General features: G+C 37.8%; 3 protein-coding genes across 3 annotated transcripts; all 3 read right to left on the reverse strand.

Annotated features, from left to right (window-relative positions):
• Positions 1-2,858: 2,858 nt before the first annotated feature.
• On the reverse strand, positions 2,859-3,895 carry LOC119189284. The gene is made up of 2 exons (XM_037438463.1): positions 3,382-3,895; positions 2,859-3,334 (listed from the first exon to the last, which is right to left on the reverse strand). The coding sequence occupies exons 1-2, from the start codon at positions 3,893-3,895 to the stop codon at positions 2,859-2,861; spliced, it is 990 nt and encodes a 329-aa protein (XP_037294360.1).
• A 17,584-nt stretch (positions 3,896-21,479) lies between these two features.
• Positions 21,480-49,054, reverse strand: LOC115442926 (putative inorganic phosphate cotransporter). Its single transcript, XM_030168133.2, has 11 exons — positions 48,722-49,054; positions 36,920-37,044; positions 30,222-30,401; positions 29,798-29,936; positions 26,079-26,296; positions 24,833-24,982; positions 23,721-23,853; positions 23,261-23,385; positions 22,736-22,855; positions 21,784-21,910; positions 21,480-21,592 (listed from the first exon to the last, which is right to left on the reverse strand). The coding sequence occupies exons 1-11, from the start codon at positions 48,756-48,758 to the stop codon at positions 21,555-21,557; spliced, it is 1,392 nt and encodes a 463-aa protein (XP_030023993.2). The 5' UTR covers positions 48,759-49,054; the 3' UTR covers positions 21,480-21,554.
• Positions 49,055-50,130: 1,076 nt separating this feature from the next.
• LOC115442938 (putative inorganic phosphate cotransporter) lies at positions 50,131-60,397 on the reverse strand. The gene is made up of 11 exons (XM_037438625.1): positions 60,260-60,397; positions 58,607-58,731; positions 57,914-58,093; positions 57,300-57,438; positions 56,528-56,745; positions 55,400-55,549; positions 55,063-55,195; positions 53,972-54,096; positions 52,775-52,894; positions 52,106-52,235; positions 50,131-50,196 (listed from the first exon to the last, which is right to left on the reverse strand). Exons 1-11 carry the CDS (start codon positions 60,294-60,296, stop codon positions 50,159-50,161), a joined length of 1,395 nt encoding a protein of 464 aa, XP_037294522.1. The 5' UTR covers positions 60,297-60,397; the 3' UTR covers positions 50,131-50,158.
• Positions 60,398-60,948: the final 551 nt, after the last annotated feature.

Raw genomic sequence — 60,948 nt, forward strand, 5'->3', positions numbered from 1 at the left:
TTCATTGGACTCTCGGATTCACTTTGATAGTTCAGTTTATAATGTTGAGCACGGGTCTCCTCTATCACTTGGATGATTAGGCCTTAATACTCCACGCTAGCATAATGAGGGTTGGCAGACATCACATTTCTTAATTATTTTTTTTTCAGAATATTTAAATAAGATTCTTTTGGATGGTATCGCGTTTTTTTACATTGTAGTATTTTTCTTCCGATATTATCAGGTGATCAGGCCGTCAAGAGCATTTTTTTATTTTGTATAATTGTAAAAATGTAGATAGATATTGTAATTTTGACTTTTGGACGATCTATACCTCACCCCATGAACATGAATGAAAAATTATAATATACAAAACCGCAATAAAGAAAATATATATTATCCTTTGTTCTATTTACGAACATTGGCCTTTTTTTTTTTTTTTTTTTTTTTTTACGTAGGTAAATCGTCAGTTGACTATCTCCCGCCTTGGGATGGGCGGGAGGGCGTGTCAGACTTTTACCGACTAAGAACCTACGGTGTTCCCATCCTTTGCCTATGTGTCTAGGTCCAAGATCCGGTGGCATTGAGACCTAGGCAGGCACCGGCCCTAAGGGGCCCCGCAAATTACTCTGACACTGCTCTTCGAGGCGCGCGTGGAACACTACGCGCCGAACACACGGGCCGTTGGGGTGTTTCGGGCGACGGGCTACCCAATGCTCGTCACCCGACGGTCCGCGCCTACGGAGGCCGACGATCCTCAGCAGACGTTCGACGCCCGCGTCTTGTGCGTCTGCCGTGGCGGATGGGACGTTGGGCGCTTTTGGCGCCGTATCCGCTCCGCCACCTCCTTTGCGAGCATCACGTCCTCGCAGAAGGAGGTGACTGCGTCCCACTCTCTCTCGCCCCGGAGCATGGCTTCTACCAGGCCCCGACGCGAGAGGTCTCCGCCACCGATGGCCGTTGTGAGAACACGGCGGGGCTCAGCCCAAGCTGGGCACACCTCCACCGTATGCTCCACCGTGTCCTCCGGCCGATCCGCACAGTAAAACACGCGGGCGTATCCTCCACCCGGATCCGATACAGGTACCTGCCGAAGCAGCCGTGACCGGTCAGTACCTGCGTCGTCCGGAATGAGAGGACGCCGTGACGTCTCGTCAGCCACACCTCGAAGAGGGGACTTACCGCCGCTATAGTGGCGTGCCCAGCCAAGGGTTGCGACAGTCGTTGTCGCCATTCCGCCATGAGGTTCTGCCGGAGCTCCGTCCGCCGCGCGACAATTTGTCTCGGTAGCGGAGCTACGCCCCGGCTATGCGCCTCCCCGCGCCACACATACAGTGACGCAAGGACCTTCGCCTCGAGACCCCATGGCGGTAGTCCGGCAAGGAGGCCCGCCGCCTCGCAGGAGATCGTGCGGTATCCCCGTATCAGCCGTATGGCCATCGCTCTTTGTGGCGCGTTCAGAAAGCGGCCTTGCCGCCGCGCCACAGCTGCGGACCACACGGGGGCACCGTACAGGGCCATGGACCGCACGACTCCTGCGTAGAGCCGCCGGCAGGGAGCATTTAGCCCCCCAGGTTTGGCAAAGACGCCGCATTATGCAGGTGAATTTTACCAACCTGGGAGCCAAAAAGGCGGATGTGCTCCTTGAAGTTCCACCGGCTGTCGAGGACGAGTCCCAGGTACTTCATCGTCGACCCGACGCCGATGTGAACCCCCCCTGCCGTGATCTGGAGACCCGGAGGTGGCGCGTTCCCCCGGCCATGAAAGCACATGGCCTCGGATTTGTGCAGCGCCACCTCGAGTCCCAGTTGCCGGATTCTCTCAACGACTGTCGCAACCCCAATTGTAGCCGCGTCGACCGCCGCCTGATGCGACCCCCCGTGAGCCAAAACTAGCGTGTCGTCAGCGTAGCATACCACGCTGACGCCGCTCGGGAGGTCGGTGCGCAGCACCAGTCGTATCCGATGTTCCACAAGAGCGGCCCCAGAACCGAACCCTGCGGAACACCGCACGACATCTCTCGCCTGATCCATTCCCCTTGGCGACCGGGGTAAATGACGGCCCTATCCGTCAAGTAGGCCCCGACAACGCGACGGAGGTAGGCCGGCACCCGGTGATACCGGAGTGCCTCCCTGATACAACTCCAGGGCAGGGTATTAAAGGCATTGGCGATGTCAAGCGACACCGCCAAGACGACCCTACCCCGGGAAACAGCATCCCCGTCGCGAGAGACCTCACGCGCATGATGGCATCCACAGTAGAGCGCCCTCTGCGGAAGCCAAATTGGCTGTCCGCAAGATCCGGCCCAACCCTCGTCAGGTGCTCGACGAGGCGGTCTGAAATAACTCTTTCGAAGAGCTTGCCCACCTCGTCGAGCAGGACGATGGGCCGGTATGCGGACGGACTGTCCGCGGGGCGCCCATGCTTCGCGATGAGGACCAGTTTCCCCGTCTTCCAACGAAGTGGAAACTGGCCCCTCTCCAACATGCCGTGAGGAACCTCTGAAGTCGAGGCCCGAGATCCCCCAAGGCCAGGACCCAGGCTTTTCCAGGCAAGCCGTCGGGCCCTGGGGCGGTGTTCTTGGCCTTCATCTTGGCCACCGCCACCCTCAAGTCTACCCCGGTCACCGCGGGAACAGTGACGTCGTCGTCGTGGTCCATGCCGGGCGCCGCCGAAGGCGGAGCCATGGGCGGAGAGAGCGTGCTCCCCTAGTGCAGGGAACAGAGCGCCAACGACGCCCTCGACCAGTTCCTGCCGGAGACTCTGCGTCAGTGGGGGCGCCCAGATGCGGAGCTTGCTCCGCACCATTTTGTAAGGACGTCCCCACGGGTCTGCGTCAAGAGACTCCAGCAACTCCTGGTGGGCGCGATTCTTAGACTCTAGAATCGCGCCCGAGAGAGCGTCTTTGCGTCTCTGTACCCCTGGTATAGCTCCGCCTCTCGAGCCACCGCATCCACAGGCCGGATGCGGATTTGGCGGTACCTGGTGTACCGGCGTCGCGCGGCATAGCACGCCGCCTGGAGCGATGCCAGCTCCCGCGACCACCAGTACACCTTGCGCCGCGCTTGGCTTCGGCGGACTCGGGGCATTGCCGAGTCGCAGACAGAGGACATAGCCTCCCGGAACCAGTCGGCCTCGTTATTCACATCGTCCGGCCTGACCGGTGCTTGCACCCAGGACTGGACGATGGAGGCTTCAGGAGGAGCTCCCTGTCCAGCTGTCTCAACGCCCAACGTGGACCACTTGGGGCCCGTCGGACTGGCGCGCTCGAGGGATCGGTGGAGACGTCGAACCGGATATACCGGTGGTCCGACAGCGTCTCCACCGCCTCCATTACTCGCCAGTCGACAACACGCTGCGACAATGCGGGGCTGGCAAACGAAATGTCCACCACGGACTCACCCCGCATCCGCACACACGTGGCGACGGAACCCCTGTTGAGGACGTCCAGGCCAACCTCCAAGGCCCAGTCCTCAACCATTCGCCCCCGTACATCCGTGTACCGGGAACCCCAAGCCTGGCTCTTGGCGTTGAAGTCCCCCAGCACGACGACGGGAAGCGAACCGTACTCGACGACGACGTCACTCAGCTCCCTGAGGGAGTTGTGGAACTCGGCGAGAGTTCGGCTCGGAGAGAAGTAGCACCCCACTACGACTATCCCTCCGAACCGAGCTGCGACACAACCCTGGCCCCTCTTCACCCGCTCGTGGGTCAGGGTACCGGCGGCGGCCGACGCGATGATGGCCACCGAGCCGCTCAGGTCCTCCATCCAGTCATTCCTGGGCGGGACAAAGTACGGCTCGGAGACCACGGCGATATTAATCGACCACCGCGCCATGCTCTGGAGCAAGAGATCCTGAGCTCTGGCGCAGCGGTTGATGTTCGCCTGGAGAAAGCGCAATGGGGGGGGGGCCATTAATGGCATTCCATTGCGCTCTCTCCAGAAGTAGCAGCGGCAGCGCTAGCGGGAAACCGCGGCGGAAGCGGCAGTGGAGGCCGTGGGCCGGCGTTTGCCCCCGGTATTGGCGGGAGCGGCGCAGGCTCTACTCCCCGCCCGGTGTTCGGCTGGCTTGCCAACCGCCGCACAGGCTAAGCAGTGCGGCTTGTCGGCGGTGCACGAGCCGATTTTATGACCGGGCTGACCGCAGCGGAAGCACAACGCGCTGCGGTCGACCTCCGAGGTGCACCTTACCCCGACGTGATGTCCGGTCTGACATCGGTAACACCTCAGAGGCTGGGGCTCGAGCAGCTTAACCTGCGCCGACACCCAGCCCACCAAAAGCCTCCGGCCCTCAGCCACCACTTTGGCCGCCGTCACGGGGCAGCTGACCGTGATGGCCAGCATACCCGCATAGTCGGGACGTAGGGCTCCCGGCTTCAGCTCTTCAGCTGAGCATCCCGTGGTCCTGACAATGGCGGCCACCACTTCCTCCACCGTGACGGAGTCATCCAGACCCGATATGCGCAAGCTTACGCTCTTTACGGGTCTGGACACTCTAGCCTCGGCCGCATCAAACGCCGCCCGTAGCTTTGCAGCTAGGGCGTCCGCGACTCGGGCCACTGCTGGCTCCCGGGAGCTCGAGTTTCCGGGCTCCGGTTGCGGTTACTCTTAACCGCAACCCCCAGCAATCCCAAAGCTCCGCGGGGTTGATTAACCCCTTTGCCTTGGAAAGGAGGTCCGCGTACGTCACGCCCTTCTTTACCGCTTCCGGCTGTAGTGTGACGACTACAGCTGCGGACTTCGGGGCGCGAAGCATATTGGCGACGCTCCTCTCCTTGGCGCGCTGCCGCTGCGCCTTCCGCCGCTCCGTGCGTCGGGTCCTCTCTTTGGCCCCCACCACTGTCCCAGCCGGCATCATCAGCAGGCAAGAGAGTAGGTGGGGGAGCCGTCTCTGCCAGCTCCGCCGGCTTCGCCGCTCTCCGCGCAGCCTTCGCCTTTTTGGGCTTATCTGCTGCGAGCGTCCTCTGGGAGGCCGGAGGCGGAGGCGGCGGAGACGACGACGACGGCTTCGTTGGCCTCGTGGATGGCCCTGAGCTTTGGCTCGTCGGGCCGGACGTCCCCGGCGTGGGTTGCGGAGCCGCGGCGGCCGCGTAGGACGCAGCCTTCTTGGAGCCCGCCAGAGGTGGCCGGAGGACAATGCCCTCCAGAACCGCGAACCGGGCAGAGAGGGCACCGATCTCCTGACGGATGCCCTCTCGTATCAGGCTCAGGAGTTGTTGCCTGTCCGCCGGCTGCACCGCACTCACCTCTGGAGGCGTCTCTACAGGACGAGAGGACTGAACGAGGGCTGAGGCCCGGCTGGACTTGAGTTCCGCGTTCTCCCTAGAGAGACGCTCAACCTCCGTCGATAGCCGGGCGATATCGGCCCTCATCCCCTCGTTACCCGACTCGGGTTCCGACTCCAAGAAGGTGGCCGCTGCTGCCGCCATAATGGAGGCCGCGGCCTCTTGCGCAGCCTTCTCTTTCGAGGACCGCAATTTCTTTTGGCGGACACTCGCAATCGCCGCCATCACGACCTCCTCAAATTTGGCCCTTTTCTTCTCGGCCTTTTGAGGGTCGTGCGGCGATCGGGTGCCGCCCTCCTCGGCGAGCTTCCCGCTGTCCCTCGCTTCTTTGAGGGCCCGACCCTTCACCTTCGCTCCGCGAGACGCGGAGTGGGATCCGCCCGTTTCCGGGGAGCGACGCACGAAGCCTTTGCCCCGCCGCCCTCGGAGGACGTATCCCCGATCCTGCACCTGATCCGCTTCCGGAATGGCTCCGCCGCTGCCGTCTTGATCTCCATAGATCTGGTGCCCGCGACTGAGCTCCATCCGCTAACCATGCTGGATGCTGAGTCAGAGTCTGACCCAGCACCCCGCGTTCGCTCTTCGGCCGCGACTTCATCACGCGGACGTTCCCCACCTTGGGAGTTCGCCCGCGCGATTCCTCGGCGGACTGTTTGTCCCCTACGGGACGTGGGCCTCCTCGGCACCTATCGCTCCCGGCTCCTTCTTTCTCCTCCCCCTGTGCGTCTTTGGTTTTTATTAGTGATTCCATTTTTGTTCCCACGAGTAAAAACTTTGTGTACTGGCTCAAAATACTGTGGTTCGCACTAGCGACTAAATCAAGCTACCCATTAGCCAAGCTTACAACCCCCCTCACGGTGCGCCGCCGCTTGGGGATTTGGGGTAATTTTTTATAGAGGATTTCTTCCTCGCGGTCCAGGCAGTTAAGCCAGTGAACCCTCGGTCCCCGTAGATCAAGTGTGTCTGACGCTTACGCCAGAGACACTTGATCATGTTTGGGGTTACGAGATTTGGCGGCGGCGAAAGAGGGACCACTCCCCTTTCGCCAGCCCGGTGACAGGGTTAGTGAACACCGAGCCCGCTACTACTCCCTCGCTTACCCCTTATTTCAGGGGCAAGCGACCTCCTACTAGTGCGGTCTCTGCGGCAGTAGTGCCGCAAGGACCGCATCGACCACGCCCACTCGACCACGTGGTCGTACTCCTCCCTGCCTCCCATCATGGACTCTGCTAGCGCAGAGCGCCATATGGGAGGCCATCAGGGGCTTATCCCCCCAGCCCCACCCGGCAGAAAGTTAGCCACAGCCAACAATCCCTCCTTTCCCGCCCCCCGCGGAGAGATTATTGACTGTGCCCAGGGTGCACCGGCCCGACGACTGACCTTCCCCCCGGACGTATCCATAAGGGACCGACAGCAATCGGACACGCGTGGAGGTTTTCTGCGTTGCACCCCACGAACATTGGCCTTAAGTCTAAAAGGTCAATACTTAATTTGCATATGTGTAAGGTTAGAGACTGAGAGAACTTAACACCACTTCCTTTGTATTTTTCTCTCGGGCTTTCAATTATGCAAGAAGTTCCAACTAAAGTACGAGGTATCGGTTCCCGGCGAGGTTATATTATTAAAAGTGCTAGAATTTTCAACTTAATACAGTATTTCTTGGGTTTGCGATTATGAATATTTCAAAGCCGGAAAGCGAAGTCTCCGAGGTTGGAGTTTGAATTTTAACTCGCGGGCGGTGCGATGAATTTGAACTTTAACGCTACAGTAGTTCAGTCTTACAGCAAGATATACATTGTCTCGTGTACGAAGATTTTCAGTTTCTCTTCCCCTAAACTTGAAATATATTTGTGGATTACACATTGTTCCGTACATCCAGCTCTCGATAGCCTAGTTAGGTGTGGAACGGACTTCTGAGATGAATGTCTGTAGTTCAAAGCCCAAGGGCACACACCTGTGACTTTTCTAAATTATGTGTGTATCCTTTGTGAATTATTGCTTGCTTTAACGGAAAAGAAAAACATCGTGAGGAAACCTGCATACCTGAGAAATTTTCTATAGGAATTTTGAGTGTGTGAAGTCTACCAATCCATACTAGGCCAGCGTGGTGGACTAAGGCCTAAGCCCATCCAATGGTAAACCAGTGGGACAGTGTATTCAGGGCTGATATTATTTTTATAAATTATACCTAGCTGTCCGTTTCTTCTTAAATAAATCAAATTTGACAGATGCCTGTTGTGGGGGAAATTCAATTTCCATCCAAAGACGTATTTAAGACTTTTAAAAATAGATATATTACTATAAATTACGGTATCAGTAACAGAAAACACACACATCATGTCTTTTATTCCAGAAGGGGTAGGCAGAAGTGCAACCAGGCTACCTACTTTTGCCAAGTATGTTTAGTTCCATAATGTGATAGAGGGCGAGCCTACCGCCAAATCGAGGACAAATTCCAAATTATGGGCTGACGGTGGATAGAAAAACTCAATAAACCAGTCCATCCTGGGATTCGAACTCTACCCTCAGAACAGTGTCGTACTGCGCACGCAATACAACCACGACACCAAGGAAGTAATGGAAAACATCAGAAAATAACAGATATTTTCGAACTCCTAAGAAATCAACTTTATTTCCATTCCATTACTACGTGAATATCATTCTCGGAAATTAAAAAAAATAAAACAACAATGTTTCCCCAACACTTGCTGTGTTACGCTAAATTGTAAACGTTTAGATTCTATATAAATTGTAAGGGAAATATCCTAATTTCCCCTGAGGCACATTAGTACATTTTCGCCAGTCTAATAAAAAACAAAGGAATGTTAATCGTTGCCTCTCGTTTAAATTACCTCTATAGGACTTGTTTTATTTAATTCGGGTAAAGTAGCCGTGTAATTTTATTTAGGCAAGGTTGGAACGTTTCTAAATCTAGTTCCATTGATTTAAAGATCCTTTTTTTTTTGTTTAGCAAGATATAATTTGTATATCTGCTAACGAATTTGTTTTTTTTTGTGTGTTGCCAGTAATGTGTGAGAGTACTTAAATTATTTTGTTTTATTTTCAATACATATACATACCTTTCAATTAAAGTCAAAGTCTCGCAGGAGTGACTTAGCGTAGTAAATCAGGTAAAGCCAAGTAGTGGCTGTCTAGACTGGAATTTACGAGATCCCCTAGGATTTCCGGGCTTAACGTCTACCAGCGAAAATGCTTAAACGCTTTAAAATTTATTAAATTAGTTTACGTATCGATGTTCGCACCATTCACTGAATGTTTTGTCATCTTTATTAATACGTCTTTGAAAGTTCTTTAGAATCGGTGTGATTTGAAACTCGAAGCGAAAATACGTCACGATAAAGAAACAAACTCATAAATGATTGAAAATTGAGAGAATGACCTAAAGTACATTAGACAGTATTTTTATTCTCCTCTCTGTGCGATTCCTCATAGCTCCCCATTCTCGTCTACTAAGCATTGTCCATATGTATGCGCCTTGTTTTGTGACAGTAAGTATATCTATATGGTACTAAACATGGTCCTGGTCCGGGCGTTCTACGTGTATATATTAGTATGTGCTTATTTAGTTTAATAACAAATCAAAAATGAACCTAATACCTATGGTAAATAAGTACAAAGTCTTTTACTGATCTTATATCAGTCCTTTGACGTGACAAAGGGCAATCGGGCATGTAGATAATCGTGGGCACTATTGAATAAAAAACAAAACAAACTAACATTATCCAAAACGACATTTTTGATTTCCTGATCTTCATATCCTCATAATTCGCAGCCAAAACTTGGTGCCATTAAACCAATGAAACAGAACAAGAACGTAACAAATATATTTCTCTGCAAACTGCCAAATAACACTCAAAGTAACTTTGACTTCCTCGTTCCAAGTTTTAATGTGCCTTCATTCTTATTGCTACCGTTTCGTTAGATTACAGACGGCTTGTCCCAACACGTTGGCCTACTTCTGCTCCCAATTAAATACCCTAAACTTTTCTGGTAATAGTTGATTGGTATTTGTCGATAAAAAAATCTAATGTTGTTCCTATTTAAGTCGTTATAACATCCCTTAGAATTTATTTACTGTATATAAAAGTTATTTATGTTAACATTATTAATTGCAAAATTCCTTCCTTGCTTCGCCGTAGTTGAGTAAAAGTTATATACAATTTGCATAGTCTTCACCTATAATTATAATATTAGCTAGACTGATCTAAAGTATTATGATTTTAATTTATTGTGCATTGTGTTGGTGATCAATAATATAACAAATAAAGTTAAATTACATTGGGTAGGCCTAGTTGATGACTAAAGATCACAGATAATTTATAAATAGCAAATAAAAATTTCTTAAATCAAAATCGCAGCTGAATTCATACTGTTATTAATGATTAGGCAACTAGCTATACGAAACTAGCATGCTACAAGCTGTTAACCTAAATCAAAACTTGTGCGCTGAAACTAGAGAGCAGTTATAATTGCTGCATAATGCGATCCCGTGAACTTCCCAGAACTAATGGGGATGTTCATTATTCCTGCTGGCATTGTTTAACTAGTTAAATATTAGGATTTCAAATGTATTGTATAGTTATTTTAATTAAGTCTTCGTATGCAAGTTCCTTGGAAGGTAATAGTGACTTATGTTGGAATAATGAGATTTAAAATTTTTCATGTTGGTAATTATAATTAATAATAAAGTAATAATAATAATAAGTTCGCAGGGATGGCTTTGTGGCAAGCCGACGGTGAGTGACGACACCGCGTTCTCTGATTCCGTGGGAGTTAAATGAGACCCTGACCCTTGGCTTGCCTTAACTGACCGGCTAGGGGTGGAAATCGTAAGAGCTAAGAACCACAGCTTCAGGGTCGAAGTACTCAATCTGCGTAATAGCGAAGAAATTCGCTCCGGGACGCGACAGCGACGAGTTTTGAAATCACGACCAAGTTCTATTAGATATTTTTTTACAGCTTTAACGACATTTTTAACTTGAGGAAAATCCATAAATTACTCATAATAATATGAGAATTTCTTCGTGAAATTTTGCAGAAAAACTAACTCAGGTCGCTGTTTCAACACGCATGTTACGTTACTCACGTGATTAATACTTGTGCTCCTACAATTTATTGTTACAAGCTAAAGTAATTATTTTTTTATGGGCTTCGTTAATTACTTCAATTCTTTATACTAAGCTGGACGGTGGTCTGATATATTTTTACCTGATTGCATATTGACTACACAGGGAGTAAAGAGTCGTTGTAATGGTTCGCGTTACGCAGTCACCTGATGGTAATTCCATAATTGCTATCATAAAACAATCATATTTTCTATCTGTTATTCTAGAAAATTATATAATGTTGTTGTACCGGCATAACATGTAGTGAAACTACTTTATACTGATTTAAAAATAGCAAAACTAAAGTTTCTTGCCTGTCTTTTTCAAGTAGAAACTACTTTCCGAAATGCTATAAAAAATTAGGAATTTTATATTTATCATATTATGGGTTCAAATAAATTATTCCAGTGCAATTGGCAGACGCAATCAAATCTATACAAAGATGTGATGAGACATCAATATTCTATTTACAACGTATCTAATTATTGAATTAGGAAGTACACGAGTGAATTGAATCACTCGACTGTGTCGTTCAGAATGCGCATAACATTACAGACGCGAACTGTGCAAACAAGCCTGCCTTACTGCAACGCTTTGTATTGTGGCACATCACTATGGTTCAGTCGTTCCTTTGGCAAATTTAAGTTCATTCCTTTGATAGAAGAGGGTTAATTATTTCATTGATATGTTTTGCAAGCTACTTTATAAAACAATAATTAAGTCATTGGAGTTACTCCATACGCCTTCAATGCGCACATGACATTTTTTAGCATAGGTAATAAACATGTTATAGTATTTCGGCCAGTCCAAGCAAAATTCAGAATAACAATATTATAGTCTGAAATTATCGTCTATTATGATTTTAAATAGTGAAGCATTAATTAGTGCCAATAAAAATTAACTACATACAAAGGCCGACGAAAAAATTTGAATTAAAAATTACTGAATTCTTTTCTTGTTAGAACGATTTCGTTTATTAGTTCATTCAGCTCAGTGATCCGATTCAGTTTGTTCATTAATTCTTCGTCCCTAATTGGTGTAATGTTGATATTTCTAGTCGACAGTTCTGTCCACATGCTGGTGCTCTGTAAATTGAACCACTGGTTTTAGGTGTGAAGTAACTATTGACTATATTAACTGGGAATTAAAATATTTTTTTGGAACTCATTTATTAATTAGCTTTTAATATTATTCATGACGCTGGATGCGAGCTACTAACAATAGGTCGGTATGGAAATATTTGGGGGAGACCCATGTTCAGCAGTGGACATCCTGCGGCTGATGATGATGATAATTATTATTTAAGACACGTCATCTAAGCCAAATTTTTTCTGTGACATGCTCAAGGTATGTTGTGTTGAACCCACATTGGGGCGACGTAAGGGCACGTGAATTTATCATAGTCGCCATTACACTGATAGCATTTTCTGAGCAATATACTGAACTGCATGACTTAATATGTAGCACAGTTCCTCCACTGCACGCAGTTGTACAATAGCACTGGATCTACGTCACGAGACTGCAGCTGTGTTCATCTTTCTTTGTAAAATTAATCTCGACTAGGGCAGACATTATGAACATTCAAAAAGCATCTGAAAGCTGTATAAAGAAACTCAGGGTATAATTTTAGTTATATCCTTACTAAATTGTGCCCTGTAGTCCTTTTAAAATATTCAAACTATTTCCAAGTATAATAAACAATATTGTAAATGAAATTGAACAGTTCTAACTAAAGATTTAATTTCTCATTAACGAACACAACATTGAAATTAACTCTAGCCCGTCTTCTCTAAACTAAATGAGCACATTCCCAGCCCTGCTGTTAAACAATAGCTATTAGTTTTGATTATATTCCAAAACACATTTAGTAGAAGCTCGTATGTGGGAGGACTTTGTAGGTACTACCGTTTCATTTACAGGTAGCTTTGTTGTTTTGGTATGAACGACGTTGTACTCAATGAATTCTGGGAATTATAAGACTGTTGAGATTAACAAGAAGTCTGTTTGTATTTTTTGTAACTCAAAGAAGCAGTATCGAGCACCCAGTACAATTTGAAGAACGTGCATTTCGCTTGCCTGAGTGATTGCTATACCTACCCATTAATAATATCTACTTGAAATACTTAATTTGTCTCTCTGAAACATTACACTTTAAACATTTAGGACAAATTGTCTACAAAACAGGATCACAAGTTTGCTCAATCATTACTTGTGATAATCCGTTAATTTCGCACAACCTGACATACTAGATTTAAGTACTACAAATTTGTATATACTCGTATATATTATTAATATGGTGGCACGAGTTACAATAGTAGTCACAAATGGACGGAAACCAAATGTAGGTATAGTTAGTATTAATAATACAATGCCGACACGCTAACAAGATAATGTTGAATGCGATCGCAATGGTTAGTAAATTGTTACTGGGCTAATTCTGTTATTTGTGCGACAATGGTAACAGATAATGTACAGGATGGATTCTGAAAAAAAGGTTTGTGATGACTTAATAATTACTATGTGGTGGTGGTATATTTGATTTGAAATGTAGAGGTCGAATAGGGAAATATGTTTAAATATTATGGACGTTAAGAGAATTGAAATACTCTGAACTAATTTTAAATACAATTTGCTTATTGGACTATCGTTTCTTGATGTAAGCACAATAAATTCTTTAGTATCTTTCTTCCTATTACAGTCAGAGAAAGAAGAGTAAAGAACTAGATCCATAATTTAAAGTCTCGTGTATTAACTTAAAATACTTGTATATTCTATAATTAAGAAAGTAAAGTAGGTTTCTTGTTCTGAAACAAGAAATATAAATTTGTTTTTTTTTGTTATTTCCTTCTCAAGTGTGATATCACTGTAAAAGAAATTTCGGGTCTGTTTTATTCATATAAAATCAATACCAGAGAGTGAGGTAGCGGAATATGTTTTCAGAACACCTCGTATAAGCTAATATTATTTCGAGCTTCCGAATCTGTTGACTGTAGCGATACTTTGGGTGTTATTGTATTTGTGCAGTATTCAATTGTAACTAGATAATACATAAAGATCTAATGGTTTAATATGGTAATAATTACTACTTACTTTTCAGTTACTAATGTACGTACATTTGTTTTAGAAAGGCGATGTTTATCCTAACCTTTGAGATTCTATCAAATAGTGGTACCTCGCCCTTCACCGACACTCTCTTTACAACACCCAAGTGACTTTATAAACGGAAAATTTCTCATATAAAGAAATATAGCACCTGTATCGATATATAATCAAAGGGGGAGGCTAATCAAATAGCGGAACCTCGCCCCCTCTTACACTCCAGCTTTAAAACACTAATATATCAGCATTAAATTTTCCTTATTTTCATAGCTCCTATGTAAATGGACCAGCGGCGATAGCCTAGTTGGGCGTGGAACCGACTGCCAAAACGAATAGCCGCAGGTTCAAATCCAACGGCACACACCTCTGACTTTTCTAAAATTATGTTTGTATTCTTTGTGAATCTATCGTTTTTCGTTTCGTTATCGTTAAATTTGCACATCTGAGACGTTCTCTATAGGAATTTCGAAGGTGTGTGAAGTCTACCAATCCGCACTAGGCCAGCGTGGTGGACTAAGGCCTAATCCTTCTCAGTTGTAGAGGAGGCCCGTGGTCAGCAGTGGGCGAGTATATAATACAGGGCTGATATTACTATTATTATTAATGAAAATGGAAATTAAAATACAACGCGACAAAGATTTTTATGGTTCTACAAATTCAATCGAAACTGTATTTATACCTAACCTAATACGAAAGGGCCAAAGCATTTAACCCTCTATTTAATTTGACCATACTTACTCAATTTGCTTACGATTTCATGAGGAACGGAAGAGTAGCTTACGATTTGTTTGAGAGTTTGTTTGTTGATACACTACTTTGTTTTTAGATTTTTATAAATGATGTATATGTTTGAGCTTCTAAATTTTATAATTATCTCTACTGAGATTATGTAAAAGAAATATAGAGCTTAAAGTATTATCTATCTATACTTATAATAAATCTGTAGAGAGGTCAATTCTGTACATGAAATATATTTCCAAAATAACTATCAGGGGGTGATTAAGGATCGATACTGATGCCAAAAAATGCAATTAGTAAAATTTTTGTCTGTCTGTCTGTATAACCGTTATAGAAACAAAAACTACTCGACGGATTTTAACGAAACTTGGTACAATTATTTGTCATACTCCTGTGCTGGTTATAGTATACTTTTCATCACGCTACAATTAATAGGAGCAGAGCAGTGAAGGGAAATGTTGGGAAAACGGGAGAAGTTACTCCATCATGCATACAAATATGTGACCTCTTTTCTCTTCCATGAAATGGCAGGTAGAGGTATAACTAATACACCAATGCATCTAGTCATCGAGCTCATTTGAGTTTTCTATAGTAATTACTTTACAGCATACTCAAAATACATTGCCACTTGATCAACAAGGCTATGAGGGACTTAAATATAATACATAATTCTTCCCTCCAAGCGGAGTCCCGGGTAACAGCTAGCGATGAATAAATTTCACTTTCATCTCAGCAACACATGTGCTGAGCACAATTTATTGCCCATTGTTTGCGAAGGTTTCTATAAATTAAACAAAATATCAAATTAAGTTCCATTTTAATTTGTTTATGTGAGTCGGTTTGATAACAAAATTAAATGTTTAGTTTATACGAAATTGGCTGAGTTTTCTTAATGTAATATTTTGTATTATGTTTTTTACGAGGATAAACATTGCTTAGGGTACAGACGATACGTTTTATAAGCACCCATAACGTAATTTTCTTGTACGCGAACTTTGGAGCGTTTTCGGATCATATTTTGTATGTGAAGATATCAATGAATATACATAACATCATAACATCACGCATTTTATCCCCGAAGGGGTATGCAGAGGCGCCACTAGAGCACCCACTTTTCGCCAAGTATGTTCCGTCCCATGATGTGATAGGGGGCGAGCCTATCGCCATATCGGGCACAAATTCCAGACTCCGGGCTGATACTGAGCGGAAAAACCCAAATATCACTTTGCCCGACCCGGGATTCGAACCCAGGACCTCAGAGCGCTATTGTACCGGACGTGCAATACAACTACGACACCGAGGCAGTCAATGAATGAATATAATATAATAAATGTAGATTTTAGTTGTGTTTGTAAAACTAGGCATAGGCTCTTAAATTTGAAGGATTCACAGACTCTTAGGTTTGAAAAAATCGTATTAAAATATTCTTACTTCAGAGAAGCCTGTGTGAAGTAGACATATAAAAGATTAGAGACCTAAGATTCGAATAAATTTAATTTGACAGTAATCGTATTAAATTGCTAATGTGAATAGTATTCATTTTATTACCATTTATGTGGAAGCATAGATTAAAGTGACTTTTATTTGGTTGGTTTATTTATGTGATAAGTAGCATTGATTCAAGTTATGAATCAGGCCTTTAAGAGTAATTCTGTTAGAAGGGAAATGGGAAAGGTTACTCCATGTTACCTGATCATCCATCAACACCCTCACTGATAAGACAGGGAGTGGGTTAGTTAAATAATGAGGGACAGAGATAGAGAAAGGTGGTGCACACGAGGGAGGTATGTTCCGAACACAACTTGCTACTTTATGTAAGTTTCTATAAGACAAGACAGTGGTACAACTATAGTCGGCTAATACCTCCTTGTAGAGGTATATTTACCGATTGTATGCGATAAGCCGCTAAAAATATAAAGTCATATTTCATTACATTAGTAATAAATATAAAGATAAGCTTTTAAACATTCTAATAATTTTAAATCAACAGCGCCTGATTAAATTTTTATAATATTTATATATATTTTATAATTATATACAATAAAACAAACACTTCATAATATATATTGAACAACTCTCTTAAAAAGGTAATTTAATTATTGAACATTTGTTTAGAACGCCTAATATTTATAATAGCACTCGTACATCTCTTATACTTATTATATACTTACTTATCAGACGTATAATATAAACTAGTTCATAGCATAGGGCTACGAGCAGTAGGGTCTCCTAATGGTAAGCCTAACCGCCTTAAGTCAAAGTCTTAGTACTGTGATTAGGTTTCATATCACTAAGAAAAAAAAGACGATGATTTATTATTTAGGCCACTTCCTATTTAATAACAACTGTACCTATAGCATAGCAAGTGATGAGCTAATAAAGAAACAAGAGTCTTCAGGTTCGGGAAAGGGGTTTCGAACCGTCACCAAAATGTTGGCCGAAAATGAAATCGTACCCACAACCTTCCAGTCCTCAGCCCACATAATTATTTATTTATTTATTTGAACAGCCAACAAAACATACACCTTACATAGTTTGTTTTTTAACAATTCCATAAGTAATTGTTGCAGTGCTGTTTTAATTACAGGCTGTCACAGCATGACCATATTAAATACATAACAATAAACTATTGGCTGCACCATAAGTGCAGTATATTCTAAATATAAGACTGAATATAAAACTAAATTTAGGTTACAACAAGCAAGTTCAATATTTTCTTTTTGAAGATAGAAAGCGAGTCATTAAATATGTCAATACAATCAGATTTTTCTACAATTCGGTTATATAATCTGGATAGGCGAGGGACAGGCGAGTGACTACCAAGGTTTGTTCTGCTGAATCTACAATTAAATAAGGGACGTGGGTATCTAGGGATTTTAGTAGGTACATTAAGAGAGAATTTATTGAGAAGAGAGAAGACACCGTTGACTATTTTATATAAAAGCATCAAACTAAGTTGATCTCGTCTGTCTTTCAAAGTTTGCATTTCAAAGTATTTAATTTTATCAGTGTAAGTTTTGACATGTTTGGGTGGCCTAAATCTATAAGCTAAATGTTTTAATAGCTTTTTTTAAGTAAGGAGGCAATAAGCTACATAAGTACTAGCTATTGGAGATATCATCTCTTCTTCTATATAATTTTCTAGCCTTGGTGGTGACGCTGACGAGCTGGGTGAGCTGTATCTTCCCAGTCAAACAAATAATACAAATAGTCTACTTCAAAATACCTTCAATAGCAAAGTAATTCCAAATGGAAGTGGTTGCGCGATCCAGGACTTTCCTTAAACAATTCAATGCAATTTTTGCAATTCTTTGTGCAATCTGTACTTGTACGAACACCTCGTTTGCTTCAAATGTTTTCGCAACTTTTCTCCTTGGAGGCGATGAGATAGCGGTGGGCTTAAAGGATTTTTATCCTTGCAAGGTGGAATAAACTTACCTTTTAATAGTAATTGGATTTGTTGTCTTTTTATAGGATATTTGGTGTGTTATTGACTATACGGTTTAGTAGAGTCAAGGAATATAAAGTGGAGAGATACAGGTTTGGTTTAGGAATATGAATTGTGCATATCTTGCTGTTTTCTGGGTGGATCTTTTAATATTAATAACGAATGGTAATAAAGATTGGAACACATAATATTTGGAAGTGACGTTGATATATTATTAATTAACGCTTGTAAAAGGAAAAACAAACATTGTTGTTGATTAATAAGAATCTTCAAAATGTCTGATGTATTTGAAATCTTCCAACTGATACATTTAAAGACCCCTTTTAATAGTAGGAGATACCTGTGCCCAATGTGCCCAATAGTGGGAAAGATAATATAATAATAGATAAAAGATATTATACAGAGCTGATTTATCTTTAATAATAATTAAGTTTTTTTAATCAGTTTGATTTTATCTTTAATCATTATTTTATATTTTTTTTATTTAGCTGTATAATATTGTTTTGGATGAAAATACGGCGATGACTTAGACATTTACTTATTCTATGTTACGTGAGTCATCACTTTTTGTTTTCATTTACTCCGCTAAGCCGGTGTGGAGCAAATCGAAAACTCATTAATTATACCTACGTATTTGACTCCAAAAAACCATTAGTAGATTTTATGTACATTTGTGTTTGTAATGCAACACTTGGGATTAAAAACAGCAATTAGTACGGATATAAAACGTGTTGTGTATTAACTTTTATGCTGTATGAAAATGTATGTAATGTTTAAAATAATTTTGAAATATGTCAATTCCAATTTATTAACGGAAGCTGTATTTACTTATGTCAACTTGTTAAAAATCGACAACCATATTTCCAAAACGACAAATAAAAGAATGCAAATGGCTCATAATTATCGAATTTAATAATGCATTTAGCAGTAATTCCATTTCCTATATATTTATATTCCATTTAAAATTACCTATATGCAGGAATATGCCGTCTTTCTCTTATAATTATAATGAACCTTTGGATTCTTTTTTCAGGTCGGTCAGTCATATCATTCATGATTTTTTCTTATAGGCATCGTATATAGCTGCTAATCTTGGCAAAATATTCTTTAGTTTTGAGTAGATATAGCTTTTCTAGAACTAAAGTTATATCGCCTTCTATCAGCCAGTATTTAGATCATTTTAACTATAATAATAATGAAATAATCAACAAAACATGGGTCTACTGTCTTAATGAACAAGGCAAGTGCAACGTCGCACGTATGAATAAGTAACAGGCACTTACTTTGTGTCCGACCGTCTATGCAAGACGTGCTTCTTGGAGTGCCGTTTGAATTTTCACCACTGATTATAATTTTAGAAGTCGGTCTAGCCAGAGTTGATGGCAATGGCAGCTGTCATAAAATCTATACTTCATTGTATCATGTAGTGCCAACTGGCCAATATGAAGAAAGGCTCGCCTCTATCATATCAAGGGACGGAATACACAGAGCGAAAATTGTGTGCATTAATTGCACCCTGCCTACCCTTACAAGGATAAACGGTGTTTGTGTTTTGCTCTGTGATAAAGAATATAGAAATTGCATTAGGTGCAGTAGGTTTATTTGTAGTGCCTTTATAAAAAACTAATTAGTAGGTTAGATTACGTAACACAGTGGAATTAATAATTAGGATTTGAAAGAGTATAGGGTCTTATTGAACTAACATAATAATTTCATATTGCTCATCCTACTTATGTTATAACAATTTAAATCTTTCACACTTGCTTTAACAGAGAAGGAAAACATCGCAAGGAAACCTGCACACCTAAGAAATTCTCTATAGGAATTATGAGGGTATGTGAAGTCTACCAATCCGCTCTAGGCTAACGTGGTGGCCTAAGTCCTAATCCCTCTTACTAGTAGAGGAGGATCGTGCCTAGCAGTGGGACAGTCATATAGGACTGATATTATATCATTAGTATTATAGGTTTTATTCAGATCCTTAAACACATACCTAGTCTTGCCATAAATATTGTAATAAAGAAAAAAGAAAATTGTTAACTGCAAATAACATTTATTACTTTTACAGTGTGTCAGTTTAATACATAAATATAAAACAATTAAAAATATAAAAAGCTTATTCGAAGTGGTCTCCATTGGCTGCAATACAGTCCTTTAAACGATGAGGCCAGTTATCAATAGAAGCACGCACTCTTTCCATGGGAAAATTCTTCACTGCCAATCGTATAGATTGTTTTAGGGACTCCAAATTATCATGGCGTTTAGAGCAAGCTGTACTCTCTAAAACTGACCACAAATCATAATCCAGCGGATTAAGATCGGGACTAGACGACGGCCAGTCTTCAGCTCTGATGAAGTCCGAAACGTTCGATTCCAACCAAGACTGCGTGGACCGAGCTTTATGACCCGGCGCCGAGTCTTGCTGGAAGGACCATACTTGGTTATTGAACATGGTGATGTTAAGGGGCTTAACTACCTTCTCAAGAATGGTATCTTGATACACTTGTGCCGATGTTTTGATACCTTTTTCACAAAAATATGGCTCAGTCACTCCTTCATAGCTAACACCCCACCAAACCATCACTGAAGTCGGATAATGTCCACGTTGCACTCTGTCGACTAATTGGGAAGCTTCCTTAGAGCTTTGAGCATAAATACGGTCATTTTGTTTGTTAAAATGTTGCTCAATTGTAAAAATTTTCTCATCCGTAAACAAAATTTTTCTGTGACCTCCCTTTGCGTACCGCTTCAGTAGTTGTTTCGATTTTACCACCCTATTCTTCTTTAAATTATCAGTTAAGAAATGGCCAGTGCGTCTCTTATAGGCTGCAAGTCCTAAGTCATCTTTTAAAATACGCGACATGGTTCTAGGTGCTATCTTCATTTCCCGAGATAAAATCTTTTGCTTTCGGACAGGATTTCTTCGAATTCTTTCCCTTACTGCTTTGACCACCTTTTTCGTACGAACACTACGTGGACGGCCAGATCTTTTCTGTCACAAACAGAGGAGGTCTCATTGTACCTATTAATAGCCCGGTACACAAACATTTTACTAATACCAAGTGTATGGAGAGTTTTAAAAATTGCATTTGGCTCCATACCTACTTTGTGTAATGCTATCACAGCGATTCGGTTCTCTTTATCACCCCACACCATTTTAATATCGCAAAATATTTTACAATGTATTGGCGCCAAAATGAGAAAACACAATGAACAATCGTATAAAAATGACAGATTCGAAATTCAAATGTAATATTTTTTTATAATTAAGTGTAACAGTATTTATGGCCAGACTAAGTATATATTCAACATCAGGATCGTTATTCGTTAAATGAATATGTTTGTCCTTTGTGACAATTTGATTCGAAAAGTGAAGTAGTATGATTCGGTGTTATGCAGTGTCGGATTTATATTTTTTATTAGTGAGGGCACTTTATTTTCGCCGCCCCATATAGGTAGGTTTACGTATGTATGTATGTATATATGTAGGTTTCCAAAATACTTAATAATTTGTTTGTATTATGGAAGTTACTAAAGTTAAATAAACGAATGATTAATTAAATCGAGTGAGCGACCTCTGAAATCTGCCGCCCCTAAGAGGCTGCCGCTTATAGGCCGCGGCCTATACGACCTATTTACAAATACAGTACAGGTGTTAGGTTGAAGTCCTGAAATTAGTATCTATGACATTAGACTTATATTTTACTGTAGGGTCAGTGTGTATTGGGTGTACCAACTTATTTACAATATTTTATTACTATATTTTAAATACTGTTATAAGGCGGTTTTAGAAATGTTATAGATATTTTTCCAAAAATGCTTTAATTAAACATAAATATATACAAAAGCTAATTATTATATACAACTTAAACTAAATCTTAAACTACTTTCTGGGTTTTCTTCTCTGAAACTGCATCTGAAAAGGAATTCCAAAAATTTGTTTAGCATTAACTTGTTGAAAAGATCACGAGGGTTAAATATAAAAATTTAAATAGTAAAGCGTGCATGATATTTAATTTTAAAAAGAAATAAAAATATTTAATACGATAATTAATTTTAATAGTTGATAACCAACGGTGAAGTAATATTGTTTAAATATATTCTCACCAATGTCATTGTCAGGTTCGTTCCATTTCTGCTTCTCACTGCTGCCGAATATGACGAAGAACGTGTTGCAAACGATGTAAATCGCTGACGACAGGTAGAACACTTTGAGCCAGTTCTTAGGATCCGTCTGAAAATATATTAACATCAGCCTTCTGATTTCTTATGTTTACGCGAATGTTAAACATTGAAATTAAATTATTTTTCGGATTTTATGGCAGTTTTAATTATTTCAGTTTTCTCCCAACGTCACGAATTCTTTGCATTCTCTTGTCAGTTTCCCCCGTGACCATGAAGGCTGCAAAGTCTTCGAAACGTCAGGAGAAAACTAAAATAATTAAAACCGCGATAAAATCCAAATTGTTTAATTTCAATCAGCCTTTTGGTCTTATCGATGTGGTTTCTTTACTTTATAATGAGACAAGCAAGGTAGACTGTTGGGAAATTTCACAACTGCCAATAAGCTATAGTAACATTATATGACTTTTGAACTACAAAACATAGCTGACATTTACCTGTGCTTGTTAATCTGAAATGATACTAAGTCATCAATAATACTGGGTCTTTTACAAGGTATGTGAAGAAGTAAACAGGCATGTCGGCATAACTGTGGCAAATAGAGGAATATGATTCTCACTGGTCGGATTTTTCTTGGACAGTACTTTGATAATATCAGCCCTGTATTATATACCATCCAACTGCTGGACACGGGCCTCCCCTACTACACACGACACGATGACGCTCTGGCCTAGTACGGATTAGTAGACTTCACATACTCTCAAATTCCTATGGAGAACTTCTCAGGTATAAATAATCTTTGCTGCGTAAAAAGCGTCGCGTTATCATCTTGATAATTCATTATCCTTAACTCTACAGTACTGCTAGTGGTCCAGTTTCGTCAGTTATTCGATTCTTAACGTTGTTAAACCAGTTTATTTCTATAGTGTAAGCTTACCTCATCTTGTAAGATGACTCCAGCAGCAAGAGGCGCTATGATGGATATAAAGTTGGCGATGCAGTTGGTGATGCCCATCATAGTGCCCGCGAAGTTTGGCGCCATGTCGATGTGCACCAACTGATTCACAACACAAATATTTGTGCAAACAAAATCGTAAAAAAGAGTTTCATTTAGATGTGTTACATTAGCGTCAAGTTATGAAATCATTATACAAAATCTTATTTTTAATATATTATTATGATGATTCGTTTTATTTCGATTAATATCTGGTGGTTTATGCGTTGAAAAATATATTATACTTTTTCAATTATGCAATCTCGTCTGTAGTCTCAAAAAGTTTGAACAATATAAACGAACCAAGGTATATCAAATTTAAAGTCTTTTTGGGTCTTGATGTTATGATAGGAGACGACAACGTCGTCATTATTATGACATAGAGACATATTCAAGTGTTTTTCACATATTAAGTTATTATAGCGTTCTGGTGAATGACAGGGTTAGTAATAAATTAATGTAACTAACCAAATATCCAGTATAATGTCCTGCATTAAGGGCGACGACGACGGTGAGTAGGATAACAGCGACCGTGACGTTACCAGCTGGCGAGTACGAGAGGCCGATCAACGCTATCGCTGGGCCGAAGTGACCTGAAATGGGTAAATCATTGATGGCGCTCGTGTTCTTTGAACAAATCTTCGAGGGCTGATATAAATGTGAACAATCTTAGGAAATTAGTTCTCTAAGATGAAACAAACACATATACCTTTATAACGGGTATGCAAAAGTGCAACCAGGGCATCCACTTTTTGCTATATATGCTCCATACCATGATATGATAGGGGATGAACCTATCCTCATGAAAATCGGTTAATATAGTCGTGAAAACGTGATGACAGACTGATACAGTAACTATCGTATATATATTATGTGTTAATATACTTCGTACAAGCATTCAATAAAAGGAAAAATACAATGAACTTACCAATAGAGTTACTGATCTTCCTGCAAGTAGTGATGCTGAGCCATTGCTTCTTCAAAGTATAGTCTGATATAAACCCAAGTGGGAAACTGAGGATATACATAGCCATGTAGGGCAGAGCTGACATCAGGCCATTCTGGGAAAATCATAAGTAGTACAAAAATATAATCATCATACTTAGGACATAGTCAAATATTGTGGAGGACCTGTGGGATAAAGAATACAAAAAAACAAACACTTCATCATAGAACAGGAAGGCAGCCTTGCAACCAGGGCTTCCATTTTCGCCATGTTTGTTCCGTCCAATGATGTGATATAAGACGAGCCTATCGCCATATGAGGAACAAATTCCAGAACAGAAAACCCAATAACACTTGGTTCCTGCGTACTGCAGCTTTAGATTTAAATTATAATATAGCATGACCTTGAAAGAGTGAAGATCTTGCATTACACGCGCTCAACTTTAAAATTATTCAGAGTATACAATATATTCTAAGAATGCTTTTAAAAGCAGAACATCTTCCGACGGAAGCGTGAAAAAACTCTAGTAGTAGGTATGTTTTATGTATTTTTTTCTATATTTTTTTACAATACCATTTTTTAATTATGTAGTCTTATATAATACGTCATGTATGTAGTACTATTGCAAAATGTTTTTCGATAAGCAACATAAAATAGGTAATTTGTTGTTTATAATCGTATCTACACTCAATACTATTTGGCATTACTACGATATTGAATTTATATGATACCGTATAGTCACATTGTCTATATCAAGGATGGTGAACCAGTGTCACGCGTGTCAGTGGTGGCACGAGATAAAATTATTTCTCACATGCGAGTAATATGCCAAACATTGTATATGCGTCTTTCTTTAGGCTTCACTTAGCTTAACATCAGATGCAGTACCTAATGGCGTTTTGCCGTGCCGCGATAAACAAAAACATAGTGGAATCATAAAAAAAATCGCGAAAAGAGGCCTTTGGATAGATAAAACCGGTCTTGGATGGCATTATACAGGCCATATATATTTTTTTATAAATAATTCCATTAAAGGTTCGCCATCCCTGCTCTACGTTAATGTATTTTTGTAATACTATTATACTGTAACTTACCGCTTTAATATCTACTCCTAAAACTAGCTTCATATACGAAGGCATCTCCGTCATTAAAGTCCAGAATCCCCAGTTCTGACCGCAGTGAGCCACGATCAGCGATATGAAAGGCAATGAGGTCCAAATTGCTTTCCATGGCGTCGGTAGTCTCTGAAAACAACATGAATTTACAAAAAAAAGTACAGATTTTAATGTATAGTGGGATACATCTATGCCTTTGAAGGGGTGGGCAGAGTTACACTAATTGTCTGTTACAGTGTGCATCAGTTATTTTAGTCCCATATTGTGATTGCGTTGTAGATATATCAGGTACCAGTTTCATCTGCGTAGAATGTTCTTATATTACTTCAATTGACTGACCAAGATTTTATTTAATCCAGACTCAAATCCAAAGAATCGAAGTAATCTACCACTAGATTAATGAAAAGTTAAAATGTAATATTTAAGTCATATTTTTCATTTCAGTGTCATATTTAAGTGCTGATTGCGTGAGAATTTTGCAATTTGTTATAACAATCGTTATAAAAAGATAATAGTTGTGTTTTGCACGAAAGTTAAGTAAACCTTGCTTTTTTATTTTTTAAATTTATTTCTTAGTAGTTGTGAAGTTTACCTTAAGACTAGCGACATTCGTTTGTATGTCAACAACTATATTACAGCATGAAAAGGAAATTAAAAATCTCGCCATGTTGCGGTGAAAATAAAATGTCTTGTACCCGCGACGCTAACTTTAATACGAAAGGGCATATTATTATGTGCGCTCCTGCTTAATGTAGCATTTTTATTGTGCTAGACAGATCATATACAATATTATTACAAATATTATATATTACAAACCGGTAGTTTGTCGAGAATCAGTAGCACAATTCATTGCACTAATTTTTAACATAGTATGTCATTCTTTATCTCAAAAACATATTATAAAAACTTCGCCAAGCTGGTTACCTTTTGTTTTAATAAAAATCGGCGCATATAGGTCGCTCCCTGATACCTACTACTATAGCCGATCATTACAAGGACACTCTTTCCCTACCCCGAGCCCCGCACACGTTCCGCTCGTTCCTTACGGATGCGCGGGGGGTGTGCTTGATCTATCAATTCCGCGTGAGTCTTCATTGTTATTATCATTTTTGTATTTTTATGTGATCTTTTACACCAAAATCTATATAGTACACAAAAATTTATCTTGTTTATAAGAGCTACTCATTTCTTCATCAAGAATGTTTCTAAACAACTTTCATCATACCTTCTGTTCACCGACTTGTCCCAGAGACGTCTGGATGTAAGAACGTTCAGCCTCGCCAATCATTCTCGACTTTTGCGGGGAATCAGATCCCAAGAAGACATAACCCACTGTCCAGATGGCTCCAAGGGTCCCGTTCATATAGAAGATGGATGGCCAGCCCCAGTAGTCTGCTATGAACCCTGATACCATCAGCTGAAGAGCTGTGCCGAGTTGGGCTCCTGTGATGAAAATTGTTAAAGGATTTGAAGTATGAGTGAAGTGTATTGTACTTTAACAGGTTTTATAAAAAAATAGGTACCTACTTAGTAAATCGCTGATTCACTATTACAATGTTTTATGTTATATATTTAGCACAAATTGAATTATTATGCATATACATCACATTATTTTACGTAATTTTTATTTTTACGAACATGAACATTTAAAATTAATTTTTTCTAACATACCTAAAATTTACATAGAACCTGTAATATTCTACAAGCACCTTAGAGAATGAAAATTGCTATAAAGTAAGTAATAGTAATAAATGTGTTTATTTATTAAAAGGAACAACAAAATATACATTGATACCTAACCAGGTAATTAATTTGATAATTAACCAATACAAAGTTTCAAACAAAAAGCTAAATATTGTTTCAATTACGACATTATTTACATTATACGCAAGTATTTTTTTATTATTGCTTTGAATGACGAGACGAGCTTGCCGTTCGTCTGGTGGTAAGCGATACGACCGCCCATAAACAGTAGATACACCATCCAACACCTTGAATTACAAAGTATTGTTTGATATAGTTCTAACAGAATACAAATTGCGTCTCCTTTCTCTTGGAGATAAGAAGCATGACTATGACCTATAAAAATGAATTTGGTAGATTATAATTTTATACAAAACCTTCAATAAGAAAAGTAGTATTGATACTTTAAAAACTATTAGTATTTATTAACAAACTTAGCAAAGTATAGATAATATTAATATTATAATTATCTAAGAACCACATCATAGGTAAGCCAGTAATATCTTCAAATACAGAGGATCGTCTTTACGTTACAATCACATAATATTTTATTGAGTATTGTGGCGGTTAAATGTTATTATCGATAGTTCACGTGCTTCTAATAAAATATACTATTATTGTGTAGTTTGGAAAACGTGAGGCCACTTCTCAATACAATAATATTCCATTGAACTTATAGGCTAAGGTTTCTATTTTAATAACTTCAACTGCATAGTTATGTTTAAGTGTACTTAACGTTTACTGTAATCTATAATTTAACCACCAATCAACGGATTATTTTTTGAATTATAACAATAAACTAGAAGGAGTTAAGTATTAATATTAAGTTCTTTTTTATTTATTTACGTACATGGCAAAGTGACCCTAATGGACATGATGGTAAATGAAGTGGAGTCTAATAAAATGTCGACTGACGAGACATAATTACCTCTTGACAGTCGACACAATTATGCTGGCCTGTTGGAACCGGATATACACAGGCTGATCCCGGAACGCGACACACTTACGTGGGCCACTATGGCGGGTTTTAACACCTTGTGTACGGTGGGTGCTATCCGGGGGAATATAAAATATATCCTACCACAATAAACAGTAGCTAACAGGAGTAGGCCAAAAATTAATATAGCGATGACCATCTACTATAAAGATATAGTATCACGCATTTTTTAAGGCAGGCAGAATTTTATTACACACTAGCTTTTGCCCGCGGCTCCGCCCGCGTTATAAAGTTTTTCGGGCTAAAGTTTTCCGTTATAAAAGTCACGCTATATATTTTCCCGGGAGCCTATGTTCTTCCCAAGGTCTCAAACTGTCTCCATACCAAATTTTATCCTAATACGTTGGGTAGTTTTTGAGTTTAACACGTTCGGGCAGACCGATGCAGCGGGGGACTTTGTTTTATGATATATTTTTGTAGTAAGAGGAACAATCCCGTCATACATTATTGTTGCATAACTTTAACCGTTTACGCAGCGCACGCAACAGAAGCTCTCAAAACTAATAAATTGTCCCCGTTTTTGCATCATGTTTCATTACTGCTCCGCTCCTATTGGTCATAGCGTGACGATATATAACCTATAGCACTCCAGGAACAAAGGGCTATCCAACACAAAAATATTTTATCAGTTCGAACCGGTAGTTCCTGAGATTAGCGATTACTGCTCCGCTCCTATTGGGCATAGCGTGATGATATATATAGCCTATAGCATTCCAGGAACAAAGGGCTATCCAACACAAAAAGAATTATTCAGTTCAAACTCCTAGTTTCTGAGATTAGGCATTACTGCTCTGCTCCTATTGGGTATAGCGTGATGATATATAGCCTATAGCACTCCACGAACAAAGGGCTATCCAATACAAAATGAATTTTTTAGTTCGAACCGGTAGTTCCTGAGATTAGCCATTACTGCTCTGCTCCTATTGGGTATAGCGTGATGATATATAGCCTATAGCACTCCACGAACAAAAGGCTATCCAACGCAAAAGAATTTTTCAGTTTGGACCGGTAGTTCCTGAGATTAGCCATTACTGCTCCGCTCCTATTGGGTATAGCGTGATGATATATAGCCTATAGCACTCCACGAACAAAGGGCTATCCAACGCAAAAAGAATTTTTCAGTTTGGACCGGTAGTTCCTGAGATTAGGTATTACTGCTCCGCTCCTATTGGGTATAGCGTGATGATATATAGCCTATAGCACTCCACGAACATAGGGCTATCCAACGCAAAAAGAATTTTTCAATTTGGACCGGTAGTTCCTGAGATTAGCGCGTTCAAACAAACAAACAAACAAACAAACAAACAAACAAACAAACTCTTCAGCTTTATATAATAGTATAGAAGTATAGAAGTATAGATTTCACCAGCTATGATGACTCTCAGATAATAGAAAGTGAACCTAATAGTTTTCTATCAATTGCACACACTGAATTAGAATTTATATAATATTTTCAAACAAGTGTTACCCGATGTGGCTTTCTGTAAAAATATAATCCATTATATTTTCGTGTTTTCAATACAATAACCTCACAATTTATTTTAGCGTCAACTATTCGTCTTCGTTTACTTTGTCGTGAAGCCTCCCGAGGCGTTATTTCTCTTGACGGTACAAAAATAACACAATATGTTGGAAGAAAACTATAAACATTAAACTTTATCTTGACAACGTATATAGGATTAGTAAGCCTTAAAAGAAAATCGAAATAAGAGAGACGTGACGTTTCTACATATTATTTGGTTATTGATTTACTATTAATTATTGATCATTCATACATTTAAAAAATCCTAAGCATTACTGACTTTTCTAAAGTTACACGTTTATTTTTTGTGAGTAATAGCTCGATTAAACGGTGAAGGAAAACATCGTGAGGAAACCAGCATACCTAAGAAGTTCTCTATAGGAGTAAAAAAATCATGAAAATGCAGAAAATTATATTACATTATCACACATACTGTAATGTATTAAAATACTAAAATAATATTTATTATTTAATCTTGACCAGGTTAATAAAAAACGGCCCCTTCTTATAGTAAAATATGGAACATATTTTTATACTGACAACGTTAACTTTATTACGAAAATGCGAAAGTGACGTCCTGAAAAAGTTTTTTTATTTTTCTAAGCAGGCTATATTATATAATTTTATTTAAAAAAATCCCAAGAGAAGTACTAAGCTGTCAAAAAAAACTAAATTTGCTTACCGCCATAAATAACCGTCCCCAAGGAGCTTTTCTCTTCTATAGGCACCCATTTTCCAATCAAATTGTGCATGGAAGGATACAGGAACCCTTGAGACAGGCCCTGAATGACGCGGCAGCCGCAGATCAGCTGCCAGCCTCCCTTTAAGAGCAGATCATTAGCTCAGGTGTTACTTAAATATTCTTTGTCACTTACAGTATATAAAGGGCAATATCCTGATTAATTCATTCATAGAGTTATTGAGAGATACACCTTGAGATTAGATTTTAAAATAAAAGGGCATTCCTTAAATACATGTGTGTATGCGTGTGTGTGTGTGTGCGTGCGTGCGTGTGTGTGTATGTGTGCGCATATACAAACTTTACGACTTTCATTAGCCAAATATATATTAAAGTGTTTCTTACTAACGTAATATTTTATACTTACATAATAACCACCAATAGGTATCAGCAGAGACACAGCAGCATTAATGGCCACGCACAAGGTAATGAGCACCATGCCCCCGAACCTGGCCGCCAGCTCTCCGCCAGGGATCTGCAGCACCACGTACCCCCAGAAGAATGATGACAGGATCACGCTCTGGGTCTGAACGCTCCAGTTGAAAGACTAGAAAATATGGAAGTGATTTATTGCTGGATGTCTTTAGTTATTTATGACTATTCAGCATAAGGCTGTAGTTTAAAAGGCGTGTCTGATATGGTGAGAGATTTGGCCTCTATCACACCATGGGACGGAACATACATAGAGAAAATGGGTGTCCTGGTTGCACCTTTGACTACTCGTTCAGGAATAAAGGTGTGATGTGTGTTTGTTTTATCCTGTAGTAATCTCTAAGGTCAAAGTGAATAAAGTCGACTATGGCGTACATATAAAATATACCAATCGTCTTTATGCTGGAGGGTAGACAGAGATTGAGTGCCACATGCTACCTACCCCATTTTTCGCCTCTTCTACGTCCGAGCATTTTAATTTTTTTTAAATTAGCTTTTGTTTCTTCTCTCATTCAAAGATACTTTAAATGATACCCCTGCATATACAAATGTACAATACTTATTTATATTATTATAAACACTTTAAAGTTAAATTGTTTCTTGCACTCCTGAAATATGTTTTGCGTCGTTAAACATTTCTCTTGGCCTTAGTCAAAATTTATCTTTTGGCATTCGATGAAGCGTATTTCGCATATCGCAGTCGCCGATGAGTTGGCAAAATGCTGCAATATTGCAATAATCCATACTCTGTAGTACACTTTGGTAATTTATCGGTATCTTTGATGATTTATCGACATCTCTGAACAATGTCTCTCGTATATTATCAAATGATAAAATTTTCATATTGGGTAGTAGGTTATATATTTGGAAGTACGATCTTTGTAAAAAGTATTATTTGTACTTTTATTTAGCCTTGGTGCGTAGTAATAATTTATATTGTTAATGTATTATTTAGAGTATAAATTACCAATATGTTAATCTAGGACATCGTTTATTTTTGCAATATCAACTAAATCATTTCAGAGATCTCTGGAATTACATCTAACATTCAAGCATTCTTACAAACATTGTTCTTTATGGTACAGCAAAAGGACCCCACTGCAGCTGATGGTAAGTGGAGTGGGGTCCAGATAGACTGTCGACTAACAAGTGATGATTACCCCTCGACAGTATGTGCTATAATAACACTGGGGTTCAGCTGAAAATCAGTGCTGTTTCGCAGCGTATACTGAGCTGGTATCCCTTCTACCACACATCATGCAGCAATCAGTTGTGTGCCTGGTATTGTTAACTGTGTGTGTGTGCGTTTTTTTTTCTTTTATACTTTTTTTGTTGTATTTATGTGTGTGTAGAGAAATAAATGGTTTAAATGATAGTTGACACAATTATGCCGGCCTGTTGGAACAGGATATACACAGACTGATCCCGGAATACGACACAGTTACGTGGGATACTATGGGGGGTTTTAACACCTTGAGTACGGTGGTAGCTATACAGGCGAATACAATATATATACTACCATCAGCAATTTATAAAAGTAATATTCTATATCACATTTTGAACTCCCGCGTCACCCCACTTAGAGAGGATAGATAAAGGCCACGTCGAGATAATATGTCAAGCATCATAGTTTTGTTAACGTCGCGTATTGAGAAAGATATCTCAAGTGTTTGTAGTTCTATCTGAAATATTACTGACGAAATTAAGATTGAAGACTCTTACGTAAACCGATGCGAGGTTTTTTATTATCTATGTCTAGATGCTTTCTAGTCACTTTATAACCAGTAAGACCATTCTGCCCTGTTGGAATGTCTCAAAAATGTGACGTAAATCGCTGTCGTTTAATTTAAATGCTTGTGATTGATCAAAAGACGTCAGTAACGTTAATCTCTCAAGCAATCCCAATAAAAAGACACGAAGTTGTTTCCTGTTTTCTGTGCCACAAAGTTCACTGAACTTTGTTAAAATACACTGCACTTTTCAATCGAAAAATATTAAAAATTATAAATACTTTACATTAGGGTTCTTAGAGACAGTAGTAGTACTTGGCATAGCCCATTCTATAGTCAATTATTGTATTTGTGTGGCCATACTACTAATTTAGTTTATTATAAATACCTATCAGTGGGGAAGAGTACATATAATCCGATTCCTGCCGACTTCCCCTTCGTAATTTATGTAAAATCTAATTATAACAACGATTTGCAAACTGCATTTATACAAGTACCTATATGTTGTCAAGTTACCTTACAGAAAAATTACTTTCGCCACTGTTATCTATATTTTTGTAGTCAGTAGATTTAGGGAACCTTATTATAATTTAACCACAAATATAACAGCTCTAATTTGTTCAGCCTTGATACTGTGTTTATTAAAATCGTTGATAATAGCATTCCCGCCTCATATTATCAAATAAATTGACTGGAACTAAATTATTATGTTTTAATAGCATTTTTAGTTGTAAAAAGCGTTAACTAGCGGGAAGTATATCGATTTCGAAGGTTGCGGTTTGAATACCAATCTAAGCAGACCTGTAAATTTTTTAAGTAATTAAAATATTATTTTTATTGCATTTGCCCGCGGAGCGTAAAGAAGCAAGTAGCAGGCCGGCATAACAGTGCCGACCGTCAAGGAATACTTTAATCACTTGCCCGTAGACATTGTCAATAGAACAAAATATATCGCCTGAACTTTATAAGGGAAAGCAAGATTTACTTGAAATGTAGTAATAAATTTGAATGTAGTTGAAACTGCATCAGGCCAATATCGACTAAAAGTTTATCTCGTTAGGTGAAGAATTATATGTTCAGTCAGTAATATTGGGATACTATTATTATATACTCTTTATTTTGTAAGTTACTTTTAACATTCTTAACCACCAGTGGTTAGGGATTCGTAAAACATATTATTATAAAGTGTACCTTTTCAATGCAGTTATATATTGAGTGATAAGGAATATCATACTCATGCAATTATATTTTGTAACAATATCTTGACATCAATAGTTTCATTCTTATCATATAATGTAGTAATCTAATCCGCTTGCAGTCAGAATTGATGTAACCAAGTATGATCTTGAAGATAAAATACGTTTTCAAAACCAACAACCTGAGGATTTGTGCGCGTTACTATACAAAATCCCAAACAATCGAATGCGAAGCAAGAGGTCACATCACGAGAATTGACATTCCTTTATTTCACTCTAATATTAAATCACAACACACATAAGTTACAGTAGCGATTTGGAGATTAACAAGTTATATTGCTGCTGATAGGATATATTTTATATCAGCCTGAATGTTGACCGCCGTACACAATATGTTAAAACCCGCCTTAGTGAATCGTGTAAGAGTGTCACGTTCCGGGACTAGCCTGTGTATATCCGGTTCCAACTGGCCGGCATAATTGTGTCGACTATCGAGAAATAATCATCACTCATCAATCAATATTCGTTTGGACCCCACCCCACTTACCATCAGGTGCATCGGCTATGCTCGTAAAAAAAATAAGTTATCATTCAAATTTTACCATTCAAAAGTAAGTCAAAATAGAAATTACAAGGATTACTCAAACCATAACAGTCATGGGTAATAAACGTTATCAACAGAAGTGTACGTTAACGAGGAATTTTAATTACCTCGGGTATGGTTTTGTTCAGTACGAAGTTCATGAATTTAATTAGCCTAATGAGCTATTGACTATGACAGCTTCATAGTTGAACAATGAATATCGATCACGAATGCAATATGGAAAGTTGTAAACTAGTCTCTCAGGAATGGATTAGATTATCGAAAAAAGGGATTAATTCTTTATGGACTGAAGTTTCATGGCAAAAAACTCAGTCACTATTTTTTGTCGGATCGGTATTCGAACTCGGTAACACAGTACGTGCGTATAATAGAAAGATGAAAACGTTCTTGATTCCTTTCTAACCGAGTTACGACCACGACAGCCAATGTCAAAGGAGACCTGCCAGGTACGCAGAACATATTATAGTGCATAAGTGTGTGCCCAATACACAGGTGCACTCTCCGTTCCTTCACTCTCATAGTTAGTGAGACGGCAATCCGAAATGACCGGAGAGAGATCAGGCGCAGAACTAATGGCATTACGTGCTTTCCGATGCGCGGGGGTATTACAAACAATAGACTTTACCCTAAGCCTAGGCAATGGGAATTACAAATCTATGACCGCAGACAAATATGATCGTCATGCCTATTGCGGAATTTTGTAGTGCAATATACGTACGAAATTAATATTTGTTCTGGTTTTTTATTGAGGAAAATTATTTTACTCAAGATTCGCTCCGTTACGTGACAGTTTCTTGCTCAAGGATTTAAGGAAAATTATAAAATTAATCCTTTAGAAGACAGTTGTCATTAATTATACTTTAGGTACGATAAAATTGAGTATAGGAATGATGATTTTGTTATTTGTAAGCGTAGATAACTTTGATTATGTTTCAATATATCAACATGTAGTTAATGAAGTGATAGAAACCTTTTTACGACGAAATCATGGTTTAAAAAAATATTGTAGACGTTATTTTTGATACTGTAAAACATTTTTTGCGTTTTACTTAATACTCGAAATGAGGATGATGCGGAGGAGAAAATAATAACACATCTATTAACAGAAGCTAAGATCACAGCATAATAGTAAGCAATCTCCATATTTTATAGGCACATATCTAGTACAAAAACATCATGCGTGCTTATATTTATAAAAAAAAATTAATGTTCGCCTCTTAGTAATCCTATGTAAAGCATCTAAACCATCTGCTTGTTTGTCAGACTATGCAATAAAAAAACAGCACTCAATATTTTAGAAAAAAATACTTAAGTATTACTTCCATAAATAGAAAACCTATTATTATACGTCAGTTTCCGGCATCTTCCACGCGGACTCAAATGAAGAATTATTTCGTATTTCATCTACAATAGGAACAATATTTTCGCACACAGTTTTTGTTACTCGCGTTGAAATCCAGTGGGATCCCGTGGGGAAATAAACGGATCCAAATAAAAATTGTGTATTACAGAATGTTTTTGTAGAAGCTTTTTTGCTATTAAACCTTAATAATTTGTATCAATAGCACTTGAACTTCTTGTTGTTCGTATAATGTGTTTCATATTCGCCCGGAAGCAACGACCGTACACAAGATGTTAAAACCCGCCATAGTGGCCGACGTAAGTGCAATATCCTATTCCAACAGGCCGGCATAATTGTGTCGACTGCCGAGGGGTAATCAGTTCTCGTCACTCGACATTCTATTGGACCCCACTTCGCTTACCATCGTGTTCAGTGGGGTCACTTTGCGGAGCACGTATAAAAACAAAAAAGTGGTGTTGGGCTTTCTGCTCAGTATTAGCCTGGAATTCGCGCCCGATTTGCGATAGCTTCCTATGACTATAAGATCATAGGAAGGCATGTGGCGAAAAGTGGGCGCGCCACTTAAAGGCGTGAATGTGAACGTACTTTCTAAAGTATCGATAAAATGCAGAAGCAGATGGATCTAGTTTCCAAGATAATGTTGTATCGCGTTTTCATTGTGTAAGATACGCGCGTGAGTGGAGTACATAATGACTATCATAAGTCCAAAGTCTGCAAAATGGATTAATTTTGGAGCATCAGCTCACGTGTTTTAACCGCGTTTGAGAGAGCCTTTAAAGTTTAAAAGTCCAGGTCTTATGCTATGAATAGTTTTTTGTTTGATATAAAGTATGTATGGGTAGATTCTTCTTAGTTTTGTGAAGGCGTTTATGAGCTGGTGATCAGGTCTCGGGATACATTCCCGAATTGAAGAGCACTGAATAGATTTTTTCCATAATTTGCCTTGGATTCTATAGTCCGTGTGAAACGGGCAGTCGTACATAATAAGTTAAATAATTTCTGCAATTTTGCAACATGTTTGAAAACCTGTATTGCACTGATCTCACATTTGAGTGGGTTAAGGAAAATGACACTATACTTCTGACGTTGATGCATTAGAAGTGATGTGGAATAATGCTCAGTAATTAAAATACAGACATGCGGTTAAAATGTTTGTCTCAAGTAGTGAGGAAGAAAATAAATGAATGTAGTCAGTGATTATACTTGGTTTAAAAGTAATTTCTTTGGATAATAGCATCCGTCCAACTCGACATTTAATCTTAGTAGAGAAAGAAGGATTATATTTCAACTGCATACATTTAATATCAATCATCATGTAATTTTTTTTTTGATGTGTTGTAATAGCGAAAGTTTGTGACAATATGATATGTCGTGTAAAAAGTAATATACTGCTGAATGGATTTGGATGAAATTTTGTATACAAATAAACCCGGTCTTGAATCATAGTATGGGACAATTAGGATTCCAATAAAAAACTATGCGATTTAATTTCCGATGAAGTTTTCCACGTGTGTCAAGCCGCAATCAAAACTGATGTACAAAAATATAATCATTAGTTAACCTATTGAGGACGAAATTTAGTTAACTATTTTAATTATGGCTCTTCCATTACCATTCCAATGTTTCTTTTCAGGTCTAACAACTCGTCTAATTTCCTAGCTTCATGCATTGTCCCATTAAAGTCCCCAACTTCTGATATTATACTAGGCTACCAGAAAAGCAAGGATAAAAAAAACTTACATTTGGATCTCTCTCGTCCGTCATGGCGACGATGGCCATGCTCATGTTGACTCTCATACTGTAAGTCAGCACCATCCCCGTGAAGAGCATAAACACCTGGATATGCCGGACGCCAAAGGTCGACCCTGCAATAACAAACGTACTGTTATAAATATAAAGTCCAATTTTAACTGATAGCAATGAAGGAAAAGTAAAGTCGATAGACTTTGTGAGATACTGGAGATGAAACGAAGCAAGATGGAACAGTTATAGGCAGGGTGCAGTTCGTAAATGTTAAGCCCAAACTCTTTCGCAAAATTCATGAGCAAGTTGCGGTGTAATGAGATAACTAAAAGTAAACAACTTCTTTGGATGTATTGTCATCGACATTAAATAGTACACACATACACACATCACGTATTTATTCCCGAAGGGGTATGCAGAGGCGCAACCAGGGCACCCACTTTTCGCTAAGTGTGTTCCGTCCCATGATGTGATAGGGGGCGAGCCTATTGCCATATCGGGCGCAAATTCCAGACTCCAGGCTGATATTGAGTAGAAAAACCTAAATATCGCTTTGCCCGATTCGGGATTCGAACCCAGGTCCTCAGAGAGCTGCCGTACCGCGCCTGCAGTACAACTACGCCACCGAGGCAGTCACACTTTCAATAGTAACTAGATAATAATTAAGATCTAATATCAACAACGTCTTCCACTCTAGATCGATGTAGCGGTCGTTGACCATCACGAACAAATTCCTAAGTGATAATTCTGTAAGTGGTAAACAACATTCCTCAAACACTTTGGTAATTCAAGTTCTGACGTGGTTGCATTTCGTATTGTAAAGTTTTTGGAAACTCAAAAAGAAGAACAGAGGGTTTTTCCTTACGACTATTTATGATTATTTTGATATTTTGGGTTTTTATAAGGAAATATTACTTTCAAGTCGATGGGTGAAAGGGTAATTGATTTAACCGACATTTTATTCGAAAATTTTTAACTAAGTTCAAAATATATAGAAAGCAGTGCTGATTTTAAATATACATATGAAACTTAATTCGCCAAAAAATGTTTCATAAGTCAATTAGCCCTTCATCCATCGAAGTGACCCATTTATTTGAGTTCGGACTTACGACAATAAAAAGAAATCAGTTGTTTTTCACATAGTTAACTTGTTATGTCATATTTTGATTAAGTGTATTTTAATTAACTTCTGAGCATCATGAGGAAAATGAGCAAGAAATCCGATTTTGCTAATCAAGTCTTGCAAAAGGCATTTCAAAACCGGTTCTCATTTATAGAGGAAAATCTGTAACATAATTCAAAATTTCAATGAGGAAATCTATATATATAAAAATGAATTGCTGTTCGTTAGTCTCGCTAAAACTCGAGAACGGCTGAACGGATTTATCTTATCTTGGTCTTGAATTATTCGTGGAGGTCTAGGGAAGGTTTAAAAGGTGAGAAAAATTCGAATAATTGCCGGGAAAATCCTCAAAACAGCATTTTTCTATTTCCCATACAAACGTTTTCTAACTAATACGTAGAGTCAATTTGAGCTTTATTGCTATTGTATAAAGTTCACTGTTGTCTAAGCAATGTAGGTGTGTTCCTAACATCAAAGCAGTGTGCGTTGGAGCACAGAATATAATAATGTAATGTCGCGTTCTGAAACTCAACAAAAGTGATATCGCGGACCCGACTAAATTGAACAGTCACAAAATTTAATATATCATTAGTTATTTGGTTGGCTTCACGATATTATTTCTTTTGTTTTACTTTAAAATGCATGTTTTCGTTATGGACAATTTTTGAGATACTTTTGCATATCTATACTTATAATAAATCTGTAGAGAGGTCAATTCTGTACATGAAATATATTTCCAAAATAACTGGAGGTGATTAGGGATCGATACTGATGCCAAAAATGCAATTAGTAAAAATTTTGTCTGTCTGTCTGTATAACCGTTATAGAAACAAAAACTACTCGACGGATTTTAACTTAACTTGGTACAATTATTTTTCATACTCCTGAGCTGGTTATAGTATACTTTTCATCACGCTACAATTAATAGGAGCATAGCAGTGATGGAAAATGTTGGGAAAACGGGAGAAGTTACTCCATTTTTAAGCTTCCGTCATTTCGTGTGCAACCTTAATGGTTAAAAGTTCCTTCGATTTCACCAGGATCCCATTATCAGACCCCTGACCGGACAATCGGACCACCTGCATACCACCATAAATTAAAAAAACATCCCGACAAATTGAGCACCTTCTCCATTTTTGAAACCCGAAATCCACGCGGGCGAAGCTGCGGGCGGAAGCTAGTATCTTATATAATTAGATGTAGGATACAGGTCTATATCAAGAAGGCATTTTTCTCTTCCTAATAAAAGTACTAGTTGACCTTAGTTATAGTTCATGTAGGTCATTCCTTAAGGCGGAGTATGAATATCTAAAAGTATTATACTCTTTGAAGCGTTCTGGGACTCGGGGGAGTAGGAAGGTATACTGACCCCAATTTTTTGATAATAACCAATATATGTATAGGAGTTTTGCTCTTTACTCTAAACATTACTCTAATCTGAAATTAAAAAGCTCTAAACGAAAATAAATTTGGCAAATTATTCCTAATTCTTCCGCCATCTTCTAATTAATGGTGCCGTGTGATAATTTTATGGTAATGTTAAGTATTTGTATTGTAAAATATAATCACACGCCATTGTCACGGTGAAGGTCGATGAGATTAAACTTCCGTTTGTTACTATGGGAGCCATTTCCTATTCCTCATAACCGTAAGTAAATGCTAAGCATACATGTTATACGACGAACAGACATATAATAAATAATTGTATATCACATCGCCCTAATAACTTTTGGACAATTGAGCGGGAAAAATTAAAAGTGATTTGTATTGGATAAAAAAATCTGCGATATAGGGCTGACAGAATTCAATGTTTTTTTTTTTGCAAATTATAACAAATGTAATCATTATAATCTAATAAACATTAATATTAGATTACTGATTTTAATACTGAAATAAAAGAACTTATTGTAATTGTACGCGTATCGATTCGTTATTTGTCAATTAACCCTTAGAGGTCGCGGTCAAAACAACAAATAAAAATATTTATATGTACACACACACACAACATCACGCATTTTATCCCCGAAGGGGTATGCAGAGGCGCAACCATGGCACCCACTTTTCGCCAAGTGTGTTCCGTCCCATGATGTGATAGGGGGCGAGCCTATCGCCATATCGGGCATAAATTCCAGACTCCGGGCTGATACTGAGCAGAAAAACCCAAATATCACTTTGCCCGACCCGGGATTCGAACCCAGGACCTCAGAGCGCTGCCGTACCGCGCATGCAGTATAACTACGCCACCGAGGCAGTCGTATTTATATGTATTTGTTAAATAATGTAAAATAAGAGGTATTTCTCATTACGACTGTGTTGCAACAGGAGGGAGGCGAATAACACGTGATTAATCTTATTTTGGAAATTTTATCTTAAATCGCAACATAGATTTCAAGTGGAATAATGTGCGTGTTACCACTTTAAGGTCGAGGAATGAAAACTAGGAAGGCCACGGGAGTTGTTGATTGTGGAAAAATATTATACATATATACAAAAGGTTATAAAGCAGGATTGTCAATTTTGGTAGAATAATGGTATTAACATATTTCGAAATTGTTACTTTGCCTATCCTGTCCTACTGAGAGAAGCTATGACACCTACTCACTAGTAGAAGCGTGGCGAAATAGTTGCCCTTTCCTTAAACGACACTTTGACCTTGGAAAGATACTACATAGGAAGCACTTAAAATATAAAAACAATAAAATATAGAGAGCAGCTATGGACAAAATATTAGTATTCCTATCTCACTCCTACACATATATCTTTGTAAGAAGTGAGCGAGAAGACACTATTCCGTGAACCTAACGTCGAAGGCCTCTTTACCTATATTCAAGGATAAACAGAGATTTATAAACAATTTACTGTAATGGCATATTGATTACTTATTTATTTAGTGACGAAATTAATTATTGTCAATTATATACGTCGCGTGGGGTGAACGAACGATATCAGAATTCGAAGGCGTTTTGCATTTAACTTGGAAAAGTAGCAATGGATACAATCCATGCTATTTAAACCACCTAAGCACGAGTCTTTGCCTCTCAGTGAAACAGTCTGTAAGCAGAAGCAAACATCAACCGAACTTTGATTTACAAAGCATTGCTTACCCCTCCACTGTTCTCGTCATAATGTTTTTATATGTTTATTATAATAAAACAGACATGCGTTACTTTATTAATATAAAATATTACAATGGCTAATATGTTGCTATTTCGTAATTTTTCATCTATTATTTGATGCATGAATATTTTTTATCACACGTTGTAATCAATTTAATAATTCTCACGGTAAACAATAGCTAGGAATCTTTAAATATATTTAAATACCCTAAAATTATGTGGTAATGCGGTATATAGCTCCGGTTTCGGCACTCAATCAAATGACTATTTGTTTTAGCAATTTAAGATTGCTGTTGAATTAAAACGAAGTGATGCATAGTGTAAAATATTTTTCCCTAGCCAGCAACTTAATTGAAGATTAACTTTGTTTTATAGTTTATTTTCGGTCCATGTTAATAAATCAACAACTTTTTTATAGGTTATTATGTTGCTATATTAATGTAATCGCTATTTAGTTATGCAAAGAAATTATTAATTCATGTTTTATTTCATTTTTTTTAATCATTATTTTCTCCACAAAGTGCTTTGATCATCGATCATCTATCTAAACACACCTAAGACTTATACCACCCCCCTTTTTCTATCAAGGATTAAAAATACCGTTTTTAAAGAACAAAAGTTATATGCGGCATCATCTAAAAAATATTTTTAAAGAATGACGAGCTATGATGCAATTAATTTATTCCTTATCATAGCAATAGAAACAATGCTATAAATTCATTTTTCTAGTTCGTAAACAGATCAAGGTGAAAATGCATTGTCTATAATAATACCGATAATAGAATCGGTGATTTACTATTGCAATAACGATTGCGGACGAGCGAACCACCGAGACGAAGTCCACGTACCAATTTTACCTCTGGGGCACTTCTAATCTTACGTAGCTGTTCAGTGTTATATATCCATTAAATGGTTTAGGAAAATATGTGTCCTCCCGTAAGAAACATTTAGATTTTTAATCTGATTTTTCAAATAGATGGCATTGGTGTCGTATAGTTGCCTAGATCTGTATAGAGATAAAGAGACTTTTATAGCAGGAATGGCTTTTAACACGGGCATAGCTGCGAGCAACACTTGTAAGCAATATTTTGTACATCTTCATACTGTTACAAGTTGATTAAAGTCCAAAACGGAATGATCCATTAAAAATTAGTGACCGAAGCTATGATGTAAATAAGATGATTGTTGTTTTCCTTTGGTTTTGCTCAAATGCAACATTGTAGTTTGCTAATTCACAATCATACCTACAACAAAAATAGCAACGGATTCATTTGAACTGATCTGAAATTATTCTTAGCGTAAAAATTCCTAAAATGTAACGACAACAAAAAAAATTGTGTTGTGTCTCGTGCATAAGAGATCGATGATCTGTCTATTACTGACATCAAGCATCAATAGTATGCACACGGGAAAATTAATTTATTCTGCGCATGCGTAAGTAAAGGCCGGTAAAATTATGGAACTTATGGAGTCGCCAGAATTACAGAAAGGAGAGATGCATATCTGAATTAGACGTCAAAAATAGTAATTTTTTTTATGATTTAGCACCATGGATATCACTATCCTACAAGCAAAAAAAACATTGGAATTATCTTTAAATAATGTTAATATTCATATAGGTAATGTATGTATCTTTATATTACCTCGAATATGTGACCGACACCATGGTTATTTTATTTTCATGGTAGACTTCCATTGTATTAGACAATTGTCCGTTTCTCAAACAAATATCATTTAAATTCCATTCTCATAACAAGTCTATAGACTAAAAACTCAAATGAAGGTCGATAGTTTCTCTTGTGTTGAAATATTTGCGATATAATAAACTAGATGAATCGTTTTTTTATAGTAGTGCAAGTGTTTCTAATAAGGTAAACTGGGTTTAAACAGAAATAATACATGAGAATATGCCTCTATTTTAAGGGAACTAAAAAATAAGCAAACAAAATTTCCAATTAAAAGGAGCGAGTCATTCGCCTATAATTAAATAGAACGATTGCCTATAACAATTACAATACAACCAAGATCTTTGATTTACGAAGCATTGCTTGCAAGCATGGCTTTGCACTGGATTTTTAATCGTTTTATCAATATTATAAAAATAAAAAATTGTGAGTTGTTAGGAGCAAATCTCTGGAATTATGGGACTAATTTTAATAATTCTTTCACTACTTCTCAGCTATATTACTCCTGAGTGCTATAGGGTAATTTCATCCCTAGAAAACATTCATACCGTAAAGAAAACCACGCAAGCGGAGCCGCGGGCAAAATCTGGTTAGATATTAAATGTTAATTTATATTATTATATACCGTGTTTTGCGAAGAATATTATGAATAATAAAGGGAAGATGGCTTGTAGCCACTGGAACAGAAAATGGAAATTTAAATTGAATTTTTTAACATAAATTTAGGATAGCGGTCTTATAATCCGAGTAATATATTATTATAATATGTAAGTAGTAAGTATACGTATCATTATCATTCAGTGACTTTGTTGACGTAGCATACTCATATATATTTGCTACTGATTTATTACAATAACCATGACACTGATAATGTATTTTGTAACAATTTACCAGTTATCAATATGATTTTTATTTTTATTCTAATTATTAATTATTATGTGTTAAAAACCTTTATGTCTACTTGTCACACTTAGTAACAATTACAAACTTTTTAATTTAATTTGTGATACTCTTATTTTGTAACGCCCTGTAGAATTGATAATTTTATGAGTTACAACGAATTATACAGTACTCAACTGTAAATATTACATATTGAACTCTAGAATCACATACAATACTCGGCAAGGAATACCACATATGGGTTTTAGAAAGAGATAATAGATTAGTTTCGAGTATGTACAGCGTCATCTTTGCCACTCATGCTGATGTGACTATTTGTTGCTGACTTCTCGATTCTAGCTCACGATGCTTCATAGTGAATAAGATTAAGAATACGTTAGTATCTTACCGTTTGTTCGGTATTTATTTATAGTTTAATACTAACATAGAAGGTGATCCTATAGATTAATAAACAACATGTCTGTTCTAAAAAGTTGCCATCACTTATTCATGCAAATAAACCACGTGATTAAAATGACACCTAAGTAAACAATAATTATAATTAAGCTAGTTGTTATTTCACCAATATATTCAAATTTCATAAATATTGCATAACATTCAGTAAAACAAAGCGGCGATAGCCTAGTTAGGTGTGGCACTGTCTGCCAAGACGAATGTCCACAGGTTCGAAACCCAAGGGCACACCAACCTCTGACTTTTCTAAAATGACGTGTGTATTCTTTGTGAATTATCGCTTGCTTTAACAGTGAAGTAAAATATCGTAAGGAAACCTGCATAACTGAGAAGTTCTCTAAAGGAATTTTGAGACGGTGTTAAGTCTATCAATCCGCACTAGGCCAGTGTGGTGGACCAAGGCCTAATCCCTCTCAGTGGTAGAGGAGGCCCGTGTCCAGCAGTGGGACAGTATATAATACAGGGCTGATATTATAGATGTGTTTCTCCTATACCGTTGTTCGCCTGGAGTACCTACATCTTATAGTTTTGCATAAAGGTATCGCAGCCTAAACTCATAATTTTTAAGTTCTTACTTCTCTATAAATAAATAAAAATTATAACTTAGAATAAAGAAGCACGTAGTAAACGAGTTATGGAATGGAGACCACGAGTTGGCAAGTTTAGTGTACGAAGCCCTTCAGCTACGTAATGATGATTTGCAAAGGGTCCTAAACAGAAGCTGGATGTGACAACCTTAAAACAGAGTGACTGGCGCTTACGAGATGTCCAGCAGTAGACGACTACGGGCTGAGGATGATAATGAAATATTATACAAAATGTCTGCCATCCTCACCAGAGGCAGCTGAGTCATTCTTAAAACAATATTTAGATTTATCAATTCCAAATTTCGAATTTGAATGTGTTACTCATTATGATGTTATAAAAGTATTCAGGAGCTTAAACATGAAGAGTACTGAAGATCTTTGGGGTTCGTCTGTTAAAGCGTTGCAGTCAGTGATAGTTAGCATCGCCCCAATCCTTTCTGATATTTTTAATTGCTGCATAAGAGACGGCATATTCCCTGATCTTATGAAGATAAGTAAAGTAGTACCAATTTTTAAAACTGGTTGCTCCAACACCCCCCTCCAATTATAGGCCTATTTCTATTTTTACCAGCTTTTAAGTAAAATATTCGAAAAGTTAATGCTTAATCAAATGCTGGTGTTCTTTAATAAAAATGAGATTCTACATGACAGGCAATTCGGTTTTACAAAGGGTAGGTCCACGCAAGATGCAGGACGTGCATTAGTTAAAGCTGTGTTGGATGCCTGGGAGGGATCGCAGGATGCTTTAGGGTATTTTGTGATCTTTCCAAGGCGTTCGATTGCGTTGATCATGGAACCCTCATTCTAAAGCTCCACTATTACGGCATCAGGGAGTGGGGCTTAAACTAATATCTTCATATTTATCGGGTCGGAAACAAAAGTTTTTATCAACAACGTTTCCTCTGCAGGGTCCACAGTTGGGATTGGGGTCCCCAGGGTTCAATTTTGGGACCATTTCTGTTTTTAGTTTATATTAATGATCTACCGTACATTATTAACAAAATGGCTGAAGTTGTATTATTCGCTGACGACACTTCACTAATATTTAAACTAAATAGAAGGGAAGGAAATTTTGTAGAGCCAAATAAAGTATTTAAATTGATTTCTGACTGGTTTTCTGCCAATAATCTTCTATTAAATGCAGCAAAACTAAATGTGTTCGATTCTCGTTACTGAACAAGATTAATGGAACTGATATTGATTTAGACGGGAATAAACTAGAATTAGTACCCTCTACAGTCTTCCTTGGGGTTTCTATCGATAGGAAATTACAATGGGGACCCCACATTCAAAGAATTTCGAGTAAATTGAGTTCTGCAGTCTTTTGCTATTAGGAAGATCAGATATTTAACTGATGTGGCTACGGCAAGGTTAGTATATTTCGCTTACTTCCACAGCATTATGTCTTATTGCATTCTTCTGTGGGGTACTGCAGTAGATCTGCAGACCATTTTTATTTTACAGAAAAGAGCGATTCGTGCAATTTATAACCTTCGGTCTCGCGATTCCCTTAGAGAACTGTTTAAGGAGGTGAATATACTGACTTTGCCAGCTGAATACATTTTTCAAAATATTATGTATGTCCGTAAGAACCTAGGTACTTTTATGAAAAACAGTGACTTGCACTGTTTGAACACTAGAAATAAGAATAAACTAGTTGTTCCAAATTTCCGGCTCTGTAAAACAAATAAATCTTATCTAGCGAATTGTATCAAATTCTATAATAAAATCCCTCTTGAAATAACCAATCTGCCCGGCTACAAATTTAAGTGTCATGTTAAGCGCGAATTAATGTCAAAGGGGTATTATAATGTAAAGGATTACCTCGATGATCAGACGGTTTGGAAAAACAGTCCTGCACACCCTGTCCAACCCTATGTTAACGCCAATATTATAAATTAACTACATAAACGTCTCATGTGTACCTTTCTACAATTTTGACATTATACTGGGTAACAGTTTTAAATTTATGTGACATATTTTATTTTATATTGACTCATTGAATTATCAATGTATAATAGACGACCGACCGATCATTTTGTTGCACCAGCCTTAAAATTTATAATCTTAATTATATTGACCAAGATCTGCGACAAAATATGAAATGAAAATATTATGTTTGTAAATGTAGGCGTATGCACGCTGTACACTGACTGTTTCATAGTTTTTATAATTTTTTAGTATTATTGTTTTTTTCGTTAGTTTTAGTTATTGCTAAATACTTTTATGTGGATTTTCTCCGCAATTTTACGGTGATGTGCGTGTATTAGCTTATATAATTAATCAGACTTTGTATAGAAAAGACTTATTAAAAAATATATATATATTTAATAACAATATTATAAATGAATCGACAATTGATGACAAAAATAAAGCCCGGAGTTTCTTTCTGCCTTTCTTCTTCGGGTAGTCATCGCTTAGGTAGTTAGTGAAAGGCTGGTAGGTTAGCTAGGTTAGGGCTTTTATTGTCCTCACCGGTGAGGATCGCGACGCGTTTCTCCCTTATTGCTTATTTAAAAATACATACATACATAATTTTATTTCTTCTTCCCTGCCAGCCCGAGCTGGCTTCTTTGTTACTAAGTATATTTTTCATTTATTTTATTGTCTTTGTTTATATAAGCTAATCTAATTAAGTAATAATTGAATATTCTCATGTACCTTGACTTATCATAAGTGCAACTATGTTCGCCTACGTGATGAATAAAGCATTTTTATTTTATTTTATTTTATTTTATTCAAGATACAACCTTAGGTTTAGAATTATAATATTAGATAGATAAGACATGTGCTCGCTTCGTATGATGAGACGAAAGTCGGATAATTTTTTGGCAGTAGAACCTTTGCTTACGCCTTTTATAAATTTATTTGTGAATGAAACAAAACATATTACATCTTTACGCCGAAGGGGTGGGCAGAGATGCAACCAGGGCACCTACTTTTCGCGACGTGTAGTCCATTCCATGATGTTATAAAGGGCAAGCTTATCAACATATTTTTGAGTACCTTTAATTGATATAGTTTTAAAATAAATTTAATATTTATGTCCTTAAGTCCTTAGCTTTGGCTTTCGGACTGGTTTAGTGTTTTGTAAAAAACAATAAATTGAGGAAAATATGTGAGGTCAATGAAAGATAAAATTAGAAGTTAATTGAAATTATTAATAAATAACATAATCTTCGTATCAAGTAGGTTTATACGGGGTATATCATTTTTCTATACGATGAGATAAGAGGTCTTCTAAAGAAGGCTGGCACTTTTCATTCGTAATCGACATCGACATCTGTATTAATCTCCACTAACTAACTAACATCCACCAATTTAAAATCGAGCATTTATATAACGCACGAACGTCCGGGTCGTTCCAGGTTGCACATCTCACGGAGAACAATGAACTGACAGCTTGCATTTAAGGTTTTTATTGTAAAGGAAGTTTTCTGAGGTCAATGTACCCCCACTTTCTCTAATCTCTCTTTAATGTAAGGCTACTGGCGCATCCACATTCCTTACGCATGCCAGGACTTCCCAGTCTTTGTCCAATGACGTTTATGAGCTGCCACTAGGATATGGGGGGATGCAGTAATTTATTGATTAGGTATTTTGAATTATTTTCTTTCTAATCACAATAAGATTTGTCCTTAGCATTAAGTCGTCGTTTTTATTGACTCCTTCAGTTATCGATTGCAAATCATTCAAATGATTAGTTATACTATCCATAATAAGATTATGGGCCTGCGATCTTAAACCTGATATCTAGACCCATTCCACGCACGATTACGCATTTTTAAGCGAAAAAAAAATAATTATGAAAATCTGTGGAGCCATCAAAAATCGAATCTCTATTATATAAAATGAATTTAATAATACTGTCATTGAAATAATGAGAACACTAAATATAAGTTTAAAATTTTAATGAGAATAAAAGATTCACTTACTTGGCTTTTTTTCTTCTACATTATCCTCAACACCCATTTTGAATTCACCTCAGTCCTTCAACACTTAACTTTTTTATTTTTGTTGGATTTGCAACCAGCCAGTTCTAATTAACAGACAATATATTTTTCTTTTTTTACCATACACTTATCATTCTTAATTTTTGTTTAAGTTGACAGCACGTTCGTTCGATAGCCAGTACGAAATAAAAAAAATAAATTATTTTATACGTGCGCTCGCGCCGCGATCCGTTCTCGCAGTATCGGTTTAGATCGATACATTTTTTCACGGCCGAAGATCGGCAATGAAAATATTGTATTGTTCCTTGCAAAGTCGCGGGCGAAATGGTCAACCAACACTTACTATTTCCATTATAATAATTAACTCACGCTGTTTTGTGTATACCAAAAAATGAGTACTGTATATACGTTTTTTATATTTCCCAACTTGCACAATAATTAATTCATCCATTAATTCAGTAACCTCCAAAGTAATTTTTTTTGTTCGCGATTGTTCCTTCAATATCATATTTTATTTTATTTTATTATCATTATGTAAATCATGTGTACTGGTATTATATTTATTTATTTTATTACATAGAATATAATACTGACATATTAATATTTTCTTGGTATAAACGAATAAGCGAGTAAGTGAGTAAGTAAGCAATAATTCTAAATGGTGAAGAAACATAGGCAAAGAAAATTGGTTATCACCAAGGAAAGGAAAAATTTTCAATCTACGAAATTCTCTAAAACAAAACCCAATAGCGAAGTTTTGACTTAACGTTGATTTTGCTCGCAATTTTTTGTAAGATCGATTGACTAGGGCCATATTAATAGTTGCAGCTCAGTTTCGCTCTGAAGAGCGATATCGGTTGATATGCCAAGTTCAACTCAATATGTTCAGATCGTCTAAGCGACAACTTAAGTCCCAGCACGAAGTGATGACAGCTGAGTTTTATTTATTAAACATTGCTGACTCTGCTGACAACAGGCGCTCAACTTAACTCTAACTTTTTTATTATAACGTTCAATTCCTTATATATTTACTTAACATTTTACTCAAATTTGACATTGGTATATTAAGATGATCCTAAAAATCTTGAGTACTATTATATAAAACTAGGCATAGTTAGCTTGCTTTTTTGCATTTTATAGTCCCCGTGAATACTAAATCCGTGAAATCCTACGTGAAGGAGTAGCACCATAACGGTCTGGAGGAACTAGTTTTGTAACTAAACAGATATCTGGAAACGTATTAATCTCAAGTTATAAGCTATTTTCATTTTAAAACTGTAGTTATTGTGATTAGACGCTGCTCTCAAGACAAATGTATAAACATATTTTACAGTATATAAATCTTGTAGAAGCGGTAAAAATTGTTTGATGAAAATAAAACGACAGAATAATATTATCCAAGTTTATTGATATTAAAGTTTATATGACCTTTTCTTCTTTCCGCTGAACCTCTTCATCTGAAAAAGGAATCATTACTTGAGAGTTGGAAAGTGAGAGATGGATATTGTAATAAAAGACAGACAGACACCTTGCTTGTAGTAGTGAGTAGCTAGGCGATATTTGAAGAGGCAAGAATTTAAGAAGGTTATTCACGAGTAAATATAGATTGTACGGCTAGAAGGGGCCCAACGAGAATTGAAGAAATAATAATCTTCTCCAAAAATGGCAGGTCAGAAGGACACTTAAGGCGAAAATCATTAGATAGAATATATTAGATCTATGAATGTAGAAGAAGCGAAAGAAGTGTATCAACTATCAAGATTGTTGCATGTGACGTAGTCTCTGCCAACCTCTATGGGATAAGGTCGTGAGTGTGTGTGCATGATGTTCTCATTTTAATTTTTGTACATTTATTTAACCCAATTTATTTTGAGTATTCATTTAATGATAATAAAATACTATTAATTCAAATAATAAGTTAAAGCAACGTTTATTGGTTTTGAGGCGGTACGAAGTGCCTTGGGTCAGTTATTTAACCCGGCGTCATTGTGGCTAATAAACAGAACTTGGCCGTTGTGGCCGGGTAAATTTTACCCATGTACATTATTGTACACTGAATCAAGCATATGTCAATATTAGTCTTCTATAATAGGGAAATAGGTAGTTAAATACATTATTAATAAAAATCAAACATTTATTTATCATAAAATGAGCATCTTACTCATCAAATTAAATCTTTTTATTCTGGGATAATTTTTTTAGAACATAACTTAAAACGTTTATTCGAAAACATAACATAATAGACATTTAGAGACAAAACATAAAATTTTGACAGATTGTCCAGTTGCTTTCGCTCTTGGCGTGTTGTTGCATCATCAAAACGCAAACAGCTTTGTAAAAAGTAAAAACGCTGCAAAGACATAGTAGTACTAAAAATTTCCACACCAGTACCATCGGTTCTCCACAAGTCGCTCAAATTTTGGCGATTAGAACGATTTAGTCCAGCCAAGTACAACAAGCCAAACAAAGCTGATAGTTCATCTATAGTTGTTTCTTTCAATAAATACTGAAGCGATTGTTTATTGTTAGACAACTGTCTCTGTTTTATCTTAGCATTAGTATGACAAAGTATTTGTTCCAGCATATTATTATTTATAAAGCGTTTCCAACACTCTATTTCAGTCTTATCATTTTGCGCAATAGGCTTTTACCCCCAGGTTTTTGTAAAATTATGTTTTCTGACCTTGTGCGAACGTTGGTCCGAGGTGGTTGCGAAGACCATTTGGTGGAATTGTCTTTACCAATATAAAATTGCTGGTTACTTGTTGAAACAATTACTTCTTGCTCATCATCGCTGCATTCCTGTTCCGTATTACTGCCTTGACTTCGCTCTGAAATATGGTCGATTTCACCCTGGTCGTCTGAACTGCACTGTTCATTTTCACTGGCGTCAGCTTGTTCAAATAAGGCTAAGAGTCGACGTTGTTCGCTTTCGTAAGACATGGTTCATAAAATTGTGAAAAACGATATGCAATTTATCAATAAACAATAAAAAACAACAAACACGCTGTCTTTATAAATGTTACGTGGCCATTGTGGCCGGGTATAACTTACCCGCGCGCTCTTTACACACGTTTAAACTATGAGGTAGCCGGAGCAACACTAAATAGAGAAGAGAATACGCAAATAGAGGTCAACGACCGCAGCTACTGTAAAGGACAAAAGACACGCGCATTTTGTTTTAAAATTATGACAGTTTTAAAATGCGTCGGGTATTAGATACCCGGCAACAATGACGCCGGGTTAAGGATAAAGCATAGTGTTTTTATTTTTTATTTCGATTTGTACTATTCCATTTTTTTTATCTTTTCTTTGTGATTATGTGGTGCAGTAATTATTTATACTTATTAAACAATTTAATGATACCTATCGATATATCCTTGGGATCATTCCACTTCTGCTTTTCGCTGGTTCCGAAGATCAGGTAAATTGTGTTGCCAACAATGTATACCGCTGATGATATGTAGAACACCTTACGCCATTGATCTGGATCGGTCTGAAAAAATACTTAATGGACGATTCCTGGCAATCTTAACCGCTGCCAGCGGGTCCATAGCGAAAACAGACCAATCAAAATAATAGTTTGATGTGCTTCAAGTTGATTTAATTCGATTGGTGTACATTCTTATTGTGAACTACTTGTTGGTGGTAGGATATATTCTATATCCGCCCGGATAGCGACCACTGTACACAAGGTGTTTAAACCCGACCTAGCAGGCCGCCTAAGTGTGTCGCGTTCCGGGATCAGCCTGTGTCAGTGTGTATATATGTAATCCATATTAATATATAAAGCTGAAGAGTTTGTTTGAATGCGCTAATCTCAAGAACTACTGAACTGATTTTGTAGTATTTCACTAACAGGACGCTATATTATTCTTGAGTGCTATAGGCTATATTGTATCCCGAGAAAATATTTATTTCGGAAAAACTTTCGCGCGGGCAGAGATGCAGGCATAAGCTTGTTTTAATTATTTTGTCGTTCGAACAACAGCAATAAAATAATCCCTATATTGGATGTATTTTCTAGATTGTTACCTCGTCCTTGAGTACCGCTCCAGCCACAAGTGGCGCTATAATGGATATTATATTGGCGCTGCAATTGGTGATGCCCAGCAGAGTGCCCGCGAAGTTCGGAGCCATATCCAAATGTACCAGCTGTGGGCAATTAATTACACTGCCGTAGAGTATTAGCAGAAAATATAACATATGAATATCATGGTAGTGAATTCGATTAACTTCGTAGATTATCGTCTTTATCACTCACGCCTATGATTTTCATTGACTTTTCGATTATTTTTCTATAGTTCAGTGGGTCATTATTATCTCCGATTGTAAAGAGTTGTTATAATTGCTGGTATAACTGCAAAATATTTTGTTTTCGATTTTTTTATTTTCCTTCATATGATTATCCTTATGGAACTTTTGCTAGTAAATATGCGCCTTGCTGCATCACTTTGAGAGTTGCAAATTGCAACGTCGGGGCTTCCCCGATCCCCTGTTTGTTTTTAATACAACGTAGTTATGAGACAAACTGGTCACTGGCCTGGTTGCAAGCGCCTTAAAGCTATCAAAGTTACAAAATCTTACATCGAATATTTTTAAAATAAGATTTGTGTCTCATACGTTTGAATGGTAAAAGTAATTACGTTTTTAAAACTTCTCGAAGGACATAATCAGTAACTAGAAAAAATATATACGTGAATATGTAGTATACAGAAAATTCATCCTTGTACTCGGCATGTTATACAAGACAATAATTGCATGTCCCCAGTGTATGATCACTTGTACAAAGCGCCTGCTGCAAGTGGTACCACAGTATATGTACCACAGTGTATTTCGTACAATCTGGAAGATTGATTGACTGCCTCGGTGACGTAGTTGTACTGCATGCGCGGTACGGCAGCGCTCCGAGCCCGGAGTTTGGAGTCTGTGCCCGAAATGGCGATAGGCTCGCCCCTATCGCATCATGGGACAGAAAAGGCTTGGCGAAAAGTGGGTGCCCTGGTTGCGCCTCTGCATAGCTCTGCAGGGATAATTGCGTGATGTGTGTATGTGTCTGTGTGTGAAAAAGTAATGAAAGCGATCTCTGTTTACTTCTTGTTACGAGATCAGCCCTTTACTGCATAACTCAGCTACACATTTTTTGAAATTACAGATTTTGATCATCAATAACACGTGGCAATTTTGTAAAAAACCGTTTTCTTAATATGTGTTCCGATGCACACTACTTACCACAAAACCAGTGATGTGTCCCACGTTTAGTCCCACAACGATGGTGAGAAGTGCAACTCCCATTACTACGTTGCCCGCAGGAGTATACGAGAGGAAGATCAAAGCTATAGCTGGACCGAAGAATCCTGTAAATCAATAGTATCCAATTTAATGTTTTAGAGGAACAGGTGATGCGGCCGGTACAAGAGATAGAGACCGTAGTATACGTAAATGGTAAAGATCCTTCCTAATACCTAATCATACTAACTCATTTCAGTAAATCAACTTCTAGTTAGGCTATAATACCGTAATCAATCCATAAATCTGCTTGTCTGTACACATAATACTGTTGAATGAAGAAAATACTAAGGAAAATCTATCAGCTAGGGATGTTGTATTAAGTGGTTCATGTTTTTACTTCAAACATCAAAACATCTCCATAAGATTGCGTATTTATAATGTTGGCATTGTAGCCTCAGCAGCTAAGTCAAGTTGTATGATAAGTATCAGTCGATAAACCTGTCAATCATGTCGAATCATACCGATCTGCAAATCACTATTATCTACGTATACTTCTGATCGGTTCGCGAGGAGCACATAGTAGTAGCGTAGGAAATAAAATTAGGTGATTATTTATTTTATGCAGGCCCTGTAACCTACTGCACCTGATAGTAAGCGTAGTGAAGTCCAGATCAAATGTCGATTGACGAAAAGTTATCTCTTACTAGCTGACAATATTATACCGGACCCTTTTCAGATTACCCGTCGACAGTCGCAACGATTATTGCCTATTGGAAACGGATATACACAGGCTGATCCCGGAATGCACCTTGTGTATGGTGGTCGCTATCTAGTCGAATATAAAATACATCCTACCATCAGCTGAATAACCATTTCTCTAAGACTAAAAGGGACTACCTAATTGTTCACTAAACTACTGAACCAGCATAATGATGCTCTGAAGGCTTGTCGAAAACTTGATCGCACCAAGTACTAGGGCATCCTATTTATACTCTCAACTATCACTCCCAAGAACACGTTAACACCTTAATTGGTTTAGCATGATTATAATTTCCATAGTACCTGACGCTCCGATATATATTTGATCTTACCAATAGAATTGGACAGTTTTCTAGTGGCAGTAACACTAAGCCATTTCTTGTTGGGTATGTAATCGGCGAGGAAGCCGAATGGATAGCTCAGAAGATATATGGCCATGTACGGCAGCGCTGACATCAGTCCGTTCTGAGGATTTAGAAAATATTAAAATGGAAATCTTTGATTGAAATGATAACAAATCTAATTAACTGTAACGAAAACTTCCACTTAGTCAAATTAAATACATAATTGCATTGAAAATAGTTCAACCTGTTCTAAAATTTTCTCGCATAGATAGTATTTGCATATAATGTCTGTAAATATAGCCGCTTTCTGTATCACAATACTTACTGATTTAATATCAACTCCCAGAACCTGCCTCATATAAGAAGGCATCTCAGTCATGAGCGTCCACAACCCCCAGTTCTGTCCGCAGTGGACGAATATCAATGAAATGAACGGCATCGAGGTCCATATAGCTTTCCACGGAGTTTTTAGTATCTACAATAGATTGGCATTCACTTAAATGGAATTCAATATAAATAGACACATAATATAGACATTTTATTGCAGTTTAATGTGACGAGCATGCCGTTCGCCTTATGGTAAGCGATACGAACACCCATAAAAGTCGTCATTGTACAACAATTTGAACTACAAAATACTGCGTGCCACTTCCCTTCATCTAAGATGTTAAGTCTCACTGTGATCAGTAGTTACGCTGGCTACAATGTCCGTCAAACTGGAACACAACTGCGGATTCACAGATTGTTGGCGGTAGAAATAGATATTGCAGTGACACATACCTAGACGGCATCACGCATATGACAGATACTACCAGTACAATTAGTCTAATAAGACTCAGATAGAAATTGCTGAAAATCGCGATGGTAAGAAACAACGGAATAATTGATTAATCAATTTACAATGCCTATTATAAAAGTTATGAAAAGTGGAAATAATAGGGCTATAAGAAGTGGAGAGTTAGCAGCGTCATAGCTCTGAGTACCCGCTTTCGGACTAGAAGGTTATTCTGAATGCTTTCAACATCGTCATATCTTGTCGACCTTTTATTTTGATCCCGTCATGTGATATTAATTCAAATTGATTTATCTTCTACAACAGATTCCACTATATTTTTCTCATCTTTTTAAATTTTCTTAATCTTAGAGTTGAATCTAATCTCATCTCCGATTTCATACTAAAATTGAAGTTGCAATTTGTTATTTAATAAGATGGAGGCTATAGATTGATGCTGCAAAAATACAGCTCTTTTTCTATTAGTGTCAGTTTATTTGTTGATTTAAACAAGCATGAATATTTATTATTCATCATATTTTTTTAATAAAATTATATCATTTATATTTATCGATAAGTAAATATGTATAAATATTTTTTTTAATATGGAACACTTCTTCCAAAATTAACGCGTTCATTCCACTCGCTTATGAAAGTTTTTATAATATGAATGAATCAAACCTTCTGTTGTCCAACTTGTCCCAAAGAGCTCTGTATATACAATCTCTCCTCTTGACTAATCATCCTGGACTTCTGAGGGGAGTCTGAGCCCAGGAAAATGTAGATGATAGTCCAAAGCACTCCCACAGCACCGTTTGCGTAGAAAATTGCTGGCCAGCCCCAGGCATTCGCAATATACCCCGCAGCTACAAACTGTATAGAATTGCCCAGATACGGACCTAAAATATTATATATACTGTTAAACATAATACTAATAATATAACATAAGCCCCGTATTATATGTGGTTCTACTGCTGTGCGCGGACCTTCTCTATTAAGAGGGTTTTAGGCCTCAGTCCACCAAACTAGCCTAGTGCGTGTTGGCAGACTTCACAAACCTTCAAAATTCTTACCGTGAACTTCTCAGGAACGCAGGTTTCCTCTTATATCTTCTTATATTTTCTTTAATCGTTCAGGCAAGAGATAATTTATAAAGAATATAAAAATATCTCTGGAGAAGTGAAAGGTGCATCCGCTTAGATAAGTCTATCGCCGCTTATCATATGCAATTCAAATTCAATTTTGTAATGGTTATACTTTCCTCAGTAGTTTTTACATTAACCCCTCATTGAAGAACAATCAGAGTTGAGTAGCCAATAGTGACTAGAACATTGTGATTCATTCGGCTTTAGAAATACATGTCTAGAGATCAACTAATTATCGTCAGGTAATTCACTTCTTAATTATTTCTTATGTAGCACAATAGATATTATATTAAAAAAGATCACGTTACCCGAATGTACCATGGCACCAAGCCGGCCTTTCTCTTCCACGGGAGCCCACTTGCCAATAAGGCCGTGTATTGAGGGAACAAGAAATCCTTGAGTTAGGCCTTGGAATACTCTGCATGCACACATCAACTTCCAACCACCCTGAAGATATGTGTGAGATTAATAAATGATCGTTATATAAAACAAAAACAGTGGAAACTTTATTAGAAGATAGCTTTTGCCTGCGACTACGTTCGCGGGAAAAGTTTGCCGGGATAAAAAAAAATCCGAGATGAAAAGCGGCCTATAGCACTCAGGAGTAATGGAGGTTCCTTTAAGTGAAAAAAAAATCATAATCTTTTTAGTAAATACAAAACCGGTTTTGAACCTATTTAAAGATCAGGAATTCCTGAGATTAGCGCATTCAACCAAACAAACTCTTCAGCTTTATATATTAGTATAATGTCAAAGTGTATGGAAATTTTAATAAATACAACGCCTTTTTCTATTTCTACTAGACATGAATAATTATAATTAGGGACATTAATAATTATTATCATTAAAGTATTTTGAAAAGGATATTATTCTCATCTGCTCAGTTCAATTGCTTTATATCTAAAATTCTGAATATGCTTACGTAAGAAACACTAAGTGGTATCAAGATGCATACAATAGCATTAAGTGCTATACTAAGGGTGACGAGTTTGGATCCCCCAAACCTGGCCGCGAGCTCTCCACCAGGCACCTGGAGGATGACGTAGCCCCAGAAGAATGAGGATAGGATCACGCTCTGTATTTGCATGCTCCAGTCGTATGACTGAAATGGAAGTATTAGTTATAATTTTAAATAACTTATCTTCTTAATGACTTGTTATTCCTTGCGAGTAAAGGTTTTCTTTCGTGTGCACTTTTGGACTAATCCATAGTAGATTTGTGAAGATTAAACTAAATTGATTAATAACAGCATCTTCGCGCTACTTTGTTATAATAAACGCAACTAACTACAAACTATCATAGTACTTTACTGGTGGTATATGAGAGTCCACCTGGGTAGGTACCACCGCAATGTCTATTTCTGCCGCCAAGCAGTGGTGTGTCGTCACTGTTGTGTTCCGGACTCTGGTTTAAAGAACATTGTAGCCAGTGTAACTACTGGACATCATAAGCCTTAACATCTCATGTCTCTCACTACGGCGAGCGCAATGAAATACAATACTTTGTAATTCAAGTTGTTGGATGGTGTTTCTTCTGTTTATGGGGGGTATCGCTTACCATCACATGAACGGCAAGTTCGTCTCGTCATTAAAAGCAATATGATAAATCTACTTACACCTTCCAAGTCTTTGTCAGTCATGACTACGATGGCTATGCTCATGTTCACCCTCATGCCATATGCTAACACCAGCGCGAAGAACAGTAGAATCGCTTGCAAATGACGAATACCAATGCGAGACTCTGAAAGAAGGTATTTTGTTAGTAATAAAAAAAATAGTACGAAGCATTATTAATCTTATTATATTTCGTGTTCGTTCCAAAAATTCACTTTTAGGGTCATAAACAATGTACGTATTTAGTAACATGTTTATTCTAAGTACAAATTTTAATCCATATCTAATTGGGGGTTTAGATTCGTTTATTTTTAAGCTCTAACTATCTAACATCCAAACATTCCTAGAATTTTGCATTTATGGTGTTATTCTAATAAAACTATTTTTCGTCTCTGTCACGTTTCGAAGACTTTGCAGCCTTCATAGTGGCGGGGCGGACTGAGGTGTTGGTCGGCCCATAAGTCAAAGTTACAATATCTACCTACATTTTACAATTATGCGACAAATTGTTTTATTTCAATGCCTAACACTCACGTCAACATAAGAAATCTTTACGGTATTAGTTGGAAGTAGGATTGGTGGTACAATAAAAAAATTAAACAGTTGAATTTAAATTGTTTTAGAAGTACTCAAAAAGCTTTTTGATATATTATACAATTGACGAAAATGTACATGAGGAGAAATATGACCGTGAAAGTGGCGAAAGAAGTGTGTCAATACTGTAACATGTGGCGCTCAATAGTCTCTGCCTACCTCTATGGGACAAGGGTGTGAGTATGTACGTAAGCACATTGTTCAAGCTCTGTCTAGTTCCTTGAAATAGCCTATTAAGTTTATACGTGAAAATAGGTTAGTGGTACTATGTGAAGGATGGCATGCGATTTCCTCGGCCCTTGGGACGGAAATTGGCTCAGCGAAACGTGTATTAGTTGCACCTCAACTCATATCTTAGGGTTTGTTTACACTACAGACGTCTTCATCCTTTCCTGAATTAAATGATCGGTCCTTTTAATGGAAAATTTAATAATAATGTTAATATGTATCAATTACATCGTGTTATACATAAATTATATACAAAATTACTATGTAACGTCAAAACTTAATAACGGAATGGTATTTGCTACAAACTCAATGGAGATTTTGTTCCTAATTCAAATCCTAGTTAAAGCTAAATAACAAATAATATAAATGGCAATAAAGTTCAAATTAAATTCAACCTAAAATATATTTAGTTTTATATAAACATAAAAACGCCAATTGGATAGGTAATTACTATGCTTGAGCTTATTAATTTTTAATTGACTATAAATTATTTTGTGACTTATCCTACTTTGAATTATTTTTTTTTAAGTTTGAATTAAATATTTGTTATATTTCACTGTTCATGGGCGTGTGGGACATTATCTATAGTATTTATATTATTAATATGTTATTATTATACGTTAATGTTTGAACGACCTCTTAGGGCTTCAGTTACACAAGTTTGTACTATTGATACACCTAAAGGTAGGGGGTGTAAATTTGACCCTTTGAACTGATATTCTAAATTATTCCACGAATAATGATTTAAGGATACAAAATCCTCGATTCACGTGGACTATATTAGAGTTTTAAATGAAAATTTCCAGCGGCAAATAAAATATCTATAAACTCACTCGGATTTTCAACACTAATTGTTTTTTCACCACTCATTTTCAACTGTGGATTTTGTTAATATACAAGAATATCAATATTCAGATTTTATTTAAACAGAACTGCTGCACGTTTCAGCACTTCAAAAATCTAATAATAAATCTTATCCGTGTCTGAAAATCAAAACGATAAGATCCCAAGCGCTTCTGCATCACATGCAAGAGACTTGATAAAGAAGTATAAGTTGGCATACCTGCGTTTTGAATTAATACTTCACATATTTAATAAGATAGTTTGCAAATAGGTGAAATAAGTAAGATGCTTGCTTGGTGATAAACGCCACGACGGTATATGTATAACTAATAACTCTACCATCTACATAATATGATATATCAAACTTAATGTTTAAGGTTATAGCTTAAGGTCCATTTTTCATACATTTTGTTTCACTTTTAATCTGGGTAACTAAACAAGTATTGACAAGTAAAGAATTTAAATTCACGTCTAGTTAGTGATTAGTTCTCGCAGTTGAAAGAAAAACGTAAAAATAATTAATATGCATGGATATTTCGGCCTTTAAAATTTAATACGACGAAATTTAAATTCTTTACTTGTCAATACTTGTTTAGTTACCCAGATTAAAGGTGAAACAAAATGTATGAAAAATGGACCTTAAGCTATAACCTTAAGAGCGTATTGCAATGCGCTTGTA

The sequence above is a fragment of the Manduca sexta genome, chromosome 14, assembly GCF_014839805.1.
Source record: "Manduca sexta isolate Smith_Timp_Sample1 chromosome 14, JHU_Msex_v1.0, whole genome shotgun sequence".
NCBI classification, from domain to species: Eukaryota; Metazoa; Arthropoda; class Insecta; order Lepidoptera; family Sphingidae; genus Manduca; species Manduca sexta.

Bases quoted from the DNA above. Each gene is read 5' to 3' on its own strand.
- LOC119189284 (XM_037438463.1), bottom strand. From the start codon at position 3,895: ATGGCCCCCCCCCCATTGCGCTTTCTCCAGGCGAACATCAACCGCTGC. The intron at 3,335-3,381 runs GTGAGTCCGTGG...GCATTGTCGCAG, and splicing joins CACGTGTGTGCGGATGCGGG to CGTGTTGTCGACTGGCGAGT.
- LOC115442926 (XM_030168133.2), bottom strand. From the start codon at position 48,758: ATGGGTGTTGAGGATAATGTAGAAGAAAAAAAGCCAA. The intron at 23,386-23,720 runs GTAAGTTCATTG...TACCCATTTCAG, and splicing joins GAAGATCAGTAACTCTATTG to GTCACTTCGGCCCAGCGATA. The intron at 21,593-21,783 runs GTGAGAATATAT...ATTCCTTTTCAG, and splicing joins CGAACCTGACAATGACATTG to ATGCAGTTTCAGAGAAGAAA.
- LOC115442938 (XM_037438625.1), bottom strand. From the start codon at position 60,296: ATGAGTGGTGAAAAAACAATTAGTGTTGAAAATCCGA. The intron at 56,746-57,299 runs GTAACGTGATCT...ATAATATTTTAG, and splicing joins TGGTGCCATGGTACATTCGG to GTCCGTATCTGGGCAATTCT. The intron at 52,236-52,774 runs GTAACAATCTAG...GTATTTTTTCAG, and splicing joins GAGCGGTACTCAAGGACGAG to ACCGATCCAGATCAATGGCG.